Here is a 72,089-nt window from a genome sequence, read left to right as displayed (position 1 = left end):
TGCAAATCACCATTTCTGAATCACCTGGCAGCCATTTAGCTTAGTTTAACTTTTAGGAGTGGTAAGAAGCGGAAACAGCTAGCCTAGCTCTGTTGCTGCATTTCCAAATACCTGCACGGATTTGTGCTGAATTTTCTTCTTTTTATTTACAAAACAATTGTTTTATATAAATAATAAAATTAAGACATCAGTATTTATTACTGTTAATTCAATTAGATGCACTGGCAACAGATTTGTTTACGTTTGGCTAGAGCTGGGCTAGCTCTTCTCTTGTTTTCTTATGCTAAGCTAAATAAGCTAAATGACATGAGCTTGGGATCAATCTTGACATCTGACTCTTGCCAGTAAAAATAATAATTGTATTTCCCAAAATGTCAAACTATTTCTGCAAATTGTCGTTCCACAAACCATGAGTCTCCAGTTTCTCCAAATCCTAAACTATTTCCATCGTCGCTAGAAGTACCTGAGAAGTAAATGATGTTTGTTTGTTTTCCTTTCAATGTGTAATTTGGCTGAACTGACCCTTTAAAATGTTTATAGAGCCTTTGTGCAACAGCTCACTGGTTTCAGCCCGAGCAGGCAAAGCCTTCATTGTGTTTAATGGAGGTCTGAGAGCAGCTTGAAACTGGACACTCAGCTACACTCTAGTCTCCTGAAACACTTAACATTATCTCCCAGCTCCATCACCTCCCCCCTCCTTCATGGGAGTTTCACAGGACTCTTGTTTTATCTAATTTGACTTTGTGATAAAAAAAAAAAAAATGTGGGAGAGCACCTTGCACTTTCAGCTCCATTGTATTAATCACAGCCGAGCCTTCTCTGAGCAGGGAAACGTCCACTGGTGCTAATAAATGAGTCCAGTGTTTTCTGTGCTGCGAACTGTTGAAGGTGGTTTAATGTTTTACTTTTGCTGCGGCAGTGAAAGTCTGCGTCCATCTAAAAGGAATGCGTGAATCATGGCGGGCAAATTTTACAGTGACACAAAGGACGCTGGTGTCACTGTGGTACGTTAAAAAAAAAAAAGGAGGAATGTCGGGTGAAGTGAAAACCAGAGGATGAACAATGAGGCTCGATGAGTCCTCGTGGGATTTCTGAAGTGTCCTTGAGCAAAAGCACACACACACAGTCCTGGAGCAGTGACCCTCATATATACGTACCAGGCCTGGGATGTTTTAAAAACTTTAGGAGTCAGAGTACTTATGAAGAACAGATGGATGCAACAAAAGAAACAAAAAAAGTGGTTGAAATGGATGCCGTTAATGGGAAAATGTGTTAAATATTGAAAAAATAAAGGATTTAAAGAAATATTTGTGTACAGACAATGTGTAAACAGCATATTTGTATTACAATAAAGTAAAACACAATTATATGAATATACTGTATATACTGCACATCCTCTCTTTAAATATTTAAAACAAACTTCTCAGCTTCAGTGAACCTCTTCTGTTTTAACTGCGTCCTACCAAAGCAAAAATAATGTTTGAAACTTTAATTAATATGCAATGAATCTGCCTTTTCAACTTAAAACACAATAACCTGCCTGAATGAACCACCATCCAACCCCCATGACAAACCAAAAACATATACTACAGATTCAGGTTCTTTATAGAAGAGTTTTACTGAGTCGACTCACAGATGTTCTCATATAATATTATATCTGCCGTTACTATCCTGAATATATTCTTAGTTATTATATTAGCCAAAATACTCACTTCCAGGATACAGGACAAACTAAATAGCACAATCTCACAGACATTTGTGAATCTGTCACAATATATGATCAATTTACTTTTGACCATGGCTTGTATAAAGATGCAGTAGAATCGGACTGATAGTTCATTTAATTAGATTTCTTTTTTACACCTTTTGATTTCATTAGCTGCTTTTTTCCCTTTTGAGTTGCTCTTTTCTCTTGGAAAAACACACAAGGTTAAAGTTTAGTGGTTAACCCAGGATTAAAACATGACTCGTTATTCTTCATTATCTTATTTTCTCTGTCATTTTATATTGCTTGTACAAGGCTGTCAGACTCACAACTTGGTAGTGATCTCTTCCTTCCCGTCTCTTCTTAAGGCAGTGATTAATTCTTGTTTTAAAAATGGTTGCATATACTGGTTTACTGTGTCAACTCTTGGTTTGTTTAAAGGATAAATTGTGATAAATTAACAATATGAACCACATATACTTGACTTTAACTTCACTCCAGACCATTATGGTTCATATAAACACAGACATAATTAATAAATACCAGACAGTGGGATAATCACATTAATAAAAGGCCGCACATACAGTAAAGTATATTCTGTACATCCTCTCTTTAATATACACTAAATTTTTTATGTTTTATGTTTGACACAGCTTCAAGGACCTGGTTCTGTTTGTATTTCATCCTTCCAGGGCACAGTTATACAGCGTTGGAGAAAATTATTCAACTGGTATCCGTGAATCCGTCCCAGCAGCTTTAAAAATATTATTTTTTTCCCGCACAGAATAATGTGATTTATAATAAATCAATTTTCCTCTCAGTGAATACCAGCCTCCGTCCAAAAGTCAAAGACAGCATGAGAGAAAATGTTTTTGATCTGGAGTTCTTGGAGAGGATATTGTTCGTACTCAGCTGACTCACACATACCTGAAGTTTTTTTCATGATAGCCAGGAAATTTTTAGCAAAACGTGGAACCTGAAGTACTGGCAGACAGAAAAGAGAGGTGTTAGACCGAGCTTCCATTTAGTTCAATTCCTTTTGCTCTTTTCTCGGTTACTTTTGCTTAGATCCCGGCTACAAAAAACACTTGGTTTCTTCCTGGTGTGAAGTTTTAGCCGCCCGGGTTAAAATAAGAATCATGATTATTGATTTTCTTATCTCCATATCATTTGTCTTATTTTTACTAAGCGGTTGCACACGCGGTTTTCTTTTATTGCCACATTTTTTTTCCCCTGTTGTCCAGCCAAACACAAGAAACAAAGCAGCTCCTCCTCTGCTGTCGAGAGGTCGCTGTCATGTTTCTCGTGTGCACGCAGGGTTAGCACACAACCGATTGCACTAGCTATAGAAGTGTGCGAAAGTTCCAGTTTGCGACTCTCCGTGGACACAAAAGCAGACGCCGTGAATTCCTTCTCCTCCCCTCTAACCAAACTTAACACGAGTTAGCACCTAGTGGAGCAAACATTGGACTTTGGTCAGAAGCATTTCCCTGAATAACAGCTAATGTTGCTGTGTATCTGCTGAATGTGTGAACAAGTTAGCTTTAGGAGGTGCAGCCTCGAGTATCTGCTCTGATAAGAAAAGTAAACTACATTAATGTGAGAATGCAAACCTCAACGTGTAAGCCGTGGTTTGCTGGTAATGAAATCAGCCTCAGCCACAACAACGGGTGCCAAATTCCAGCAACATTCCTGCGACTGCTTTACAACAGCCGCCTCGGCTGCAGTAAACTGCAACAACACGTCTTAAATGTACATTGTGTTTATAGAGAAAACAGAGCGGGACCTCCTAACAGACCGGTCACTGCATAGTCAGGGTGTGGCGGACGTCGCCCTGGTGAAGTGCCACATATAGGCCAGTTAATCCACTCCATGTGCTTGAAACCCGACACACTGACTGAGAGCGGAGGCACAACAGGAAAGACCGACCTTAAAGTGATGGAGGACTCCCCGATGACCCATCAATGTGACGCAGGCGCTGCCTGATGACCAAATTCATCACCCCTCCGCCCTGAAACCTGCAGCTGGGTTTGTATCAACATGAGGGCTACAGACAGCTAGAGATCTCCTTAAACGTTTAAAGGCCCTGAAAGCAGATTTTCTTCAATAATTTCTTACACGTGCAGCATCCTTGTAAACAAAAACAAAATACTTTGCCTGAGATGAAAACATTTTGCTCATTTCATCCAATTAATTTCAGGTTTTTCATTGTTTTCTTGCTTGTTTTTGGAAGATAAAACAGAAATGGGCGGGGCTAGATTGGAACACGGTGATGTCATATAAAGAAGCCACACCCACAAAATATGTTATTTATTTATTTTTTATTTATTATTGTATTATTTTCATTTCCAGTTAAACCTCTTTTGAGGCATATTTTTACTAGAGACAATGAAGCTTCCTAAAGAATTAGACACATAAATACACACAATTACTATCACACAAACACAACTCCTTTTAGCTTTTATCAGAGAGCCTTCCTGGTTTTAAGTGAGATTTAATTGAGAGATTTTTTTGGAGGTTTTAATTAAGGTTTTTGTGCTTTTTATGGTTTCATGTTGTAATTAGATTTTAGTACTTTACAATATTGATTTGAAAGATTATTTTTATCAATAAAAAGGTTTAATCGTTTTCAACCACACCCTTCTTCATTACATGAATGTTCATCACCTGAATACGATTTAATCTAATAAGAATTCAGGATTATATGTTTTGATATTGGACACAGACATCACGATAAAACAGAATACAAAGAATACAAATCAATGACAAGAGAAAAAAGGGGCATTTCAAAGTGTAAATAAAAACCAAGTTACACGGTATCAGGGTAAACAGGAAGGACCAAGTGGATGACAAACGGGTTAATCAACAGACAACTTAACCAAGGGCGTTGAGAAGGCCGTATGCACAGGTGAGGCATATGAGGGGAAAAGACAAAGACAACAAGTAAAACTGATGTGAAGAGAAACTTAGTTACAAAATAAAACCAAAATGTATAACAAGGTACCAAAACGCAACGTCATGAAAGCCTGTGCACTCAGTGTTAATGAAAAGTCAGAGAACGGTCACATCGGATATAACGGATATAACATTCCTAATGATGCTAAAAATAGCAAGGTTAGGAACATTAATGGAAAAATAAATTATTTCACTCAGTAATATTTGACATTAACCAGTTTATTGCCTCATGTCGCTTGGACCAGAAGGTTGCACTCGAACACACCTCGAAGGCTACATGCGTTCTGCGCCTGCATACCAGTAGGGGGCGGTAGTCTGTATTTTTAACTCAAGAAGGGGGGTTTACAGGCTATCTATGTGGATGTGATAATATTTGTGTATTTTAATGCTCAGATTAGATTAAAATGAACAAAAAGCCATCAGAGTGACTTCTCTCACCAACACGTTCCTTCACCAATTCAAACTACTATTAATAGATGAACTACGGTCACAGATGGACGACCAGTGGCTTGGTATATCACTACACTTAAACTTAATTAATTTGTGTTGCATTTTTCAGTGAGTTTGTCCAAATAAAGACTCTTAAAGCTATGGCGCTTCTAAAATGTGAAATACAGAGCCAATAACAATTCAAAATATTTAAAGATCAGATTCTCAGAATGACTTATGCATCACCCAGGGCGGTGGAGGAGGTGGAGGTCACGTTTCAGCCCCATGTCGCAGTCCCTCCTCTCTCTTTGTCCTCCTCCTCCCCCTCCTCCTCCTCCTCCTCCTCCTCCTCTTCATCGGGGTGTGTTGAGCAGTCCTTCACAGAGAGACAGAGCACATCTGGAGCCGCAGCCATGGGGCCAAACGCGGCGCCAGCCCAACTCCGAGGCCAACACCACAAACGCACACACATAGACACACACACATGTCCCCAAAATGCTTCTGTGTGGCGGTGGCACCAAAGAGTTTGTTCTCCCTCATCATTTATGCAAAGAGGAGGTCTGGAGAACTCGGGGTAAAGGCAAAGACTTCCTCTACTTCAGTGGAAATCCCTCCCTCTGAAGTGCCCTTAAAAGCTTCTTAAATTAATCCAGAGGAAATTAACATAAGCAGATACCATTCTTTTCTCATCGGGGCCTGGCAGACCCTCGTGCACGTTAATTGTTCGCAGCTTTTCTAATCCAGTCTCGCACACATGTGGGACCTGATCCAGTGTGCCTGTTTCTGATTAAGGCTCGTGGGACGAGAGATGCCGAGGGAGGGATCTGAGGTACATATTTCTGGGTTTGCGGGATTCAAAACTATTGTCTTGATTGGCCGGCTAAAACGTCTCTGTCATGCTCAGAGTTGTGATTATTGCTGATTTACCCAGCTGAAGGAAAATAATACACGCCAAACACAGCTGGGTAATTACACAACTGGCTGATTATTCCTTTTAGGGGGAAATATTTTGATCTTCAACCGCCCTGAAATCTTAAAACTGTAGCACTCGCATGGGAATTTATCGGCCAGCAATGATGTCTGTCCAAATTACATATAAGGGCAGAAAGTTTCAGGCATGAAAACACAAAGAGAGCAAAGATAAAAGACACCCTGCAGCCAGTAACTCAGTTTAAGTGCAGTCACAAGGGATTTTAGCCACTCTGATCAAATGGCTCTTTAATGCAATCTGAAATGTATCTATTGGATTGTCATTGTGTCCAAATATCCATGGTCCCCGGAGAATAAAACCCAATAATTCTAAGTTTTACACCAGTGTCACAATGAGGTTGACATTTGTGGTTTCGAGGGAAATGAATTGAGGAGAACGGGACACTAAAATCAAAGATGGCAGCTGGTGCACGAGTCAAAGATTGTACCATTACTACAATGGTTCCACTATTCAAAATGCAAACACCATTATCCGACCTTGTCCTTTCAACTTTTAAAGATTCATCTTTTTATACTTTTGGTCTAATAGGAAAAAGCTTTTTGAGCCTCGGGTATGTTTTTTTTTTTTTTTTTAGCTGCATTATTGCATTGCTCTGGCAAGAAAATCAAGGTTACAGTATCCATGTGCTGCTCAGATCCATTTCCCAAGATGGGAAGACAATGTCAAACATATGTATGTTAATAATGAGAGTTGCCTATTCCCTTGAAGGTGTGAAATTAGGAGCCCATTTGAGATGGACCTTCAGCTCGCAAGTTTGGGTTCGACTTACTGTACTTACATCCTCAATGATACTTGCATATTTCCATGTTTATGCAATTTGGGAGTATTTTTCTGGATGGGAATAAATTTCTTTCCCCCTTAATCTTAACATGACGCGGATGCACTGCACCTGTGTGCTTCATTCAAACAGAACCGAACCTGTGACCCTCATGGTTCAAGTTGTAATATTAGAGTTAAGTTGCGCAAACACCACTTCTGGGAAACTAGGAGCCACGCAATCTGGTGAGGAATGAGGGAGATAACGAAAATGTGACACAGTAAGTAACAGATTCCTGATGCATTATCAAAATCACAATTTAATATAATTAAAGGAAATAAATGAAAATGTTCATCTAAATTACAATATATTAAGTTGTCATCGACTTTTCTCAAAACAAACAGCAAACACAACATGACCCGTGAACTTCTACCTTATCAAACATTCCCAGCAGTGAGGTTTTTAAAACCACAAGAGAGAAACAATCATGGCCTCCTCATATCAGCTCAGTCAACTGAAACAGCTGTGTTTTTGCGTATACGACACCAACAACTCTGCATGTTGTATGTCAGGAATATATTGACTCTTGAGTTGTTGTTCAAATTAAGGTGGAATTTCACATAAATCTTTCCATTTAACCCTTTATAACATCCGGATAAAAAAAAGGCTTGCGTCATTTGAATTACCGTAACTCACTGATGGACAAAATTTAAAGTGTGGCTGAACACTGGGAAGTTGCGCTTTCTGGGAGGGAAAAAGCTGGCATTCGGGAATGAAGCCTCGCTGGACGAGAGAAGTTAGTTATAACACTGAGGTGTCGCAAAGGTCTTCCACACAAAAGCACAACTTCCCAGTGTTCAGCCACACTTTGAATTTTGTCTTTAGAGGAAACCACTGTGCTTTAATGTATCACTAGCGATACATTCAGGCTTTAAAGGGTTAATGTAAGTCATTTTTCATAGATGCACTGTTAATACAGTCGTAGTCTCATAGCTGTTGACTATGACTATGGCTTGAAATTTCACTTTTTACTATTTTAATTTCACTTGATGAGCTTAAATTAAGAAAATTATTCTTGATATAAATGCATCAGATCCTTGGGTAGAAACATTTCCTCAGGATGAATTAACATTGGTGGTTATCTGAACTTTAATTGTCTTCATCAGGTCAAAAGAACATGTTTTCTCAACACTTATGTGACGACATTCTTTCGCACTTTGAAACGTCCCCGACACGGACTCGCTTGACTGATGCCTGGAGTCGCCTCAGGCTGCAGCGCTGGGCGTCTGCCGGCCTCCTGAAAATCAACAGCAGTGGATAAATTCCTTCATCACGTTAACCCTCCTCTCCTGTTAGGGGCCAGATATTGGTGATTTACATATGCAATTAGCAGCGCCAGAGGGGCACATTTCAGCCTGACAATCGTTGTCACGGTCCACAAGAGTAATGCAATTAGAGCCGATTGTTTAAGCACACCCGCCCTATTCAATTACTCATGTGCAGCTGACAATTAGTGTCTGGCTGCTTGAGATGCACGACTAATGAATGACATCAAGACATGCTGCCACCTTGCATTACCGCACGCCTGGCTTCGCGCATCATCAAAACATCATCCAGATTCCTTTTAAACAGACACATATTTAGCGGTAAAAGTGTGAAGGAGAAGCTGAAAATTTTTACTTTGAAGTTTGCAATTTGTCCTCATGAATGTGCAACATGATCCATTAAAAGAGAACAGAAGCTTTAATCTTTTAATGCTGCAGTTTCACGTGCAAACAAAACAGAGACTCAACGCGATTCCCTGCACACACCCATGTTATAAAAAGGCACAATAAAGTAAAAAGTCTGAATGCCTAGAAGAAACAGAAACCTCCACAGAGGATACTGATCTCATTGTTTTTGCAGAAAGTCCGTGTCCCGCCGCTTCAAACAGCCTGAAATCACAGAGGGACGGGGTTTTTATTAAAAACAGGGAGGATGTGTTTGTATGAACAGCTCCGATTTAATAAAACACGTAAAAAATAACAAAGCAAACACTCACATGGCAAACCTGAAATGCACAGCGTGTAGCTTTATTTGACACATTCAGCTGAATTCAACACTGATCTGTACTTTTAATAAAGCAAAGAGCTACATCATTCAGCATCTATGAACGCTGTCTAACATTTGTACAGAAAGTATTACCTGCGCATTTTAACTCAAATCAACTCAAACTTTATTTATAGAGCGCAGTTAAAGACTTTACCTAAAAGAGGAGGAGGGAGCATAAGTTTAACTATGATTTATCTGGCAGGCAGCCTCCAGAGATCAATAACTAAGACAGGGGTCTGTCAGTTTTTATTTTACTACCAGAGACTGCTGGTTGCTGAATAAACTGGAAAAGCGACTCCTAACATTTAAATAATTTGACTGTTGACTATATTTCCCTCCTGCCTTTTACACAAACAAAGGAGACCAGGCCTTTTGGTGCGGGGAGAGTTTATTGACTAAGGGAGGGGGAAAATCTTTTATGAAACATATTTTATGTTGTTGGGCAGTTGCAAAAGGTAAATAGAAAGAGCTCATGCGGGTACAATGTGCTTAAGGTGAACTCTGAAGTACTGGAAGTGCCGTTATGTATTTCTATTTTGAGCTACTTTACACTGCGCTGATGTACACCTCAAGGTGATATATTTAGAGCTGGGAAAAGTTCTTACATAATGTAAAAGAACAAAAGAGGTCGTAAAATACGCTTCAAGTCTCAAAAGGAGAACTGCACTTTATGTGACATTATACAATCCCTTTATGTGTTATATTATTAAAAAAATAAATTAATTCCCCATCACATTAGGGCTCGAATTTGACAACCAGTCAGAGGTATCTTTGTTACACTGACTGTCTAAACAAATCCACAAATGCAGGAAAATAATCTAACTGCTAATGTTTTTCCATGTACTTATTAAACCGGCTGAATTAAAGCATCGCAAAGTGATGAAATAAAATGTAAAAATTTAAATAAATCCACAATAAGCACATTTATTTTATTTTTAACTACAAACAAATTATGAGAATTTATAAAAGCTTGAATTAGGGCTGTCCTGAATAGAAAGTTCAAATATTTTAAGTAAAAAGTGAAGTGTGGGAGATTAAGTGGCCCTGTTTTGTCATTTAATGACCCACGGGACACTATTTGTCTGCTATGAAGACGGTTGTATTAAATCTATTCAAGTAGAAGTGGAATAATTCTGCACAATCAGTGTATTTTGTCTTGTATCTTCTATGTAGTACTCATACTTTTATTCCTTTCTGCTCTGATGTTGTGATGTGAGAGCTTATTCATATAAATATATTCAGTATAAATATATATATATTTATTAAAAAGTGCCACCTTTTCTGACCTGAGCAGCGATCTTCCTGCCAATAAACATCAGCTTTGTATCAGGACAGCACGGCCCGGCAACAAAACATCAATTGTTTCCAATTGGCAGAATCCCCTTCCCTCAGCCGTGCTTCCGGCCAATCAGGGGCCGGCTTGGTGGAACTGAGCGTGTTTGCCGTGGCAACCAGAGCGTTCTACCTCTGCTCACTGACAGTCCTCACACACACCGTTCCTCTCCGTCTCCGTCAGACGGCCAAAAACAACACCCACCGGCGCTCTGAAACCGGCCTTTCCTGCGGCTCAGGATGAGGTCGAGCCCAATAAAGGAGAGGAGAGGACTGTGTGTGTTTTTGATTTTGTCAACAAGCTTAGGAGGTGACATTTGGAGGTGAGGTTATCTCCCAGGTTGAGGGTGGCGACTCTGAATGAGTAAGACATGAGACAATCTTGGAGCTTGCGCATGGGCTGCGTCCTCTGTCTGCAGCAGATGCGGACGGGGGGAAGATATTTGAGCCTCAGCGCAGATGTGAGGATACAGCCCAAGATAAGTGTGGGTGGTGGGTCAAAAGACAAACCGCAGTTGTTTGAGTAACCCTTCGCTGACCACACATCTGTACACGGGGACAAACATACACAGGGGTACTAAACACGGAGGCCCCCCGGGTGGAGAGGGAGTGTTTACTCCTCCACGCCTTTGAAGCGACAGTGGTGCCATGAGGAGCTCAGGGGAAGCCATGTTTAGAGGATAATCTTGGATGCACCATCTGGTCAAGATTTTCCCAGATTTTTTCCCATGAGAAGAGCAAAAAGAAAAAAAAAAAAAAATCCTATTGTAAGGCGTCTCTTAGATTTGATTTACTTCTTCAGATGGATAATTGAATAACATTGGTTGGGGAAGGGGCGGCTTGTGTAGCCTCCCATCCCAGTGGGTGAACTACATAATCTATACTTATGCTATTACTGATCACTTCCAGTTGTATCCGTCCATCTGGACGCTCCAGAAATGCCGCTGCCCTCCCAGTATAATCGCTGTCGACACAGGAAATTTAATCTAGATATCTTGGTGATGATGAAAGTGGTTGTAATAGGATTAAATGGGCTTGACAGGAGGAGTGTGACATGGCGACTACAGGGCACTGCTCCACGAGCGCATCACTGCTGGTGATGGGATGAAATGTAGAACACTGTTAAAAAAATAAAATAAAATAAAATAAAATCAATAAAGTCAATTAACATTTAAAGTTCAACTAATTAAACAGTAAAAAAAATACCACAATAAAATAATTAGTTCTTGAACTTCTGTAGCTGATAGTTAGTGTGAGGTCGGATGGATGGATGGATGGATGGATGGATGGATGGATGGATGAAAGGATGGATGGATGAACAGATGGATGGATGAATGGATGGAAGAAGGGTTAGAAGAAGGGTCAGATAATAACAGAAGGATGGATGGATGGATGGATGGATGGATGGATGAACAGATGGATGGATGAATGGATGGAAGAAGGGTTAGAAGAAGGGTCAGATAATAACAGAAGGATGGATGGATGGATGGATGGATGGATGGATGGATGGATGGATGGATGGATGGATGGATGGATGGATGGGTGGATGGATGGATGGATGGATGGTTTATGGGCTTTTATGGAAGGAAGGTTGGGTGGATGATGGATGGACGATGGATGGATAGATGGATAGAAGGAAAGATGGAAGGATGGATGGATGGATAATGGATGGATGGATAGATGGATGGATGGATGGATGATAGATGGAAGAAGGGTTGGATAATGGATGGATAGATGGGTGGATGGTTGGATGGATGGATGGTTTATGGCCATTTATGGAAGAAAGGAAGGAAGGAAGGTTGGATGAGTAATGGATGGTTAAATCGATAATGGGTAGATGGATGGATGGATGGTTTATGGGCTTATAGATGGATGGATGGATGGTTTAAATGTTTATGGATGGATAAACATGAGGATTCCTGCTTCTTATCTTTTAATAGATGTACAGTAGAACTCTACAGAGTGGGAGGTAAAAGATAAACCAAAAACCCCAACATTTCTATTTTAGTCTGGACTCAAATATTTTAAAATCTTAAAAGTCCCTGCTCCAGTATCTGCCATGTGGCCTTTTACCATGAAGGCAGATTATGGCTGCATGGTTGGAGCCACAGATAGTCATTACTCAGGAGCTAAAGACTGGAGTTAAGATTATCTGCAGCCCTTCAAGCCAAAAGAGATTTGTTTCCACAACACAACCGTGTGTTTAGTAGTGAGACGCGTGTGGCCTGGCAACGACTAAATCTAAGATTAAGCTAATTCTGGCTGATGAGTACTTTGGTTCAATTACTGTGGAGATCTAATAACGTAAAGTGTTTGAGCTCAATGAATTAAATCACCTCGATTCACTAATGTCAGGACAGAAAACCAAAACATAGTGATGCAAATGACTAATGTAAGCTGCAGAGAAAGACATGGACATGACTAATACCAGCGTATCAACTCAGATTAACAGCCAGACAAGGTGAATTCATACTGTACATGTACAGACATGTTCCCGTAATGTTTTTTTTTTTAAATAAACACAAACTGAACTTAAATTCTGGTTTCATTACACATCTCGAGGGATCAGAATATATGCAGTACTGTCAACAGGGGACAGTGGAGATCTGTTGAACCTGCAGTATTTTTTGGAAGCGACTGAAACAGGTTGTTAACATGACATTGACAAAATTTGGTGAAATTTGGGCTCTAAGTTTTGTTTCTATCAGACTATTTAACTGCTAAAGGCTCCACTATGTGTTGTTTATAGTGGGATTTAAAAGCTTTTTTTTTCAATTCCTATGTCCAAAAACAAACCTTTGAGAACTGTTAAAGCGAAGTATAAGGTAAATGCTTTAGAACCATCAGTTAAATTATGTGCTGCAATGCAATGCAATGCTCTGCAAACAGAGCTGCGTAGAGTAAAGCAAAGACAATATACAATAAAAGCACAAGTGAAAATAAAAATGAACAAGGACGATATTAACATTTTTTCTAAACAACATGCACTGCTGGTTCCCGCTGAGGTAATGACTCTAATTTTAAAGTAGTGCTTTACGCATTATATTGTGAGGCTGGTAATTTTATAACTGGTGTCCCTCTGTATTTCCGTGTTGTGCAATTACAACAATTATTAAAGCAAACAATGCGAGACTAACATCTTTTGAAAACATGGCCCCGTAAGGAGAGATCTCTTTTAGGAATTTTAAAAAATTTTTTTTTTTTACCTCTTTAAACTCTCTCCCAGGATTTTATTAAAGGCCTTCCACTTTCATGGTCATGCTTAGAGTGTGTTTGTGGTTTGAGGCTGCGAAAGACTGAAAGAGTTCACCAGTGATTGCTGCGTACATGGGTCGACATTCATGATGACGAATCATCCCAGTAGCGTGTGAACCTCTGGAGGTTTCCTCATCATCCACTAAAACCTCGAGTCTTTTTCTTTTTTACAGACTGATCTGCAGTCTGTTTCCATCTCATCTCTTTATACTTCTTTCATATGTTTTTGTCATTTTCACAGAGATCTTATTTGGATGAGGAGTGATTTTATGAACGCTGAATCCTCCTAAACTGAGTGTAAGAGCGGAACTGGAAGAAGTCGGATGGATGGTACGAGCTGAGCTTCTGTTAACTACATGCAGTGCATGAGTGAGGTAAACAGCTTCTACCTCATGAACACACAAACAAATAGAGTATTTTAATACTGTAAAGAACAGAAACTACTATGATATACTCTATGGAAATGTAAATAAAAAGAGAGAGAGAGAGAATAATTAGTATTTACTTATCTGTTTAGATGAATTTCATTCACCTATAACAAATATGCTCAAAATGTTGTCCTTTATACTAAGCAAGTGCAAAAAAAAAAAAAAAAAAAGAATGCAAAAGAAAAATCCATGGGATTTGTAATACTATTATTTGTGTAGTTGTTTTCTGAAATAATGTATTGTTTAATTGCAGAACATCATTTAGTTTGAATGTAATTCTGTTAATTTTACACTATTTTGAATATATATATATATATATATATACATATATATATATATATATATATATATATATATATATATGTATATAATATATATATATATATATATAGATATAGATATATATATATACATACATATGTATACAACACTTCAGTAAATGTACTCAGCTACATCACTGGTGTTTCTCTCCTGATGCCAGATGCCCAAATCAAACCTTTTCCATTTGCAAACAGCGGTCGACAGAGACTCACACCTCTGTGAATGTTTACATCTGAGCTGGTGGAAAATCGCAGCAGGGGCATCAAATAATGGCTGTTTTTTAAAACGTGGCTTTAAAATGTGTGTAAATAACAAGGTTAGTCATAAATGCTTTTGGAGACGCTAACATTGATCTGAAATTGAAATATACCCATACATTTAACGTCAATCATTCAAGTGAAAGGATGGGATGGCAAGTGAGTGTATATATACATATATATATATACACATACACTCACTTGCCACTTTATTAGGTACACCTGTTCAATTGCTTGTTAACACAAATACCTACTCAGCCAATTGCATGGCTGCAATTCAGTGCATTTAGTCATGTAGAGGTGATCAAGGCAACTTGCTGAAGTTCAAACTGAGCATCAGAATGAGGTAGAAAGAGGATTGATCTACTGGGATTTTCACGCACAACCATCTCTAGGGTTTACAGAGAATGGTCCTGGACAAAAATGCCTTGATGATGTGAGAGGTCAGAGGATAAAATAACCACTTGTTACAATCAAGGGATGCAGAATACCATCTCTGAACATGCAACACATCAAACCTTGAAGAAGATGGGCCACAGCAGCAGAAGACCAAACCAGGTGACACTCCTGTCAGCTAAGAACAGGAAACTGAGACTACAGTTCACACAGGCTCAAACTGGACAATAGAAGATTGGAAAAACATTGCCTGGTCTGATGAGTCTCGATTTCAGCTGCGACATTCATATGTCAGGGTCTGAATTTAGCATAAACAGCATGAAAGCATGGATCCATCCTGCCTTGTATCAACGGTTCAGGCTGCTGCTGGTGGTGTAATAGTGTGGGAGATATTTTCTTAGCACACTTTGGCCCCTAAGTACAAACTGAGCACGGTTTAAATGCCACAGCCTACCTGAGTCTTGTTGCTGACCATGTCCATCCCTTTATGACCACAGTGTACCATCTTCTGACTGCTACTTCCAGCAGGATAATGCACCACGTCACAAAGCTCATATCATCTCAAACTGGTTTGTGGAACATGACAATGAGTTCACTGTGCTCAAGTGGCCTCAATAGTCACCAGATCTCAAACCAATAGACCATCACCTTTGAGATGTGGTGGAACGGGAAATTCTCATCATAGACATGCAGCCAACAAATCTGCGGCAACTCTATGATGCTATCATGTCAATATGGACCAAAATCTCTAAGGTATGTTTCCAACACCTCGTTGAAAGTAGGCCATGAAGAATTAAGGCAGTTCTGAAGGGAAAAGGGGGTCCAGCCTTTTACTAGCAAGGTGTATGCTGTTAACTATGTCCAAAGTTAGAAAGCAGAAATGTCTAGACTCCAGCCAACTGAAAATATAAGGAAATATTTGAACTGATTTAGCTCCGTCTTTGGTCTCCACCATCTCCCGAGGGAAATATGTGAGTCTTTTAGCCGGTAAGTGCTTCTCTAAATTCACCAGCTAGTCACCAACTGTGTCAGTCTATAGTTCACCATGATGTGTGACCTGTTGTTTTCACACGGTCATCGAATTTTCCAGAGATTATTCACTGGTGCCATTTTAATTTGTTACATTCTGCAAAACATAAGGCAAATCAATGGTTGAATGATATTAACCATGTCACACGCTGGTAATCAATATCCTGAAGATGGAGCTAAATAAAATAACATAAACGATGAAAAATAACATGTTTGCGTGCTATTGCATATTTTATGTTTGTGCTGAAACCACAAACAATTAAAAGTTACTGTTGTTTTCAGACAGATCAGATTATTTGAAGCATATTCATTAATCACAGATTTGATTGACACGTGTGATGGGTAAATGTAAGGCTGGTAAAAACCTCCTACATTCCTGCCCCAAGGGCTCTTGTCTGATTTTCCAGTAATTGATCCAGGCTTGGGAGCAGTGCACTGCTGGCTGGTGGCCACGGTGGGTCAGATTGACCTTTATCCTCAGGTCACTGCTTCTGGTCTTACCCGACTGGCTTTAAAAGGACATGAAATCTATCAATCACTGGCTGGATAGATCAGAGCGAATGCATAAATCAATACGCGGCACGCAGTCTTTCTTTTTCTTTGTGCGTAATAAATCATGCAGCTGGTATTTCAGATTCTGTTGCGTCAGAGACGCCAGCTGGGCACTGGTCATAATCAGTGAATTCAGACAACCTTATCATAGCAGCTGTGGCCTCTACTATAAGCTGCCAGACATACTGTATAATCCAAGAGTTGGAGAAACGAGGAAAAAGGCGTTCAGTATCTCAATATCGGAAGTCTTACAATCTGTTAATTCAATCTGGACATTAAGCTCCACGTAAAAATAGAAACACGGACTGGGAGTAAGAAGTCTCTCGTTAAATTAGATGACTCACGCGTATGTGGTTTGAGTCTCTAGCTCTCAGCTCAGTGTTTCAGATAGTTCTTTGATGATAACGTGTGAGATGTGTGTGCGTGTGTGTGTTACTCACGTGCACACCTCAAGTCACAGTGCTGCACCTTCGCATCTGCTGCTCCAGATTATTAAAGATAAATGGGATTACATCTGCGGCTCACTGACCGATAGGTGGGGTACCTCTGAGTATTAGAAGATTACATTGTGGATAATAGTTTGAATGTGCCGAAAGGTCAAACCAGTTGACAGTGTTGCTCTGATTCTAAACAGGTAAATCTGGTATCACCACCCACTTCATACTATTTACTTTTTAATACATAGCCTGCTGGGATATTTATTCATTGTAAGTCGTTTATTAACCAAACCAAAAGAAAAACACGAGAGCAAAACAGGAATTGATGAAATCATGTGCTTTTTAGATAGAGTAAGCTATGATTGTTAGCGTCTGCAACTAGCCAGCTAATTAGCCTGCTTCCAAAGCCAGTGGGTTTGCATATTATTAACTAAATAATATTAGTTTGTGAGATTAGAGGTTATGTTTTAGAACAAACTTCATTACACATTCACTTTCTAGAGGAAGTTCCCTGTGGTAGCTACAAGCTTCAAGTTAACTTGCACCACAACAACCCAAGCTAACATTAGCTTAAGAAGCATTACATTTTCCAGGCTCTTCTCTCAGCTTTCATCCAAAATGCTGATGTACCTTTCTTTATGTTTTTTTATCACTGTTATCCTGAAACTGGGTAAGATAATGTAGGAAATATAACGACACAACAAGAAGAGTCTGTTGTATTATTTGTTGCGCCCTAGAAATTGTTTGATTTATATACTGAGTCATTTCTGGCTCCCCCATAAACTTTATTTGTACAGCACTTTTCTAAAATGCGCAGCAATTAAAAGTTCCCCCCGAGTCGCTAAACCACACTTCCTAAATCTCATATTAAAGTCGTCCGCAGTGAATAAGAAGCTCAACATTTTTAGTCAATTCCTTCTTCCAAGTCAGGAGTGATCCTCCGTGCTCAAACTGTGAGTTTCTTGTCGGATAATTTGTTTGACTCACGAGGAAACTCCTGCTGTGCAGCTCAGATGTTTCTCCTCCTGGGGGTCTTTAGCTGCAGTTGAACACTGTCTCTCACATGTACCACCCTGGTTCACTTCAGCACTGTGAGGCACAATTGTTTAACTTCAGTACGAGGCACGACAGCATGGCACCGCATCATAAACCACAGCTCCTCTTTGATGTGTTAGTCTTTATGGGCGAGGAAAGCCTCGTGGGTTGGGCCCATCTCCGCCTTCACCACTACCACCAGCAACAGCAGCAGCACCCCCTCCTCCCACCCCTCCCATCAACCCAGCTGACTTTCAGTGTATGTCTACTAAAGGTTGGGCTGAGCTCACCAAGCAGGAACGACGCCAATTTGAGCGCTTATGAACGTGACTGTACCTGCAAATGATTTACCAAGTGAGTGAATTCTTTGAAAGAGAGCAAAGCCAAAGGGCAGCGCCGTACACCAAGCTGCACGTGACTGCGCTCTGCCCTGCATGGCAAACACGGAGCTCACTAACGTGTAATTAGCTGTTACTATTTTGATTCTGCGTCGCCCTGTAGCAGCACAGGGCTGCTGGTTGTTCACCCCGTGCCAGGAAATTCTGAGGCTGTCATATGGACTTTGAGTCTCATATCTATTAACTCTCTGTATTTTGGAGGAGTGGACCCCTCCTTGAAAAGAATGACCCCTCTCAGTTAAAAACAACTTCCCTGAATGAATTATTTCAAGGGATATTGCCAATATCCTAAAAAAAGCCACTGTGCACAGAAGCAGAGCAGAGTCATGCTGTGATCCTAAAACAGATGTTGTTTTCATTTTTGAGAGAAAAAGCTGCCGAACCGAGAGAGCTCAGATTATAGGTTTTCTGGAGACTCTGGCCAGCCATTGTACAGTAAGTGGAAAGCAGGACTGTCCTCCTGCGGGACCTTTCTGTGACTCTGACGTTGAAAATTTCATTTTCCTCTTCCTCAAATCCCACTGCACCCAACATCATCCGAACTGCAAACTAATGCAAAGCCCTGGCACGGCTTCAAAGCAGGGCTGGTGTCTGCCTCACTTCCTCTTTCCCCCTTTCTTTCCTCTGCCCGTTCACTTCCCTCCGACTCCAGCAGAGTAACAGTAGAGACTTAAAGAAAGGCACTGACCCCTGGCCTACATCACTGATGGAAATCACATCTAGAGCAGAAGAGGGGGCGCTTTTTGGTTAAGAGCTAAGTGAAAAAAAGGGAAACTAAGCAGAAGAAACTTGGCACATAAGACAGGAGAGCTCAGTTGTACTGTAAAACACTGATACCAATAAACAAACTTCTATTGTTTCAGCTAGTTTTAAATATTAATGAGCAGAGAAAACAAGGCTAAATGTGTTTTCTAAATGGGAATGATGAGATGAGGTACACTGCAATTTAATATTATTAACTATTAATATTGTTAAAATATTGCATTAATTATTCAGCTGTGTTTTATAAGTACTAGCACAGGACTCTCGAGTGTTTCTGAGTGGTATTACCATAGACTGTATAAATATGTACCCACTTCCTGCATTGGTCAAAACAATACTATTTTCCCAGGGATACGGGCGGCGTCATCTTGCGACTTCGGAACCAGAATCTGCATAGTACAGTCCGGGAGTGGAGCTACGCAGAGCCAATATTGGATTATAGACTGTAGACTTTTAAAAATTGTTTTCACAACTCTCACAGTTTTACGGGACTGCTTTACGGAGCGGTTGGCATGGTATCTCGTGGTCGGCATTATGCCACATCCTGTTTCTGTAGCTTCAAATAACTAAAACAAACCTTATCCCAAAATTTGACACTTAAACATGCATTAATGTTAAATTAATTAACTAAAATTAATGAATGAAAAAAGTATTTGAATACTTCAGTGTTTTAATTCAGCCCGAGTCCTATACACTGACATGGAGGAGGTGGAACTTATGACCTATACTGCAGGTAGATACCAGGGGGAGATCTACTTGCTTTGGCGTCACTTTTTAGGAGCTGTTCCACCTCTATATTCATACCATCTATGGTATTACTGTCATAATAACCAGACTCCTCAGAGCCTAGCTAACTGACAACCTAAGACACGAAACCAACAACACCAATAGCAATGGTTTAGTTGAATCTAATCTAATATAATTAGTGCAAACTAGTAAGTACAGCAAGGGTTGAGGTCAGGGTGGAGGAAAATATTAATAGAAAACAGCTTTTGGTTACGACATGGGAAGACTTGCACAGAAAATAACATGGTGTTCAAGTGGTTGAAGCGGACCGTAATGTAAGAATTTAAGGGAAGAAGATCCACCACTTCTGAAAACTACTTCACAACTCTTGAACGCTCTCTTGTGAGGTTGTGCACTCCACAACAGAGGACATTTCGTGTCAATATTGAAAATAGCCACATTTGAAAGCTGCCTTAGAAGCAATTTTATTTTGCCATGATCTAAGAATGGGAAACAAACGGCATAAAAACATTACAGTGGGTGTATTTTGTTACGTTTATAAATGTTATAAGTAGAGGCTGAACGGCTTCGGACAAGGTCGACTGTTATGTGGTGAAAGTTGAGTTGACGTCAACTTGTTGCCAATGACGTACACACAGTAGAAAGTAATGCTTAGCAAAAATGAAATGTATATTCTTGACCTGAATATATATAACGTCTCATACAAAGGAAGTTACAGAGGCTTTTTCTGCATTTACCGAAGCTTGAACACGGGTGTCGTCCGTAGCCCACGTCAACATCATCAGTTTGAGACTAATTATTATGTGACTATCATTCAACAGACTCTCAGCTCTATATCATAACTTCCGTCTCTCACATGGTGCATTCACTGACATCAAGGACAAAAAACACGCTCTACGACCACAGCAACAATGTCAACTAATATTGCACCACAGAACATAAACACATGAGCTTATTGCATTCAATCAATATTGTATTGTATTGTATACCGACGTACTCAATAGTACTTCACAGTGTTGTAATCATGTCTACAGGATAGTGTAGACGTGATAAAAAAAAGTATTTCTCTTAAGGCTTTTCTCTGTATAGTGAAGGTCAATAACTTTTGATGTGCAGCCTCCTTCTCTATGTTACTGCATATTAGTGGATGCCTTTACTTTTCTAAGGCTTTTGTAAGGGTAAGGGTGTTGCAAAAACCTCAGTAATAATTAATTTGGTTTGTTTTATATTTATATGTATGGTGACATGTGTATTCACCAATGCTGCCTTTAGAAGGGATCATGCTCACCACGCTCCTTAGAAAAGTCTATGTGATGGATGGTAACACACATGCAAGCCATAAGAACATCAGTGCTACGCAACTGTTGGCATCTAGAAGCAACCAAGGCTAACAACTTAGCAAGTTTATGACCATAATGTACAACATGGAGGGATGAAAATCCACCATGTCTGAAAACACGACCATACATGTCACAATTTGTGAACTTTTATAGAAAAGTTCTACTTCCAAGGTTGTTAATTTCAGAGGATTTTTCTGATAGACTCAGCAAACACAACCCAGTCTGAAGCTAACCTGTGAACTGGATTACAAGATGGCGCCTCATTCATTGGAGTAAAACTTGCTCAGTGAGGTGTAGTGCTTAACATTTTACTAAAACCAAAAACAACTCATTTGCATGAATGTTGGAGGGTGATTTCCAGAGTTTTTCCCAGGTCACATTTACAACAGTCAGATGAAGGTCTGAGGATTCAGTGAAGTGAATGACATTGACCAACACTTCATGTTTCCTCTCTGTCCAGCACAAAATTCAAAACAGGCCAAACAGCTATAATATATGGTATTTTATTTCAGTTAAGAAATTGACAAGCACTCATCAATCAACATATTAAAACATTTGTGCCACCTGTGCAAACTCACACAATGGCTCCTTAAAATAAATACTTTTAAGAGGAAATAATACAGACAGAATACGTGAGGCTCGAACCACACGGACAGACAAATTATCCAAATTTCCAAAGAGACGAAAAGGGTCTGAAAATTCCCAAAGTCAACCCCGACTCTCCAACGAAAGGTGTTTGTATAAAACAGCGAAGCATTTTTTTTTTTCCTTTTAAAAATACAGAATCTTACAAAAAAGTTTTTCATCTTCTCACTTTGTTAAATCACTGTAAAATATCAGCTGGTATCATGACAGGAAATCAGGAGTTTTTCCATGTATAGCAATAAAAAGACAGAATGTGCTTCTGCATTTTTACATTAGTATTCACATAGATGATGAGTGTATTGTCAAAGTCCTCCACCGCTCTGATGGTGTTGTGGCGGAGACGAGAGTAGCGCAGGGTTCCTCCTCATCGTCGCATAGTGTGTCGAGCTGAAGGTAGACACCGGTGATTATGTAACCACAATGGTGCCAGTCAGTCCTGTTTCAAACAGCTTCCTTAAGTCGTCCATGCCCAGGCTACGGAAAATACACTTCACAGCCAAGTGTTCATTGTCTTTTATAGGTTATATTACCAACAGCGTTCACATTTTCTGTATATAAAAACAAAAAAACATAAAAAAACAAACACGTTCCTTTTCGACAGTTTGTCAACTTTCAAATGGTCCAAAAAAAAAAAAAAAAGAGACAGAATAGTCATCAATGGGAGAGGATTTCAAGAATACAGGTTACAGTACAAAAATGTGATCCAGGTGGTTGCACATGAAGCATGCATGTGTTTATGTTGCCCTGCTCACCCATAAAACCCTCATGCGAAGACATACTGTATAAAAAGGCCACATGGCTTTTCCTTCACTTAAAATGCACGTGTACTCCATAGCACAGCTGGCCTCTTTGTCTGCTCTGCACATCCGAAGACCCACAAAAGGTGCTTTTTGTTTCTTTTATTGGTGGACTCCACAACAGACATGAAGCCTCTTAGGGTCACTGTGATGTCTGGGGTTCCAAACATCGCCACGCTCCCGAAGCTATTGAGTTCAACTACCTACAAACACGAGTCACAGACAGGAAAGAGGAGACTGTAACTTCATCGTTGGCGAGTAAAGAAAATAATTTCTTGTGTGTGTGTGTGTGGTTTTAAAAGTTGAACAGTAGATAAAGTAAAAGTTTGACATCGGAAATGTATGTCTTTTTGCTCCTTCCTTAGGTTTCTGTTCCATTTAAAGCTAAAGCGAGTTAGCTTAGCTTAACTTAGCTTAGCTTAGTGTAAAGACTAGAAACATTAAGAAACAACTAGACGGGCCGTGGTCAAAATCTTTTTGTATGCATGGAAACACTCGTTTAACGTGCTGGCAGATGGATTTGGTTTCCTGTGGTAGCTGTTTCCACGTATTTCCAGTCTTTATGCTAAGCTAATCAGCTACCATTTTAGGAAATGATCATACATACTTCCTCTTTAACTCAATCGTCTTCACCAAAAATCAAACTATTCCACTAAAACATGAAAATTACCACAGTCCGAGCTCCAAGTTTTTCTCCTGGAGATATTGATTGGTTTGTTTGTGTGTACACAAACCTCAAGACTAGTTCTTACTGAGGACTGTGTGTTTGTTAAGGGATCAGTGTACAGTATGAGCATGTAAACAAAAGGCAGTTGGCTTGAGCTTGAGTCTGCTGAGCTCCCTCTTCATTAGATCACCCCAAATAAAACGGGACGCCTCTAAACTAGCTTTTTTAAAAAAAATCTTCCTACTCTAAGTGCAAAGGCTTAGTGAAGCCCTTCACCCTTATTTTTATATCTGTTCCATAATCTTTAACATCTGTACTGCGGAAACGACAACAAAAGTATAACTTAAGATAAACTCTCTAGGCACTGTTTGATTTCCAAGGCTTTTTGTTGTAGACTGTGATAAAAGGTCAACAAACGGATAGAAAACAACTAATAAAAAAGAAACACCAGAGAGTGATGGCTCGGCAGACCAAACACCGTCTCCTCTGTGATACACCAACGTCCTCCGAGTCAGCTCACGCAGCCAGACAGACTCACTTCAAGCTCTGTGGTGGAGAGGCTCTAAGGGCAGAAACTCTAAAGGGTAAGTGAGTAGAAGTTTTCAAGGTTAAATGTCAGTTCCAGTTTTTTAACCCATCTCTCTCCTTCATGAACAGGAAACTTAAGTAAGAACTCAGGCCATTATCTTCTGGGGAATCTCTATAGAAGCCTTGATGAAGATGCAGTTGTCTCGGATGTAGTTCCTCTTCTTGATCTCCTCGTGCGAGATGAACTTGGGGTAGCCGAAGCCCAGGGTGCTCTCGTCCAGCGAGTTGCGGCTGCTGCTGGGCTTCTGGAAGTTCTTCCAGTTGGGGTCGGGGTTGAAGGTCTCCGTGATGTGCTGGGGTTTGGAGAGCGACGGGTCGCTCTGGTCCAGGATGGAGAACGTCACCTTGTAGGAGAAGGGCCACTCCAGCAGGTTGTCGTATTCCCCGGGCAGCACTCGGATGTAGACGGAGAGGTGGGACCCCTCACCGCTGCCGTTGCCGTTCAGGAAGGCCGACACCTGCAGCTTGTAGCCGTAGCGGTGAGTGTAGAAGGGCGGGCTGAAGAACTCGTGGTTGCTTCGGAGTTTGGCCTCCTGGAGTTTGCGGGAGTAGTCGTTGAGTTTCCAGATGAGCACGCCGTCGTGGCTGACCGACAGCTCCTCCATCTCCCTCCGCAGCTCCAGGATCTCCTGCCGCTGGCGACCCACCAGGTTACACATCATAGTCAGGTGGGACTTAGTGGTGTCTTCCAGGTGACGGCCGATAGCCAGTTTGGGGCACTGGAGCGACACAGAACAGATTAATCATGTAGAAGCTGCTGCACAGTGATTAAGGAGGAGGACGTGTTACACATACAGATCTCATAAAGTGACGCAAAAGAACATTTGATGTAAATTAGAAACTTTCTGGATTTGAAATTCATTCATATTCTACAACCATTTATGTTTAATTTAGCTGCTAATAAATTATTCAATTCCTAAATTAAACATGATTTTAATTACAAAAAAAAAGGAAAGTCTTAGGAAAGCTTGTGAAACTGTTAATTGTAGCTAATGTTTTCTTTAAAAAACTAAAATTAAATCTATGCTTTTGGTTCATGCACTGAATATGATAAAATACCAACATGCTCTTGTGGAACCAAGTTTATCCGTGTGAAAGCACTACACGTCGAGTTTCCAGATGCTCTGAGAGTCTTAAAGGAAGCGTCTGTCCTCGAGCGCGTCCGTGTTTCCACAAATTGATTGGTTTTAAAAATAGACCTAAATGTGCTGTCAGGATGTAGAAGTGTTGCTCTCATTAAAATAAACCCTACAGGCAGAGCAATGTATGTTTGAAAGGAGAAATAAAGTCACCACTTTGGATGTGACGACCGAGGACAAGAAGAAAATCTAATTGATTCGCAAATATCAGTAGTGGTGTTAACAGAGCCAGAAACTATCTTCTCCAGGTTAAATGATGCAGGTCAGACTCACCCTGTGTTTGCAGCCGGCGTCTTTGAAGGGGCAGAGAACGAGCGCGCTGCCGCAGTTGTCCTTCACGTGGTTGGCCAGGTCCTCTCGGGCGATGTTGGGCGTGCCGCACTGGTTCGGGCACTGGACAGGAAAGCGGGGGCAGTGGTACTGGTGGTTCTGTGGAGGACGGCGACAGCGATAAGAACACAGGCGGAGGCACAGCGGGGTTGCAATTTAATGGCTTTACCGGGAAAAACGTCCTTGAAAGTTCAAACAAATTACACGTGGGTTTAAAACCGAGGACGGTGAAACGAAAAAAGAAATAAGTCATTTCATATTTTTATGACTCTCAAATTAAAGGATTTGTTGGTTTTTGAACTGAAAATCTTTTGCAGACTGAACATTCAAATGCTTTTTGAAGAGGTCACCGTGGGTCCGACAGACTTTGATGGACATCTTTATTATTGTGATTTGTGACGTTAAAATAAGTATTGACTGATGTTTTTTTTTCAAATATTAATAATTTCACCTGTAAAATATAGAAAATTGTTAAAAATATTAAAAAAAATATATTAAATATATCATTAGGGTTGATAAAATGATTGAAAATTTAAATTAAATTATAATTAAGTCATCTTCTTATATAAAATCATTTAAAACGATATCAATTGATGCAGTGCCCATCATACCAGGAGCAAATAAACCAGCTGCTTTCTGACTGCAGTGAAAAAGATTGAGATTTTAGATCTGGAAACCAACGCGTGGGGGAAGGGCAGGGTAACACTGACTGCTCAGCCTCTGGCCAGATGTGTGCAGCAGCAGGTGCCCTCATATAAAAGTCTAGACAGTGAAAACAGCAGCTCACGCTAACAGCCAGCAGCCACAAGACGGCAGAGACACCGTGAACGGCTTCGCCGCCATCTGGGTCTACTGAGGCTGGAAGGAGCCACGCGGAGGACAAATGACACTTGAAGGAGACGAAGTGTATCTCTGCACTTTATCATGACAAATCTGAAATGGCTATTGACTAAAAGGACTTTAAAAGGTCACTTAAGGAATACGCTTGGCATAAAAACCGACCTGGATTGTGTCGAAGACAAACTCCTTGCCGCAGTACTTGCAGGGCTGTGTGCGTTTGGGACACTCGGCCATGCTGTGCTGGGACAGCAGGCGACGCATCATCCTCGCCCCGCATTTGTTCTCACAGTAAACGCTCTCCTGAGGACACACACCCTGGTGGTTCTGGGACAGAAAGAAAACACAAGTTTATATGTTGATAAAGTCAATCCAAATATGTAGATGCTATCTAATTTAACAACAACAATATCTCTTTAAGGCTCCATTTAGTGGCTCTTCTGCAGCTTTTGATCACATAAGCTGCTAAAGGAGGGAGGGCTGTATATGAGATGTGTTCAATGCAAAGCAGAGTTAAGTATTTCCTCCTTTCTTAGCCTTTAGTACAGAAGAGCATTTTATTTCCACTACACAAGACAGCTGCTTCCAAAGTTTAAATTATAATCTGAGCTTTATGGCGCAAATAAATAAATGTGAGTTGAACATGTTCTATCATTTGTATCTTCCCCACATCAGGACGCACACACAACAAACTGTCCGTGGTTCTGACACAGCGGTAGGTAGAGATACATGATGGACTAGGTCCAGGTCTGAACAGGGCCTACTTTGACTATAGCTGATTGAATATATTCCAGACCAAACTTTTTGAGTAATAACTGGATCCTGGTTCAAGTTTCCAGTCTGAACATATAATGTCAGAGGTAAGAAGTGGATTCATGTTACTGTGTGCAGAGGGGAGACCAGAGTAAACAGAGGAGGGGCAGCAGGCTCGCACAAATGACAGAGGTGCTACTGAGGAGCCTGAGGCACCAAAACCCTTTTGGTATGAAAGACGCAGTCAAAGATTCTTTCCTTCCACCAACACACATGATATTTCAAAACAGACCGACAATCTGCTGAGGCACTGACACGCATGTATTAGTTTTTCCTGCTGCTTTTCACAAAGACACCTTTCATATACCGTGGAAGTCATGAGTCATCGTACCTGCATGCTGACGTCAAGCTCCCGCAATAATAACTTTAAAAAAAAAAAACAGGTTTGGAGTGTTTACCTCGTAGGCTTCACCGGTGAACTCACTGCCGCAAAACTCGCACTTGACCTTGCGCTTGGGGCAGTCGTGCTGCAGGTGGTCGGGCAAGTCGCGGCGCGTCAGCTTGACGGAGCAGCGGTTGGGGCAGGGAATCACGTTGAAGGCGCAGGTGGAGAAGTGGCCCTGTGGGGGGGGGGAGACAACGGCGACACGTCAACACACACATGCTCCGAAACAGGGGAGGAGGCGGGAGACGGGTAGGACAGGAGACGACGTCTTCTTACCTGGAGCTGCTTCATCTGGCCGGTCCAGCGGCAGCCCTCCTCGCTGTGGATGCAGCGGATGGGCAGAGCCAGGATCTGCTGCTCCAGCTCTGGGTCAGGGTAGATCTGAAGAGGAAAAGCAGTGAGAGGTTCAGGGACGTCTATAGTGGAAGCTGAATGTTATAATATACTTTGCTGTAATTCCACAAAAGTGTCTCTAATGTCTTTTTGAATGTGTGTTTAACCACACTGCCACATGTCCTTCTGAAAACATATTATATTATTAGCTAAATATCTTAAATTTGAGACCCATGACACCGAGTCACTTTATGTAAAAGCTGCTCCAGTGCATTGAGTGACACATAATAAACACGGCTACTGCACTTATTGAGCCGCCCTCCTGTTGTAAATACCCTCCGAGGCGCAAAATGTGCTCATCCACAGCTGAAAGTAGTCCCCAACAGCTCCAGCATTTACTCCCGGTCTATTAAAGTTTGCAGTGGCCATCTGTTTTAGGAAATTAACTGCAACATTTGTGAGCTGAGACTCGCAGAGACTAGGAAAATAAAATCACATGGACGTTCAGATCAGCCACCAACCGGCATCATTGTGTCTGCTGGATGAGCAAAGGCAGAGAATACCACCACATGTAGCTTTATCTCTTCTCCCAGCCACACGGAGTTGAGTATTAAAAGAAAAGCAAATATTTTCCAAAAGGTTAAATGTTCAGCTCCCGAAAAGATACCCTCATCAAACCGCAGCGCTGTAAGTCAAGCCATCCTCTGCAGTGATAATGAGTTAGTTTATGGGTTTAAGGGACCTTTGAGAGAGACTCGGAGAGCGGGAGAGAGGAAAGGATTTATTTATCCTCGGTCACTGAGTGATGCGGATGAGTCAGTTTTCTGCTCAAACACCCCAAATCCTTCCCTACAGTTCGCTGTCCTGAGGATTTACTGCTCTGCATCTCCATCCCCCCGTGCCGTCACATGAGCAGAGGACTGGTCAAACAAGAAAAGCCACTTCCTCAGAATGTCACAACAGCCCTGTGAACAAATAGCAGCTCGGTAGCAGTAACAACTGGGCTCGCATGGGAGCTCTCGACCTCAAGTAAAAATGAAGAAAAAAAAAAAGCGTCTACAATAGAGATGCTCCTCTCGCTCATTGTTAGTAGCAGCTTTATGTGGAGACAGAAGCCCCTACCCGAAGAAATAAAAAGGTCTCTTATATATATATATGTATGCATATATATATATAAAAGCTGCACTAAACTCATAGAGAAGGAGCAGGCGGTATTTCACTGCCATAATCACATTCTCTGAGGAGAAACAAAAAGGAAAAAAAATCCTCTAAAGAAAACACTCTCTCATTGTTCCAGTCTTGGAATCTGCGAGGGGACGGCAATAATGACCTTTTAATAACTTAGTCCCAGGCAGATCAGGCGGGTTAAGCTCCTTGGAGCTCCAACTTGGGGGTTTTATTCTGTCTGTCTGCTGCAGCAATTGTTGGCCCCGCACCACATCTTCAGCATGAGCAGCACAATCCTTTAACGGTTTGTGCACGTTTTTTTCGAAGGTCAGTGTGCAGCGAGCGTTACAAGAACCCTGACAGGAGACCACCAGGACGGAGTAATTTGCAGGCAACTGAGAGCAGCGTCTGACAGGTGTGCCATGAGCGCATCCTTCCCGCGGGGAGTCCCTGCTATTACAGACGCCTTCATCGCTCTGAGCACAGCATGCAGCCCTGCACTGTTGCCCCCTCTGATGCTCCTGCAACCCCTCGAAACGTACAGTTTTCCCCTTTCCCCAAATGTCTGCACAGAAACAACATTCCCCGCCTCTTATCCTTGAATTGCAGTCTCTTATTTTGCAAAGCGGGTATCGTGTGTGAGAGCGAGAGACATCCTCCGACTCCGACCACAGTTAGTCATTATCCCCTCAGGCACAATCTGATTAACTGCAGTTAAGAGTTGAGTTGAAATTTCTTTCTGGTCGGGGAGCGATTCACTATGCAGTGGTTTTAATAAATTATCCTCAGTAATGAAATCTCTAATGAAATTTGGGTTAAGACCCAAGGATTACTCCCTTTATGTTCTCCAGAAATGAACCAGTAGAGAAGAAAACCGTTTCTGACTATTTGCATCTTAAAACCCGACTATATCTCGATTGCTTTGAAGCTTCTCATCTCCACTCTGATTTGCATTTTACTCCTGGTTAGACAGGTTAATTTACATTTTCATTTATGAAGCACCTGTATGTAAACTATTCCACTTTTGTTTACGCCAGATAAAAGAAAACTGTCAGTTTTATTTTTTCATGATCCTCGTTGGTTTATAGTTTTAGTTTGCGTTTTACTTTTAAATTATACATTTAACATTTTTACCAGGTTAGTAGATTATCTTAACTTCCAGTATGATCAAATACCAGTACAACAGTCTCAGATGTACTTAGTGTGTGGTGCTATAAGCAGATGTCAAAATGGTGGTGATCATTTGCTGCCTTCGAATGCTGTCGTGAGCATTTTGTAGTATTCACAAGCTTTAAGAGAAAATCTTGATAAAGAGTTCATGAGCTGCAAAGTGCAGAGAGCGGTGGACGTTACTCCTCACGTTATAATCACAAGCTCACGTGTTCCATTTAAAGGCAGCAGAGGTTAAAATTTATCTTAAAGCTCCTGTATGTGAAGGAGAAAATGACCCTCAAAGTGTGAGACTGTTATTGTGAACACATCGTATACTACCGATCTGGCTGTAACGTAGCAGAGCTCAGCATGTCATGGAAAATATTACCTGCTCGCAAACACCAGCCTATTTCCCGTTAGCCTAATTGATGGCAGACCTTCAAATTCAACTCATGAGATCGTAGTTGTACACCACGGTAAACACTAGGCAGTATTTGACTTTTAACTGTTGGGAAACGAAGGAAAGTGCAAGTGTACCCATGATGGCTCGGTTCATTTAAGTGACAAAAGTAGCAATAGCCGCTAGCTACACTGTCCGCAGGTTGCTCAGTGACCTTGTTGGACATCGTTGTTGTCCGTTGTTGTTCAACTTCAATACATATCGTGTCAGGTAGTCACAAATCGCCTCCATGGCATCTATTGAAAACTTAATTTTTAGCTTCTCACTCTTTGGCTGTTAGCATAAATGCAGCATCGAGGCAAGAGCTTACCCCTAAAAGGTTACCTGTGTGTTTTGCTACAGTCTTTAATATTTTCTGTAAAACTGTGTATCATCATTTTGTAGTGTACATTTTGGCATGTTAGCATTTAGCTTGTAGGCTTGTAAGCTAAAGTTTGTGACTCGGGCAGATCAGAGTGAGAGAGTCGTACCTTGGCGTAGTCTAATGGCAGCTGATCTTCTGGGCACTTGAAGACGCCCTCACTGCAACAAAAACAGAAGAAAGTTTGGTTATTATTGGAATAAAAAAAAAAAACGACAGCAGAAAAAAAAAAACAAGTTTAGAAGCATTTGAAAAAAAGGACAATCTGTCGTTTTTTAAATCACTGTGAGCGAGATTACCAACTCTTGACCCTCAACCAGAGTTACATGGCTCTTCTTTGACAGTCTGTAAGAGCAGCGCTGCTCAGCACTCAGTTTCACTCCGTCTCTTCAAAACGCACTCCGTTCTCTGACTCACGACGTGCAAACACTCTCACATGCACAATGAAGTCTGTGAGCCACTGACTTTTAATGACATTGGCTCTTTTATCCTCTCCCCCTCAAAGGATACGTCTGCACAGATTTATTTACTTACAACGGACAAAACAGCAAGTTGGAGCCCGGTCTGTTGATGTGTAATAAATAAAGAGATGATTCACGTTGCCGATGTGCCATGTGCTGCCTTTGTTTCACGGTATAGATAACAAGATGTTTGCCTCTCAGATTAAAGCAGCACACATCTCCTTCATTTTCGCGGCTCTTCCTCATGAAAACCGCTGATTTCCTAAAGCTTGAACTCTTGTTTTATTACTGGCCCCTCTGTGTAGTTTATGTAACGCCACAGAGGAGCGTTTGACAGGCCGTTTTAGGGCTCGTTAGGGCAGCCTTCTCCCAACGCCCCAGTCCTGATGTCATCATGAAATATTCACATTTGTAAATAATGGAGGCAGCAGCCACTGGAGGGGAGTTAAGCCGCACAACAAACACACAATGACACACAAACGTCATCTGTATCTGTATCGCGCGTGATCTCATTCGCTCCTCATCTTGAAAGGAATCTCGTACAATTTATCTGTGTGCTGAATGATCTTAGAGCTGCAGCAATAATTCCTAACATTTTCCTTGAAAACGCAGACAATAAAGATGCACAGAAACGTGCTTTGTTCGTGCGCCCTGAAGCTTGATCTGACCTCTTGTGCGGAGAGGCCTCTCATAACCCCAGCCATGCCTAAATTATGTTTAACCTAATTAAGGGACGACAGTGTGCACACACAGTTAAGTGTTTGCCTTTTGGCGCTTTAATTTGGTTGGCAATGTCACCTGACTGCAGCTCTCAGAGGACATGTGACAGGACGAGAGTGCACGTGCACTACGCCCCCCCCACCCCCCCGGCTCCGTCCACCCAGCTGCTGTGAAACCAGAGCGTGAGCCGAGGGGGGATGGGAGCAGAGGTTAGGCCTGAGAGGGAGGGAGGGTTGATGAAAAGGAGGGCGGAGGAGAGAGGTTAATGCATGACGAGACAGCAGTAATTCTCTTCCATTAGGGTCACTGTGTCAGCAGGGAGCTGGACACCAATTAACAAGGCACGACGGGCTCTAAAAGAGGGTCAATCGATTAGAGGCTCCGAGAGCTCAGTCAGCATCTCACGTTCAGTGCAAAGTCATTTACAGTACTCATCGCCATCATAGAGGAGTCAGTATAGCGAGCGCTGACTGTCCCACAGCCATAAACCAGGAGGAGATAGGAAGCGACAGTCCCTCGGCTCGGGACAGGGGTGATGTAGGCGCAGGCAGGGGGACCGCCAGAGGCCCCGTCCAGCTCGGGCCCCGCATCTGACGCACAGAGAGGCAGACAGGCGAAAAGAGCCTAGTCACAGACTGTCAGGATGATTCCCTCTCTGGTTGCAGAGAAGCTCTTACAGCCACACATTTGTGTATTCAGCCCCACTAGTGATGATACCACTCGACTCTCTCGGTCGCTCGTGACTCAAACTCGCCGCCGCTTTGTGACAGTGCATGTTTAGCATAACTACGGTTAAATCTAGATGGATAGTATCGAACAACTTCCATGACTAATAAGGGCTTTCTTGAAGATTGCTAGGTTGTTTGTGGCTAAGTGTTTAGTCCAAAACATGTAAAAATAGTATTATGCATCCACAGGAACATTCATTAAATTAAGTCAATATTATTTGTTGAATTCCTAAATTACAATAAAGGCTTATCTTTAAAAAAATGGTTATATTATACTGGTCATGTTAGCATGCTAACAAGCTATTTACTAAACACATTTGAGCAGATTAGCGCCTAATTACCAAATGTTAGCATGCTTACACAGTATACTGTCATTTTGGGTCAGTTACCATGCCAGTGCTGTGGATGTAAACTTGCTAATATTAGCTAGTAAATATATATTAAAAAAACAAACAAAAAAAGAAGCTGCTAGCTAAACATTGTCATTGTGAGTCTATTGAGAATGTGGGCTTCAAGTAAACACACAGAGCTGCTAGCATGGCTTTGAATGGTTGGCTAAATTAGCTAAACACTACCGGCTACCTAAACATTAGCTCATTGCTGCTGATATTGTGACCATGTTAGCATATTGATTTTAGCATTTAGCGTAAACTCAAACAACATTGCTAGCTTGCCGTTTTGTTGTTCAATAAAACTACTGGACAATGTTAATTATCAAATTAAATGTTGGACACACGTGTGTATTTGCTCTTCTATAGCATTACAAACAACCCTGAAGACACGCCCTTCTGTGGAAATTGTGACCATTTTCACAGTAACATTTTATGGACTCATAGATTCATAGTGCAACTAGAGATGCATTAATCATTAGCACCAGCCCTTGAAGACACTAAAGGGGTAAACATTACAGTTACACAAAGCCCAAAGGGAACACTGTTTTGTGTACGTCCCTGCGAGTAGAAACATGCACTCCAAAAACCACTAAAACGAGTTTGTCATGGATGTTTGTGTATAACAGCTCTCTGGCCACAGTTCACGGCCTAGTCAATGAACATCCAGGGCGAGATAGCGATAAACAAAAGTCTCAGCATTGTGTCGGGGATGTCACGAGGGAGCAGCTTAAGACTGGACCACATACTGTATAATACAATCACCTCATAAAAATTTCATCACCTCCTCCTGTCCGTTTGGCTGCTCTGCCGCAAAGATGATCATGTTCAAATCAGCTCAGATTCACCGCCAGACCACATCATCACATTGTGTTAGTGAGTGGAAAACACGTTCAGCCCTCTGCAGGTGAAATGCACCCGACAGTCAGACCCATCATTGCCTCGGCCGCTAAATCCCCCTCCCCTCTAATTGCCCTCTCTTTCTCCCCCCCCCTCCATCCTCAAATCTTCTTTCCAGGCGCAGATTAAACAGCCATCCATTCATCCAGCCGATACCACGAGGGCAGCCGTCACAACATGCTTCGTCACTCTGCGCACAGCTCCTGACAGGCAGACGGTGAGAAGTACAAATCCCTCAGGTTTAATCTCACCAGTGCAGAGTGGAGGGATGTTTTTCAGGCGACAGCGACCAGAGACTGCAGGCCACACAGGGAGGACACGTTGGTGACAGGCTGCCTCACAAAGCAAGCCCGCAGAGTAACCTTGAAACCTGCTCTGTATTGACTAACAGAGAGACTCCTAAACAAACCTCCCTGTGTTTGCCATCATGGCGGGAAGGGCTGTTAAGACACACTAAACAAACTAAATCAAAGACACAAGAGCTCTGGAGACAAGTCTGTGGCACATTAACACTGTAAACAGACGTCTGTCATTGACAGCATCTGGACTGGACTGCTCACTTATCTCCCTCTGGAGATCTCTGCCAGCTCCTCTGTTTGGCCTCGTGCTAAACCCCTTTTTGTCTTTTCAAGGTATAACCAAGCATTAACTTTCATATACACAAACAGAACCTCAAATTCCGCCAGTGCCCCCTCCGTGTGGGCTTCAGGGTCTCACGGCTGAAACCGAATTCGCTGCGCTTCCTTTCAGGAAGTCGGGAGAAAACAGGACTTTTGTTTTATCTGAGATACAGTTACGGTAATCCCCCAAATCCTACTGGTTTTGGGTTTATGTTTTTAAGAAGCTGGGACTTCCTTCGTCTCAACCTCCCATTGTGAACACTGGGACAGACACACACTATAGAGAGGAGTTTTTTTCATGGTAACTCTCTTAAACTGAAATATCACAACATCCAAACATACAGTATCTTTTTACTGTCCAGTGTGAAAATGATTAACAATTAAATCAAGAATGAAAATAATCTGTACATTTGTTCATTGTTTGAGTTTTTTGTATTTAAGAACTTTCTACTGGACTACATAAATATGGGTGATGCTCCAGTTATTTTGTTTGACTAGATTATATTTAAATTTAAACACCAGACCAACCTTTCACTACAACATACTTGGTGTGTAAACACTGCCCTGATACTCATAGCTATTCCTAGTATATTTTGACATAAACTTCACCAAGTGAAGACGTCAGAGTGAATTACTCGTGTGATGTGCGACTCTGGACAGTTACCAACGGCCACTTAACTTATGGAAACTTCACAAAGAGTAAGCTAAATGTTTTTTTCCAAAGCCTTAAAAGTTTATTTTAATGTTTTTGCAGCTGTCTCTGGAGCCGTCTGACCACAAACCACAATTTGTTTTAATTTCTTCCAAATGAGAATCAAGGAGCTACTTACAGGCCACGTTTCTGCTCTACGCAGCACTTTAGGACAACGGGATCAACAACACCCACAAAAATCCACCATATTAAAAAACAACAACAAACAAACCAAAAAAAAATCTAATGTTTAATACAGATTGTATTACATCTTTCATCAGACTAATTTTGAATTTACTAACCATCCTGACATTGCGCCTCATGGCTATCGGCAGCAACACCGACTCAAGTGTCCCAGGAATAAGCCTGAGAGACAGCAGTGGAGCTGGGCGGTGTTTCCAACTGTGGAACCTGATAGACTTCGCCCACGGCTCATTTGGCTTTCAGCCGAGCTCCCTGCAGCCCTCTCATTTGTCTAAAAAGGGAGGAGCGGCTCCTGCTTTCACGGAGTGTGATGACACACCTGCCCACAGGTGGATCGACGTCTCCTTTACACGTTTTGTGTGTAGGACGGCAACACAGAGATATGCTGTGACAGCTTTGTGTGTGGGACTTAATACCTAAAGGATAAGCCGTCGGTGACTTTCTAAATTCAGTGTAAACCCTCTGACATTCAGCCTCTAATAGCTAAGGTATGCTAGCATAGCCAGTCGCTTGAAAACATCATATTTAGATTAGATTAAAATAGTTGATTACATCTAGAGGAAAAAACAAAATGTTGACGGCAGTGCTAGAAAACTGAAATATGTTATATGTTGGTTTAAAAGTGTTGGTTGGACAAATTGACATCACCTTAGACTTATTTTCTCATGTCACATGGTCCAGAACCAGTAAAAAATAACTATCAGGATGATTGTGTACAAAAATAATCAAAAAAGTGACTGACACAGCTAATTGAAATATGACACAAACACCTCACATGTTTTCTTGCAGGGAAACACCGTCCCTGACTTTGGTTCCAAGCACCAAATTCATTGTGCTGATAGCAAATGCAGCAACGGAGGCGTTGAAAGTATTTTCTTTTCAAATGAAGGCAACCAGAGCCTTGGATGTCCACGAGTGACCAACTGTCAGCTACAAATCAAAGGGAGATGAATGAATTGTTTTATATGTGGACGTGGCTTAACAGTCATAACCCTGACGGACCGACTTTCTCTGTAAACAAAGCAAGCCACAGTCGACTTAAATCTGTTATTATTGTCCTTCCACCACCCAGTAAAGCCTTTCAACAGTGAATTGTTTCCTCTTCCTCTCTCCACACAATTTATAGACATGGCACAGTGTTTGTTCTTAATCATGTCCCATCTGCTCTGTCCTCACTTCGTAAAATACTGATTTTTTCATTATTACTGGCCATTTTTCACTGAACATAGGGGCTATGTTATAATTATTAGTCCATTGTGATTTATTATTTCATTACTTTGGCAAAGGAGTCCTCTGACAGAATAAATTCTAGTTAAACAGAGTTTCTTTATCACATCAAAGCTACACAAAGCTAAGAAAATATGGGATGGGCTCCATTTTGGTGCCAACATTATTTCCTTAATATTTTTTATAGTATGTTTTTGGACAAATGTCAGAAGCTTGGGTGTAGAAGCCAGAAGTGCCATGAATATGACACCTGTAAAATGCAATGTGACTTCTTCTGCTGGTCACTAACAGCCACTGGCAGCTGTTTAATATGAAGTAACAATGGCTGACAGTCTGCAGGTCATGGTCATCATCACAACAGAAATAAATTACATCTGACCCGGTGTCAGACAAGCCAGAAAAAGACAGGCGGAAAATTAAACCGTTTCCAGTGTTTCACATATTAAGCTTCTGTATCCGCTCTCTATGTCATCCTTCCTTTATCCAGACTATTTTTATTGTGTTACTTTGCCAAAACAGGAAAAAAAAATGATGCAAGTAGAAGAAAGACACTACTACTACTACTACTATTACTACTACTACTACTAGAGAGAGCGTGAGTGGGTGGATGTCTGGCCTCTTTCCCTGGCTTCATCTCCCGCACCCCATGTAACACACTCACTGAGACCAAATGTGGACCAAGATAGAAAAAAAAAAAAACATTAAAAGGATGGTTTTACTACTAGCTACAAAGACACCACCTACAAAACCTGCACAAAAGGGAGAAGATTTTGATGCTACTGGGATTTAGTTTCGGGCCCACACAGATATAATTTTCTGACCGCACAAACAGATCAGGACACCTGAGGCCATTCCCCACTCATACGCCGTCATCGCTTATGTAATGTTATTCATTTCTGTGCGCAGTTCACCTCACTGTGCTGACATTTGTGAGCACAAGCCATCTGTGAGCGACTCCACGCAGCTATAAATGGCCCAAAGGTTAACAGAATCTCAGTTTGTTTTCCTTAAATGTCAGCTTTGCGCTAGCACCTGCAGTAGATAAAGACTAATATTACTATGTGCACTATGTTCCTTATGAACTGACTTAAGATTTTCAAAATCTGACCCAACAATTACCCAAATATTTTGCTGAATTATTTATTTGTATCTGTGCTGCATATGCACAGAAGGTCTGCAATAAAAGTGAGACATATGTAAACACATTGAATTACAAGGCACAAAAGAAAAATGTAATTGATTTGAAATGTTAGCTATTCATGTTCTTTCCTGTAAACAGACCAACATTTCCTGGATGGAAACACGAGTTTCACGAGGAGAAATCAGACAGTCGGTTTGAATTTATAAGCAATTAGGACGACGATGACTCATCGTATTGCCAGAGGTGCAGCTTAGACACCATGATATCAAATTGAAGATGAAACGACCACCTGCCAGAAGACAGGCTGGATACGAACACCGAGGGTGAGGAGAGGAAGGATGGATGGTTGGATGTGGAGGGTCAGAGGGAGGAGTAGCAGCCATCTGCAGGCGGAAGGGAAGCCTGTGAGATGCAATAATCCATCCTTAAGTGTGCGAGCAAGGGAGACGGTGCTTACGAGTAGTTATAATCCTCTCGCACTGTCTCTTTCCATCAGTTTGATCAGGCTTTGACACAGAGTCTTTATCAGAGACGGCATGGTTATAGCAGGAAACGCTAATCCAGCTCCAACAGATTGTTTCTGCTGACTTTATGATTTTATAGCCGTCGTAGGCTCAAGGCTTCTTCTTAATTCACACCTGGTATGTAATAAAATCAGAGGCAGTTAAACGTTTTTGGTAAATATAATAAAATTTAAATAAACATACTACTGCCCCCACTCTCCACGTATGTGTTAAATACGAAGCTAGCTGCAGCAGCTAGTTTACGTTAACAGAAAACCTTCTTTTAAGAGGTAAAATAGACACTATACTTTAATTAGCGAGCTAATACTGGTGCTAGCTTAAGGCAAAGTCAAGCTATCAGTTTGCTCATTTGCCTGCATTCTGCTAAGCTAATCGCTTTTCTCAGCTGCTAGTTAGCTTAGCATTAACAAATTCATATGGGATTTCTGAAAGAAAACTCATATAAATAAATTAGCCTTATTGAAGAAAATAGATACACACAAATTAATGAGACTTAGAGGTGTTTTGCTGGCTTTAAAGAAAGTCGAGCTAGCTCTATCTCCTCGTTGACAGCCGTCGTCTCATTTCACTGTCAACGAGGACGCCAATAAATATATTTCCTGACTGAATAACTGTTGAACTATTCCACTAAAAGGCATGAAATCAGATAGATTTTCGCCGTTAGTCGTGCATTTCATACAGACACAGTATTTCCTGCTGTGCTTGGCGGGCACTCAAACTAAATAACAGCAAATATAATGGAATGCTGTAGGATCTTTTGTTTTCCTGGTCGATTTCATCGCCCAGATTATACGCTGTTTGCAAGAGGTACAGGAAAATCAATCCACTTTCATTAACTGCTGCTGATCTGGGTGCAGGGTGGGGGTTGAGAGAGAGGGAGAGGGAGAGGTCCCATCAATTGTACAGGGCGCTGAGCTCATGCATCCAAGAGTGCCGTCACCATCACCCACACAGAACACGGCAAAAAAAAAAAAAAAAAAAAAAAAGGGAGAGAGGGAGAGAGAGAGACCACCATAACGGAGGCGAACCCACACGAATGAGGACCTGCACTGCGTACATGAAAGGAAAGGAGAGCTTGAAAGGAGAATGTTTGATCTGGTTGAAGGGCGGTTTGTGGAGGGGTGGGGTGGCTGAAGGACTGCATCTGGAGATCAATGAAAGTCCTGAGCTTTAACATGTCGCACATGTGAGAAGGACCTACTGGTCTGTGGAGATGTGCTAAAAGCTGCTGTCAAGGTTGCAATAGGTGCGAAATACCCCACTCTCCATTTTACTACCCACTGTCACACATTTGTGAAGATACAAATGCTGTGAAAGACCAAGAGAACTGTTACTCAGCAACAAATGGAAACATGCTATAAATTTCTGCAGACACGTGTGAAATCTAGCTGTTTTAATCACAGATGGCGGCTCTAATTTTAGCTCAGCTTCAGAGGGCAGATTTCTGCACAAAAGAGCGATCGGCAGCGACCAGCCGGCTTCTGAGGAGCTGCGTCGCTGCCACACTGATCTCATGGAACGCCTGCACTGAACGGACGGGCTCTAAGACCGGCCAAGGCCTATTGAAAGGAAGAGCTGTCTGCCAACTGTATGCATATGGCGTTGGACAAGCAGTAGCAGACACAGTCACCTCATTTTTCCTTCAAACGGCATTAATGAATCAGCTATTGCAGTCACAATCATGGAGAAGCACAGCATGAAATTGCAGCACTAATGCAGATTAAGTGTGGAAGCAGCAGCGAGCTTCCAGCTATTGTACAAGCTGTCTGTCAAAATACGAGAGAATGGAAGCTTTTCAATCTGTATGTGACATCTGCAGCGTGTTATGTTATGCAGGAAAAAGGCGTTTATTTAGCTTAAGAAACTGTTAGAACTACAAACATGGCTTAAACACAGATAGCTTAAGAAAAATGTTAGAATTACAAACATAGCTTAAATGCAGATAAATGCTGCTTCTTCGTCTGTATGCTTAATATAAGACTACCGCTGGCAGTTAGCTTAACACAAAGACTACAAACAGCTAGCCTGAACTCTGTCTAGATGTTTCTGTAGATATCTAACATTTTATTAGATTAGAAGATTTTATTACTTTTGGCTCGTAATGTCAGGCAAGCAACCTTGTTCCAGTTTCCGGCCTTAATTCTAACTAACTAAACAATTCCTGACCTAGCTTTAAAGAAATAGTTTAACATTTTACTAATTAGGCTTAAACCTTAAGAAACAGATAAATATCACTCTGCTAACTATAATGCTACTATTAGCATAGTTAGCACAAAGTCTGGAAACATCTAGTCTGAACTCAAAATCTTTCTGTACATTGATACTAGATAACTAACTACCTAACTAAACTAAAGATGTAGTGCCCAAATATTTCTGTACACTGATAAAATACATAAGATGCTATCTAACACTTAGCAGTTAGCTTAGCTTAGCACAAGGAGTGGAAACAGCTAGCCTGTTCAAAGGTTTCTGGACTCCGCGTAACCTTTGAAGCTAGGCTAGCAATGTTTACTTGTCTCAATACTATTAATATAACCAGCCAAACGTAATTATTTTAAGTAAACTCAGCAGTTACATATGTGTTAAATGTACAGACTGTAACATTGCAAACACTAGCTACTCTGTCCAAAATCTGTTTGCTAACACCTCTTAATCCCACTAACTACCCACTTCATGTCCTGTTTGTTTAATCCATACAGAAGCCTTTGCTAAGAGCCAGGCTACTGTTTGTGCAAACAAACTTGATCTTCTATCTATAACTTGATCTTCTGTCGATAACTTGATCTTCTATCTATTTTTTATGTTATCAAAGTATTTGTTTGTGTTTCAGCTGCTATTTTAGTCCTTATTTTATATGCATCATCTTATAAACGTCTCACTGGGACATTCACATACTATTGAGGCCAGATGGTTGACAGGGGGGTCAGGAGGTTAATGCCCTGTAAATCCAGAGATAAGCATATTCCGCACCATAAAGCATTTCTCTTTGAATACCCTTTCTCTGATTAGTTGATAATCTGTTCTTTACATAAATAATGGATTAACTTGTGATTTAAATGCCAGGACAGTATCTCCTATTGCACGTAGAAGGAAAGGTGAAATCCTGAAATAAGAAACTCATACCAAACATGACGAGATTCAGTTTTAATGGAGCCTTCTCTTGATAAAAATTAAACAAATCCTGACGCAAAAGCCCAAAAGGTATTTAAAAGACACTAAAATACCAAAATTAAGTAGACTGCAGTGTGCAAGCATTTTTTGACAAGTTCATCCTGACTCCAGTGGAAGAATGAAGAGGAATATGCCAGTGATTTGCAAGCCAGTCCTAAGAGCACATTATTCGAGCGCAACGACCTCCTTTTGCTCTCTGTGGGGTTTGTTTTATGAGTCTGAAACGACCCAGATCAGTTTCACCCTGACCAGAAGCCAAGAGGGACAGCTTCTCCTTAAAGAGAATTTACTCTACGCTCGGCCACCAGAGGCACGACATCAATCAGGGGCCACTTAGAGCTAAAGTTTCACTATTTAGCACCTATAGATACTTGAGCTCATGGCAGCGGAGGACAAGGAGGGCTGCAGCTTTGCATGCTCTCATCATAAATCACATTTTATACCAATTCATAAGAAGAGTGCTTCCTCATTAATGGAGTCAGCTCTCAAAGCCAAAGCCCACAGCTTACAGTAATAATGCAAACAGATCTGCAGCTTACCCTTGAAACACAGCTCTCGTCACCCTTCTATTAAAATTATTCAGACGCGGAGCAAAGTAAGATGTAAACAAACTGAGAGGATAAGATGATTGATGAGCAGTTTGCGTCACTTAATTTCTGCATCGCATACCCTGCCAGTGACTGCAGCAGGTGGGCAGAGCAGATAATCCCTCGGACCACCTGCATCTTATGGACAACAGATCTTTTAATGAACCTGCACCTGTTCACCCCGTGCACAGGAGACGGGAGTAAAAACAACAACCTGCAAATCAGGCTTAAAATGCAGCTGTTTTATATCGGATCTGAAAAAGTTGTCCAGGCTTGTTAGGTGATAAAAATGTGTTTCATTATGTAGCGCATCTGCAAGCGACTTCACAGCCACGAGTTTTAATGCACATTTTGTGGCAAAAAAAGTGGAGAAAGGTAGCAAATATATTTTTTATATAGACACTAACATGTTGCACCCTCTTCTTCTGTGCTGGTTCATTGGCATTCGGTAGGTAAATTAGCACCTTAAATGTTAGCGTGAAAGCAGAGGAAAAAAGCATGCATTCATTTGCATTTTCCTCTGCTAGCTAAACTACATTTGGAATCAAGCAAAGAAAGCAATCAAGCTTATATTCCACTAATAAACAAAATAACAACCCAATCAGAATAAAACCACGTAACCACCTCAATCAGGACAGACTGGACCGGTTGTCTGCTTCATGTGGTAGTTTCTCTCTCTTGGTTGGTATAAATAGCTTTTGTCTGTTCATGTTTTGCCCCACGTGGGCAGAACATCAGGTGACGTGACAAGTCTCAGGGAGGGAAACAAATATAGCGGTAGTAAAAACAATGAGTGTTTGAAAAGATGAATGAGGCTGGAATAGATGCGGGCAGCGTCAACGTGGCTTACTGTCTCATCACGTTTTTCTACTGAATCAGTTCATTGTCGTTGATAAAATCTTCTTCTGGGAAATCCGACCCTCCAGAAAAGCAGTCGATCTGCATGAGAAGTTAAGTTTAGGTGACTTCAGTTGGGTTGCTGTTTCCTGTGATCAGGTCAAGATCTGCGAAGTCTGATGGAGTTTGTGCGCCGCACAAATTGCCGGTAACGCCAAAAAGAGCAGCTCTGCCATCATTAACCAGCTGTCTTTGTTTCCTGTCTTTCATAGATAAGTACTCCACACACACACACACAAACTCCTCTCGAGCTGACCCATGTGTGAGCGAGATAGCAGGTGTGGGTAAACCATTATCAGCTCGGCTGTGTGTGGGAGTTATTCTGGTCTGATCCCACAAGAACACCTTCGGAGAAATGTGAAATGCCCTCCGTGACACATCCATTAATTAGCCAGAGACAGCAGAGTCCAGTCCCACTGGATCGTTAAGACATAAAGTTCTCTTTTATTTTTTATTATTACGCGTGGGCACAATGACTCACGTTTACTGGCTGAAGTCTGTGAAACCGATAAGGACATTTGTATTTGGGACACGTGAACTTTGCCGGGAAGTGTCTCAGGTCACAACAAACTGAAGATGGTGCAGACTATAGTCCGGGTAATGATTTGGATTTTCCCTTGTCAGAGGCTGTGACCTGCCTTCGATGTGATTCAGTGTTATCGCAGCAGCTGAGTGCGGGAGGCACAGCCGTGAGTCTGATGTGTCGTGAGTCACTTGTGGTGCTCTCAAACAGAAACGCTGCAAACTTTTTGCCCTCTTTGCCTCGTCTCAACTTTCTACCTCGGTGCCGCTCACCTTCAGAAGTTGACGCCTCTCAGGCATCTGAGAAGAAAACGTTACATAAGACGAGCTTTATGTTTGAGGCTCATTTGAATTTCCACGCTGTACTACTGAACAAGCTCCTTTTCCTGATTTGTCAGTGAGCTGAGGTGTGCACATCAGTGGCGGTGACAATTTTAGGCCCTGTGCTATTGGTGTCCATGGTAACCGGGAGGGAAGGTGAGGGCTTTTTAAAGGTGTGTGTCTGACAGCGAGCACACACACACACACACACACACACACACATGCACTAATTCACAAAAAATAAACCAGTCCCCGCTCGCTGCCGCTATCATCAGCTGCTCTGATCACACATCAGACGAGCCGCGGCTTCTGTTCTTCCCTATCAGCCTCGATCTACGGTGACTACAAGGAGATGAAGTCCAAAAACAAAAGAGAAATACGCCCCCGGCGCGTCCCTGCCCTCCTGTTCCTGCCGGAGAGCCAGCTCCGAGCTACGCCTCCTGCAGTTGTCCACTTCTTGCTTCGTGGATGCAGTTTCTTTGTTCAGCGAGGCGAGGTGCTGACGTCAAATCGTCTCCTTTGTTTCAAGCTGCATTGTTCATCTAGCATGAATTCTTCAACCTGCCCCTGTTGCCGGGAGCAACAATGAGATAAATGACAAGATTTTTCAATTGACGCATAAAAGAGCAACAGAAAAAAAAAACAAATAGAGATGTCAACCATTTCTCATTTTAATGAATCCTTTAAGAAGAAATGCTCTTATTGTTTGCCAGATAAAGTTGCACTTGGGTGACTTTGTGCAACAAGTTAGTAAAAGAAGCGGCGTGTATCTTGCTGTTCAGAAGTCAAGTTGGGCCTTTTCTCCCATTGATTAATGAATTAGTCAAGAAAATCATTGCCTTATTAAGGCAGTAATGAAAATAATCATCAGTTGCCCAGTGATGTGTTCGCCCTATTTCCACAATCAGCCGAGCCTGTCATCATTTTCATGGTTGGCGAGCTGAGAAAATTTAGAAAACAAACGCTCCTTCTTCCTGAGGGAGGTGACCGATCCATCTGGAGGTGCACCTGATGGAGCGACTTCCTGCGCTGGTCCTTTCAAGGGATCTATAGCCGGCCTGTTCCTGTTCAGAGGCAGGAAGAAGGAGGAGGAGGAGGAGGAGGAGGACGCTCAGAGCATTAACGCCGTGTTGACGTATCTGAAAATGAGCCACGAGCGAGATCCTGAGGCTCAACACAAGGGACTCATTGAGCTGTTTGGTTTAAAGGATCGCCACAATAAGCAGACCTGTGATGAGAAGGAGATGGAAGAGTCTTGGCAGGAAGGAAGCCCTGGTGGCTGAACGGCGCAACTGGGGCATTGACCTTAACACTGACGGAGGCCCCTGTGGATAAATGACTACAATTCAGTTTCAAGTGAGGGGCTTAACTGCTCTGCCGACACCTGTTCGGCTCCACAGAGGAGCCTTTCACTGGGGACAGGTGTCTCGGCAGCGAGCCGCCGACTTCCTCGCGCTCTCTGCTCCCAGCTGCTTGGCTTTCAGGCCGTGGACACAGATTCCTCACGTGCTTTCCTGTCGGCGCAGACAGTTCCCTGATGCAAACACATTAAATCAGACAGAAGGGTGCTACAGTGTGTTTGTAGTTAAACTTTTCTCACTCTGTGCTAGATGGCAGACAAGTTCCTAAAAAAATATGCGCTAGTTTCCCCTCCTACATGAATAATAACACATTACTTCCACTACATCATCAGCTTGACTCAGATTCAAACTGCTGCATCAACAATTTCCCAGATTTTTCTTATGGGAACGTGGAAGTGGGTGCAACCGGCAGTTATTTTATTAATTAATCACTTGATCTATGAACTATAAAATGGTAAATACATGACCTCCTCAAACCTTCTGTAGTCCGACCAGCAAACAAAATATATATTCCAAATATATTCACTTCTTAAGGGTTTATGCCGAAGATGTGCAGTTATCATCTGATTATTTCATAATCATTGCAACATTTCGGTGAAAACAGAGCAGAAAAGTTCAAAAAGTGACTGCGACTTAAGACAAGCTGATAATTCAGAAGCTAAAACTACCAGATGTTCAGTGTCGCTGCATAAAAACATTAACCGTTTCCTGCTGGACTTAATTCGTGTGGGAGTTTGAACATGTGTGTCGCCGCGCACACGCCGAGCTGTGTCAGCTCAGTGACCTGTGCATGAGACAAACATGTCAGACGAGGCGAGAGGGAGTCAATTACAACGGACCTCAAAACGTCACCCCTGAACTATATCACCAACACCACAAATACTTGATTAGAAACTCACATGCAGCGGCGTGGACAGGCATGTATGTGTTATGATAACTATACCTCTATCCCGAGCTGCTTCACATAGCATGCATACCGATGCACGTGTACACACGAGCCATGCTTCGCAATCTGGGCCAACTGGCCGCGGCCCAGCAGCAGGGTTGGGCTCAGCGGTTTGGTCCCAGCACGCTCGCTGTGTGCGGGGCAAGGTGGCTCGCTGCATAGCTGGAATGTTTTCCATCTCTGTTTGGGCCAAAAAAGGCTGCGGGATTCATTTTAAAGGAGCTCTTATAGAGGAGGACAAGTCGAGGCATGTCTATAAGGGGCTCTCATTGGGCTGAATGAACACTTCTACTCTGATTACCAGAGCTGCCTGTAAGCAGAGCTACTTACACACGAATCAGACGTCTGTTAGGAAGAATTACATCCGATGGCTGTGTTAAGATGAATGGGTCCCTAACCCCGACCACGACGGCACTGATAGTGTTTCGGTAGACAACGTGACGGTGTCAAGGACAAAACAGCAGCTACTTTACAACAACAGGTCAGAGGACCCGGAACAAAAACGTCTTGACATAATATTGCTGGATAGTCTGCCATAAAAATATTTAATTGTACAGTGACGCCGCTGAAAAGGGTTTGACGGATGAATCACCGCAATGACACGGCTATTAAACTAGCACTGTAGCTAGTCAAAAGGATTCTGGAAAAGAAAGCAAAAGTGAATGGTTTCCGCACCCACCGTCAGATTGTTCGGTCTGATCAGCAGCGTAAACCCAAAATATATTTAATTTACTAACATCAAGGTTCAAGAAAACCAGTGAATACTCAAATAAGAGAAGTTATTTTTCCTTAAAACACATATGAAAAGAGAAGAGAGACAGTGGCCACAATATTAAAGATCATTACCCAACGAGAGACCAGCTAAACTAACTTGTCTTTTGTAGCTTTAATTTTACTGACGTACTTTTTCATTTTTAAGCTACGTAGCAAGAAACCTGATGCCTCCAGGCTTTTAACTGCTATTAAAGACAAGTAAAGCTAAAAAAAAGGTATAAAGAATTCACGAAATTAAGCCTAAAATCATCAGAAAAAGATCAGAAGAAAACCAGAAACCAAATCTGTACTTAAAATGCCGCTGTTTGCCTTTATATCCATAAACATATGTCTCATTACACTGTGGTAAATTAAAGTTGAGTCATTCAGGTGAGCAGAAGTCGAGCCGCTTTTTCTAAACCACAAATTACCTTCATCTAAATGTTCACACGCTGCATACAGCAGTGAAACAACACTCGGTGTGGTCACACAGTTCAACGAGTGCTCTTTAACGATACGTCTTTTTAGGATTCCTTTCTGTCTGCGCTCTCAAGGCTGCTCTGCCCATGATCCAGATAAAACCACTCTCTGGATCCTGAGCTGAACCGACTGTCACTTATGAACTCAGGCAAAACATCTCGCTGAGAAAATAAATCTCTGAGTCTGAAGTGGCCCTCCATCTCCTGAGTCTCTTCCAGTCACAAGTGCCTGCTCTCCTTTTATTTTTTCTTGACATTCACGCAAAACAGCTGTCGCATTAAGAAGAATGACAGTTTTCTGGGCCTCAGCAGCTGTGTGAAATGGTCAGGGCGCTTTCTCCCAGAGATGTCATCATCACAGCTGCATCTCTAAAGCTTCTCGACTTCCTCCCAGGAGACGATCGTCTTATCCTGAAAAGGTCGGCCAACATCTATAGCGGTCGGCCTCTGGGGCGACGGGCGCTGCTCTGAGAACAAGAGGAAGTCTATTAACTAGAGCCAGTTTCCCCAAATGATCATCACTTTGTTTTCTTTACTTCAATCCACGCTGGGTTTGTTTAGAAGAAAATGAGGGCAGGTAAACAAGAGTCACATGTCGCTTGTCGTTGCTAAAGGCAGGTTAGACAGAGAATTATCTGACTGTCTGATGTTTAGAAGATGTGAACAAACACTAACTTTAAAGCCTTTTTTGTTAATTATTTTTCTGTTTAAATGTGGACAGTTTATAAGTATCTGATATCAACATCCACTTCCTCACGACACTGAGATTTGAGATCGTTTCCTGTTGTTTGCTGCCAAATGAGCACAAATGACAGAAAATGAGAGTAAGCTGAAAGTTTCGGGAACTATTCTGGTTCATTAAGCCGAAACTGAAAAAAAATCTGTATTTTTTTTTCTACAGCTGAAGTCTGTATCAACAGCTCGGGAAGTAAACATCACCCATGTTAAACTTTAAAGATCAGCGTCTGTGTCAAAGTCCAGCAGCGTAATGAAGTGTAAAGTTCAGAAGCGTTTAGTCACGATCTGACTTCCGTGCCCCGTCACTGCTGCTAGAACCAGAGAAAAGTAGCTGGTGTTCGTCTCTTGACTTTACAGGTACAAATAGAGCGCCGACTGTTCTCGTCACACACAAACGCTGCTGTGTCCTGCAGCAATTCTTCTCTCTGCACATGTCTTTCTTCTCCTCGTTCTGCATTGATGTGTTAAAATTTACTGGGCTGTCTCCAGCTCCGTCACCCCGAGCACGTCAGCTGACAGCGGCCTCAGTGAGCAGCTCTAAGAGGTCTTCACAGACCCCGAAAGTGCGGAGCGGAGGCCCGAGGGCTTTCACTCAGCTAAACACAACATCTCTCTGTGTGAAGCTCACTGAACGCTGTTGTTACCAGAGAGGAACGGGGCGCTGAAGTGCCATCCAAACTCTCCGGATCTGCACCCAGGATGCCTGCGCAGGCGTCGGACACCTGCAGGGGACTGTGAATGTCTCTGTGATGGGGACTGACGGACGTTAATGGCAGCGAAACACGCAGTCATTCATCAGCCATCCGTGGCTCCGCTCCCATTCAGATACAGATACCCACTGAGACACAAAGCCCCAGCTGCCCCAAGTGGCAGACTTACACACAACGTTGAGCACTAATGCAACACAGCTCCATTTAGGCCTTCAAGAAACGCCCAGTCACAGACGCCAGAGTGCCTCTCTATACATCCCTCCGTCTGCACAATGGACAGAAGTGAATTCATCACACATTAAGAGGGAAGCGTTTCGCTAATGTGAGTCATCAGGTAGTAAAACAGACAAAAGTCTCTCAGATCGCATCTGTTGTTCAGTGTTTTGATACAAATTAACACTGCCAGGGTTTAACTGTAAATCAAAACTTTCAGATTTAGTTAAGGACTCTCTCTCTATATATATACATGAACGCAAAGTAATGATAGCAGCTGGTTAGCTTATTTTAACACAAAAAGCTATGCTTGAATCTGTCCAAAGGTAAAAACATCTGCCTACCAGTAGCTCTGATGCTAATTAATATATATTTACATCTGGTTTGGAGATACGTCGTCACTGTAAGTTTTCCAGATGGCCAGGGCAGAAATAACCCAGCGTAGCCCTTAAATTTGGTATTAGGTTCTGCATTTGATTGATGCAGACTCTTAATTGGAGTCTGGATGACGTTATGCTGCAGAGTAGAATAAATGTATTACAGAATGAGTATGATGCTTACTGCAGGTAGAAGGAGTTTGTTGACCTTTGGACAACGCTAGATGGGTTGATGTCTCTAGTTTCCAGCCTTTATACCAAGCTAAGCTAACCAGCTGCTAGTTACAGCTTAATGTTTAATGTACATACACGAAGGAGATATTCATCTTCTCATCTAACTCTGTCTAACAAAGTGGCTACTGCCAACAAAATGCAATTAATTCAGCAGAAAAAAACCCTACAAATAAAAGTGATTGACTGAAAATTTTCCTGACACGTTCATGAATCCTTATAAACGCTTCACAATAGGTGAACTATCTGATTTCCTCCACCAAACAGCCCCCACGCTGAACTGAGCTGGAACCTAGATGGACTGCTGCCGGTGAAAGAAGAGCAGGAGAGGGACGAGGCGTTTGGCGGTTGCACTTATGAGGCTGGTGGTTGTGCATCTGGACATTCAAGCTGTAAGAACGTGGGAGACTAGGGCAGAAAAAAATGAGTAGCACCTACATCAATGAGGAGAGAAGAAGCTGCACTACACACGGAGGATGTGCCAAAGTGAGAATGAATCACGGACTCTTGCAAGAAACACTCTCCTGGCTTTCGGACAGTGAATAATCGGGCCGTGAAAATTTCCCCCATTAGCCCACTTTGGAGCTCCTCGTGACTCGGGGTAAGTAAGCAGTTGCAGTATACGACTACGCGGAGGCCTGTAGGAAGAAGATCCCAGGCCGAACAAACCAATTACACCCCTGTCAGGGCCGTGGCGAGGCACTGCATCATCCCCACAGAGGCACCACTGTCACATTGCAAGGCATTACCGCGGCTCGGGAGACCCGGCAAGCCTTGAGACCCTCGGCATGTGTGGCAGCGCCGTAAGACCTACTATTAAATGCTGTTCTCCTTTATTAGAGAGGCAGGCGCAGCTAAAACAAAGGCCTGCCCCGGTCAGCACACGCTTAACTGCTGAAAGCATGTGACTCAAATTTGATTGGGGAGAGTGTTAAAGCTGCAGGGCAGGGCTGATTTTACCCCCATGACTCCCGCTCAGAGCGGGGGAATCCTTCAGGACCGCTGCTGTATTTACACATTCCTTTCATGGCGGAAACACAGCCCATTAGCATCACATGCTAAAAGAGGCACTCGGACATGGAAAAGTGACAACAATCCATGTGTTTCCTTGGGAGCCTCTGAGGGAGTTTTCACTTTATCGCCCTGAAGTAAAAAGGCAGAATTAACTTTAAAATAATGCTCAAACTCCTTTTACTTGGCATTTATAAGCAGCATTTTAACATATTAAATGGTACATACAAGCAGATTTAAATCATAAATCACGTAATATGGCAATGCACCTGTAAGAGCAGGCTGCTGTACTGCTAAACACTTAGGAGTTAAAATAAACTATGCCCAGAGACACTGACGATCACTTCTTGAGAAAGTATCATTACCATTCCAGCAATGCCTTGCAGCAGCACTCTTGGGGAGCTTGTTGCGACACAGACAGCGACGGAGCCGCCCGTGTGAAAGTGGGCAGACCGAGATGGCAAGCCCGGACTGGATGCGACACAGCCCTCAATAATTAGGGGGAAAGGATCGAGCTTGTTGCACAATGGGCAACGAGCATTAGCTAACTACTGTCTGTCAGCCTCAATAAACTTCACAAAGGACGCACATGCTCAGTGGCGCCCAACCGGCACACTTTATTAATTAAAGAGGTGAGAACGCGGCCTGTCCGCTGCTTCTCTATGCCTGATCTGCTGATGTGACGGTTTATTGAGGCTTTATGCTGCTTGCAAAGCGGAGCAGGAAGTCTCGTCTAAGCAAACAGCCGACGCGGTCAGAGTTATGAATCTCAGCATCGCAATCGAAAACCTTGAGCCTCACTCTTTTCATAAAGGTTTCAGAAAATCACTTTATTAATGGTTAATTAATCATTTATTAATGCTACATAAGAACAACTTCTTCTGGACTGTCAGAATAATAAAACTGTCTTAGCGGTGCAGTTTAAGTCATGAATACAGAGTTTTAATCGTCCAGTCTGCTGTTATGAAAGTTAATAAATTCCCAATAAAGAATTTCAATCATCTAGTCCTAAGTCATAGATGTTAATAAGTCTTTAACAAAGAATTTAATCAACCAATATAACACTATATAGATGCAATAAATCATTAATTAGGAGTTTTATTAATGTAAGCTGCATTTCCAGGTGATAAATCATCAATTAAGAGTTTAATCCTCTAATCTGAAGATATAGATGTTGATGAACGATTAATAAAGAGTATTAATAAGCTGCTTAACAATCTGAGAATCTCATAGTAATGGCCTATAACTGACCTGCAAGTAAGTATTGATAAAACCACAGCTCCTTTAGGGGATGTGCTATTTGACCACGCTTGCAGCAGAAGAACACGCTGGAGGTTTCTTTAGGTCACGTAACTTAAAGATGAATCATATGCCTGCTCTGACTCCCCGACCGCAAAGAGTTGCTCAACTAAACGCTTTGATCAGTCGTGAAACTTTAGTTAAATTCACTCACTCTGTGGGAGTTTAAAAAAAAAAAAAAAAGAGAAGAGGAAACTGGAGGATGAAGACGGAGGCGGCCGGGATGAGGCAGACAAAGCGTCGGGCCAAACTCATTGATCAGCAGGGAACGCTGCTCCTCCCTCGCTCTCTTTGTTCATCGCGCTTTCTGCCTTTGCACCAGATGCAATTTGCCTCTGTTTAGTAAGAAAGACGATGACTCAAAACACTGCGAACCGGGAGCTCACGACGAAGCACTTTATGTATTCACAGCATCCATCCACCTCAGTGCCGTCAGCAGATGTTTGCTGAAGCAGGAAGGGTGAGAGAATTATCACTGAATAAGTTATTCCTGTTTCCTGAAAGTTTGAATGTATTTGAGTTTCCCTCAGGGTGTCTTCATGTTTCATCAAGTAAAACTCAAGACATGCTTAGATCCTGGTTACAATTTAAAAAGCTGCAAAACTGATTCCGACTTAACTTCTCCCTAAAAAGACAGCGATACATTTTTATGACATAAATCTATTTTTTTCTTCCTTTTTTTCATTGCTAAAAATGTGACATTTAACTACATCAAACAGCTCTGTGGCTTTACAAAACCACACACAGTTCTTTGTTTAGAGCGGGTTTATGTTTGGTCGTCCTACATTTATCTTTCCATATGATCAGTGAACCACAATACAGCGGCTGTACATCCTCCAGACATAACAAAAAAAAACTACAATGCAGTTGTTGTGAGTCTAATGAAAGATCCCGTTTCATTCACAACATATGACACTGAAGAAAACTCCATCCAGACAGTAGGTAATTATCACTGTCACTGAAGAATTTGGCCTTAAACCTGACAGAAAACATGTTTTTTTTTCACTCACTTGTCAGTTCCTTAGTTACACTACTGAAAACGAATGTAACAGTCCTGCACTAAATCATAGCTTTATTAAGGTTATAATATTCAGCTTTTGTTTAAAACTTCGTTAACTTGATTCAACTTTTCATGGTGGAGGATGTGGTTTGTAGCACTGTTCAATTGTATTGTGTTGCACTGTCACATGTTTCTGTTATTCATTAGTCAGTGGGCTAGGCTAAGTAACACAATACCACTAACTACACCCTCAAAATGATCATACAGTTGAATTATTACCTTTGTAACTATGTTTTACCAGTGTTAGCTAAGGATTTAGAGCAGGATTGTTACATTGGAAAATGTAAGCTTCCATTAATGCACCTAATTTTTCGGCAAATGGGTGTAAATTCTCATTCAGCGGCTAATTTCCTCATCTAAATGTCTGAAAAATGTGTTCCATGATTGATTTCCTGGCAGGAAAACAATCGATGACCAGCTAATTGTTTCAGCTCTCCTTCCAAAGTGCCCTCAAGTCAGCTCCAGAGAGACTTTTTAAACACTAAGTAGTAAAAACAAGGAAGACAAACATCAACAAACAGCTCTTACATTCGCAAATGTAGGCAAATGTACACAAATCAAAATGCAGAAAATAGGCTGCAACTATAACATATTGATTTAAGTTGGCATAAATCAATATGAAAAGAATAGAAATTTCATTCATTAAGAAGCTGAAAGTTTTGGAGTTTGTTTGAAAGTGTACTTATTCTTACATGGTTAGGTATGATAGGAAAATTGAGTCAGGTTTATCAATATTAATCAGGAATTAATGCAGTTTCACGTATTTTTGTAACTGTTAAATCATCAATCATCATCAAACATTTAAATGATTAATTAATCATTTGTGTAAACTTTCAAGCAAGAATGCTACTGGCTCTGTTTTATGACACCGTGATGGAGACATTTTAGACGCAAAATCACTTTAGTCAATTAATCTAGATTTTGGACAACAAAAGCAAACTTTTAAAGGTGCTAATCACGTGTGGACACAGCAGCCTGCTCCTCCTCAGAGACTGACTGGAGCTCCATTGAAACCTGAATGATTTCCTGCACATAAACATCACATACAGACGTGAATGTGAACTGCAGCGTGTCGGGCTGGGAAACAGGGTGATGGAGGTCTGTTACCTGCAGGTGGTTTGAAGAGGCATTTGTTGTATTGCATGAAGCACAGTGTGATAGTTAGTGGTTACATCTTTAATACTATAAAACAAAGGCTGTCTTTGTGATCGAGTCTTAACACAGACTTCAGTGTTGAGCTGATTAGGAGGTGAAGAGGTTCATTAGATCGCTGACCCCTGAGTGAAAGGTCCCTCAGTGGCCCCCTGGTGCCCCGACTGACACCAATGTGGGGACTCTGTCTAATCCTGGACTAAAGTCAGACTCAAACACACACACACACTAACACACACACATACACAGAGCAGACTGAGGCACCCCGGGGCAGAGACAGAGACAGGATGAGGAGGCAGGGGCCCTCTGCAGGACACTACCACTACAACATGAAGGATATTAACTCTAAATCACTCCAACCTGGACATTAAACTTAAAAGGAAATAAATAAAATCTGCACAGGCACAAACTAAATGACGATTTGCTTGACTGGGATAATATTTGTGAAGCAATACACACTACACCTGTAGAGAGCACACAACACACCTGAGACTACAAATCTGTTTACCGGGCCTCGCATTGTCCCGCTTATCGGCACAAAGGCTAAAATTAATGTAACAGCCCGCAGAGGAAAGGTGAGGAGGACACACCTACACATCCTTTATTTACTGTGGCTCTACCGAAACTAGAAGAGGCTGAGCTGCAGCGCTGGGTATCGCCTGCACAGAGGTGGATCCCTGCAAAACAAACACAAACTCACACAACATACCTTAGAAATTCTTGCAGACAGGTGTCACAGAAGCGGTGTCCACAGGTGGACACTTGGACCGGCTCCCGCATCGCCTTGCTGCAGAGCGGACACTGGAAGCGCCTCTTTGGCTTCTCCAGAAACTTGTAATCAAACCCGGGCATGGCTGCAGGTTCTGTCGCTGCGCTGCTTGTGTTGTCTTCTATCGGGCCTTCGGCTGCAGGTTGAAGGTACAAATGTCCTCTCGATCCCCCCCTCCTCGCGAAGCGGGGCTGTTTCGCTGCGCTGCCGTCTAAGCCGATGAGGGGTTCATATCACGTCCCTTCCGGAGCCGACAGATCGGGTTATTGGGGGCGAGTCCTCCGCAGCGGTTCCTCCTCCAGCTGCAGTCGAAGCCAACAAAGACCGCAGAGTCCGAGCTGCAGGAACGATCCTCCCCGATCAAAGGTTTGCTCTGGCCGTGCTCCGTGGTTCCTCCGCTGATGCAGGGCTGACACACTGAGCACAATGTAAAACCTCTCCGTCTGTTTAGGTGCACCGAGTCCCGCCTCCTCCTCCTCTTCCTCCTCCTCCTCCTCCTCCTCCGTCCATGCAGGAGGAGTCAAGAAGCTGAAACGCTCTGTTCACACCATTTTATCCCTCTGATCTCTCTTTATGGATCTTTAATTGGGCCTTTGTCCGGCTGCAGTGGTCCTCATTATGGGATCCTTTGTCTTTTGCATGCTTACATTTGATAACAACTATTCATTTATAACATAAAAAGTCTTTCATAAGTGCGCAGAAAGTGGTCAAAAATAACAAATATTTAACAAATATAAAGAAATATGCTTGAAATTACAGAGATCTCAGGTGAAGATAATAATAATAATAAAAAAATCAATAAATTAAATTGAAACAAATCTAACAGAGAAGCCTGCAGAGCACTCAGAGGTGACAGATGCCCTCTGGCGGTGATGCAACATAAAAAAAATAACATTATTATCTGTGTTTTATGTTAAAACCATTCCATATATTCACAAAACAAAACAAATATGGCCTTACTTCTTACACTCATTAAATAGTAAACAGCTGGACGTCACTTTTCACAGTGGCAACGCAGCGCGCATGCCCACATCTGGATCATGTTTCACCTGCTGTGTTGCCACCGGATTACATCACCATTACATCATCATACAGGACAACAATAGCAGCTGAGCAGTGTCCTCCGAGAAGAATCAATTACTGAAAAAATCCTGCTAATAATGACACGGGCTGCTGATTAATCTGAGGCTGATGTAGAGGAGATGAGCAGAGACGACCATACGGCCACTGAGAAGGTTATTATATATCAGGTCATCACATTAAAAAATCACATTCATTTTATAGATAAGACTCATGATTCAACATAAATACTAATTTTAAGCAAAGCAGGTAACACATCTTCATATCCTTTAAATGTTTAGTATCTTTAGTATCTTATTTTAGTATCTTAGTATCTTGCATTGTCATGTTAAAGCTTTTATTGTGGATATACATCTTTCTTTTTTTGTTTTACCAATAAAAGCTTTAGCAGTAGAAAATATCACAGTGAGAAAAAGATAATTAAATGCAAACATTATAATACACAAAGATATTAATTCACACTTTCAGCAGTGTTAAAATTGTATTTCTATTTCTGTACTTTATACATCATACAGTTGTCATCCCTACATTATTTGCTAGCTTAAATAAATAATGATCTGTGGATTTATTAAGGGAGATTCAAAACTGACCTTTACAGGAAAGATTTTGTGGATTAGTTCTTGTTTTATTGCTTCTATTTTACTTGTCTCATGCTTTCTTTTCTATTCTGTAAAGAACACTGTAGCTGGTTTGAAAACTGTTGTAACATTATTAATATAGTCATATACAAGAACTTCAAATTAAAGCCACCATGCAAAACTTTTACTTCTGTTACTTAGAGAAAACAAATTCTGAATGAATTTCCCTTCATTACAAAATTTAAAGTTAATTTTATATATCTTTCATTTGAGTAAAAAACTGAGTGCAGCTCTTTTACTTGTGCTACACTGATCAGCCATAACATTATGACCACTGACAGGTGAATAACACTGATTATCTGGTTATCATAGCACCTGTCAGAGGATGTGATATATCCGGCAGCAAGTGAATATGTTTCCTCAAAGTCGATGATGGAAGCAAGAAAAATGGACAAGTGGAAGGATTTGACTCTGACACGGACCAGATCATGCAGCATCACCAAAACTGCAGCACTTGTGGGGTGGTCTCAGTCTTCAGTGGTCATATCAAAAGTGGTCCAAGGACAGAAAAGACGTGAACCATCAATAGGGTCATGGGTGGCACAAGGATCACTGATATCGGTGGGAAGTGAAGGCTGAGCCATATGGTCCTATCCTAGAAAATGTAGCTCCAGAAGCTCTTACATATGTACACACGAGCATCAGAACACACTAGAACAGGTCTAGTATGTGTATGTTGCTCGGTTGGGTACCGCATGGCAGTAAGAAGCGTTATGGGAAAAAGACAAGCCGGCAGATGCAATGTGATGCTTTGGGCAGTGTTCTGCTGGGATACTTGGGTCCTGCCATTCATGTGGATGCTATTTTGACACCTACCCCAGAGCTAAGTGCTGCTACAGACCATGTACGCCTGTACGTCTGTCTGTGGGGTCTTGGTTTGAGGAACAAAACAAGTAGTTCATCAAGATGCAGGACTTAAAGGATCTGCTACTAACAGTCTTGGTGCCAGACACCACAGTAGACTTTAAGAGGTCTAAGTGGAGTCCTTGTTATGATGGTTCAAGGCTGTTTTGGTGACAAAAAGGGGAACTACACAATATTCGGAAAGGTGGTCATAATTTTATGGCTGATCTATGTATTTCTACACTGGGAAGAGGGAAGAGGCCGTCTAGTATATGATGAAACCTAAAGCAAACCTAAACTTGTTCACGCCTTACTGGCAGCCTTCCTGCTCGACTTTCTGGATGTTTTTGTCTTTGGTCACAGTTTACTGAACATATATCACCACGACATGTTAGCAACACGTGTCACGTTTTAACAAAAGTATGAAGGCAGTGCCTGGAATCACTCCCTGTTTGCTATGTCGTTCACTTTGTTCACCGTCTACCATTTTGTGTGAGTCCGAATTGTGAAAATATTTGCGCTGTTCTTCCCATTAAAGATTCCTAAAACAGATTTAAACCAGCACAATTGACTGCATGTACACTACTTCCTACTACAGTCAGCGATGAAGCAGAATAATGAGTCTAAAATCTCTTTTTACTGCTGAGTGTTTGTTAGAAAGAGAGTGAGTGAACGAGGAAGTGATTTCAGACTCAGCAGTTCAGTCGTTATCTGTTTTGTACACTGCTGTATAGGAGGACTAATCCAATAAAGCACAAAGTGACCACTGACGATGTGACCAAGATTAACGTGTTCTTTGAATGCTCAACGCTCAAGTGGTTTCATTCTTTACAACTCAATCACCACTTGCTTAAGAGCTCAAACCAGTTTGACTTTTGCCGGCCTGCCGCGGTTCACTGTGCTAACGTTACACGTGAGGAAGGACAATAGTTCGTCACAAGAGAGCGTGGCTTCCTGTTATCCAGCTTCAGTATCAGTGTTGCAACACTACCTTTAAATGATCTGCAGAGATACACCTGTTGCCACGGACAGGTTGTGAACTTCTCTGTGTTGCAGTCTGTGATATCAAACCACGAGAGTGAAAATCTGAGGCTGCAGCTGCAGAGTGAAAGGAAATCTTTCAACTGAGGCACAGATGGGTCTCTGGAAGGAAGCTGTCCTGCTCCTCAGGCCACCGCTGGGTTTTACGACGGCTGCAGGGTGGTTAGCATTCGGGACAAGATCATCTCGGGACAGGATCCTCGAGTAGAGCTGGAACAAGAAGGAGACAGCAGCTGAAATTTGTAGTCAAAATCTGAATTAGATGATTCACAGAATACGTTCCCTTTTATTAACTCTGTCTTTTCTACTATGTACACGACAGCAAACGGAATATATTTGACAGTTCATTTCATTGGGTACACGAGAGAAAACAAATTCAGTCTAATGTAACAGTCATGCTCTAAATCTTGACTTCATGAAGGTTATAGTATTGAGCATTTGTTTGAAATATTGTTTGTATTATTTTGGCAACACAATTTTAGTCACTGGGCTAAACTAAATAACAGAAACACTTCTGTTTAATTCAACACAGAAAAACAGCAACACAAAGTACATCCTCTAAAATGACCATAGAGTTTAATTATGACGGTTAAGCTGAACACGATGACAGTCGTGAAGGGGGATTTAGTGGAGGACTGTTATATTAGAATACATTTGTTTTCCCCCACTGTACCCAATGAACTGGCAAATGTGCACATGCAGATTAATCAACTGGTTAAACTGACTGTCAGCACGTTTCTCATTTTAGGCCAATAATTCAATCGTGCCAGTAACAAGGCCCATAAAGGCTGCTGACTAATTAAATATCAATACAAGCTTTCCATGATGTATTAATAATATGACACGATGATGTTTCCAGTTACACCTTCTTAATGAGGGAGTCACTATGTATATGTTTGATTTCTATCCAGACCTTTGTGGCATGTCATCCACCCCTTTTACTGTATTTTCACATGTGCAAAAATTTAAAAACTTAAAAAATATTGGAAATTAATGGACTACAACTGCATTTTAGCAGTGCGTTCAGCAGCATTTAGCATCTCTGCCACAATTGAGTCTTTTTGGACAACAAAGATTAGCTCTCTGAAAACTTCAGCTTGCGGCTTTAACTCACTGCCACAGATTAAAGATGGTTAGTCATCATTGTGTACACCCTTCAGGTCTAACTTCATTTGTGTTTCCTGATATGTTATCAACACGTGTTGATCAGCTGAACATTATGAAACACTGGCTAGACGTGTCTACTGCATCACATGCATCTGCTCAAGACAAACAAAACTGGAACCTATTTATAGAAACGTTTATCTGTAATGACACCAGCATCCCAAGCTCTGCAAGGAAGTCTTCCTTCTCCATGCATGTTTGAGTACGTTACGTAAAAATACACAGTGAAACTTATTAGAGCTCTAATCGGTCAGACTGTGTGGCTGTTTTGTTAAGACGTAAAATTTAGTTTTTGAGCTTCAGTGCTGCACAGAAAGGATCATTTTAAACATGGGACTGTTATAATTGTCTGTAAGTGTTAAGATGCACCAGCATGTTTTACATCTGCTTTTCATTTCTTTACCTGTTCATTTGCCTGAGAAGCTGAGGTAGAAGAGATATAAAATAAAAACTACTATTGCTGCTGGATATGTTGAGTAACAATCATCTAAGCCTCTCCCAGTTGTTGGTCTTCATGTATTTGCAACATGTTTCGTGTCAGAGTAGACATTTAAACAGCAGCCCTGCAGTCAGGATTACCAACATTTACTCTGTTAAATATGTAAACTTTAATTCTGCAGCTATTTTCCAGTGCCCAGTGTCGTAATCCCCACCCTCACTGTGCTTTTTGCACAGTCACTTTTTATATTTTTGTTTTTTTCTCCTCTCACTAAGAGCTCCATGATGATATCATTCACGTTATTTAATGAATAGCAGAAATGCACAATTGGACTTAATTATTACTTCTGTTATACAGACAGAAGCCTTCTGATCAAGCGTAAGAGAAATGAAAGTAGTTCCTTAATACAAACTATGACATGAACATGCCAGCTGTGTCTCGACAAGCTTCTTAACGACGTGCATGATGTGTTTGGTTTCTAAACTCACAAATGGGTCTATTAACAACTGCAGACAGACAAAACATGCATCGTTATCAGAGGCTTGTCTCGAGTTCATCCCGTCTTTCACCTGGGGATTAGTTAGACCTCGCCACATCCCGACATCTCTCAGTGTTTGTTAACAGAGGGTAATAAGTGAAATATTACGCTTCACTGCCAGCAGGGTGTTGCCATGACAACAGGCCACGGATGTCACGGTGAACGGGTGACTCTCGTCGAGCAGCACCGCCTTCGGTATCCCAGAGTCCTCCTCCTTCCTTCCGAGGCGGCCGCGGGCACCCTTACCCCACGTGTACACCTCTCCTTCTGCAGAAAAGGAAGAAGCTGGTCACCGAATTCAGAGAGAAGCAACGGCCTTAATCCACAGAAATCTTTTAACAGACAGCTCTTGACTCTCCTGCAGTGGCAGCACAATGGCTCTACCTGTAGGAAGTCAGAGCCAAACAAAGCCTTCCCTCAACAAAGAAAACTACAGGCAGGCTTCTCCCTGGGGAGCCAATCACTGGCACAATGTGACATTTTTACCATTTTACCGTCTAAGAACAAAACGCACACACACACACATATACATCTGTTACCATTTTGTTACAAGTGTGTTTAAAGAGACAATTTAATAGTTTCCCATTAGCTAAAACTCCTCTATAGTATATTTCTGTTTATGTAACTGTTTTTCCAAGCGTCCCATATATTTCATGCAGCTGTTAGATACAAACATTCAAAGCAGAGACCTGAAATCAACCATTTTCAATCAGCTTTGTTTAGGAGTTTAAGTTACAAAAGTATTGTGTGGTCGCAGAGATACTCACTATGATGGTTTGAAACTGAGTGACTCTCATTAAAAAATATTCAGTGTTCCCAGAATCTGCTTTTTTGAACACAGTAGCTTAAACCACAGGTACCCAGGGGATAATGAATCTACTCAAAGTTTAGATGAACTCTGCTGTGTTTACAAACCTTTCTGAGTGAGGAATATCTCAGACTGACTCTCAGAGCTGTACATTGGTCATCTATGTATATTTAAAGCATGACATAACTTATGTATGAAAGGTTTTTCGTGGAATTTTGCATCCATTTTTTAAAGTTAAATGAATGAAAACACCACGGTTTGAAAACTTGCTAGGTTAACTGGTAACTGTAAATTGTCCGTAGATGTTCATAGGAGTTGGGTGAGTTTACTTGTCATTCTGCTGATGTTGCTCACATAGTTTAAAAAATATTAATGGCAGGAGAAAAATTTTGGTCTGACAGCGTTTTAAGGTCTGTGCATGTTTCCCGTTCTTATTCATTCCAGTAATCCGGTGAACTAGGCCTAAGCAGCCAGAACAATCAATCAAACACGTGCAGACATATGGGGCCTTTAAAAACAGAGAGGATCAGCATACAGCATGACATCTGCTCCTTTCTACTCACCAGATCCGATAGCTAACGTGAAGGCGTCGCCACAGGCAGCCATGGTGATGCCCTGTAAGCTGGGGACCAGGTAGGGGACACGGCTGCTACGACGGGAGCTGCAGCCCATCTGTCCGTGCTGGTTGCTGCCGAAGGTGAAACATTGACCCCTCTCTGCACAATGAAACCGTGGGAGACGCAAAGCAAGAAAATTAAAGTAGAACCTAACTAATCCAACCAATACCTCCCTTCTATGTTATATATAATTTAACACATTTAGCATTAGCCAATTAGCTTAATTAAAGACATTTAACATGTCAGAGATTAATTTTACCAGCAGATTTTCTTTCATAAGTCTGATGTAGTTAACAGTATTAATAAACATCCTCAGACCCACGCAGGATTCTTGGTTCCCATTAAAACTGATGCTGCAAGAAGATGCATCCACAGAAAACTACTGCGCCCCTTTTCCGTTTAATACTATTACGGTATCACACTCATGGCTATGAACTAGTTTGCTTCAAGTGTGGTACGATGCAATAATAGGATGATTCACTTTTTATTTTTACCTGTAACAGCGACAGAGTGGGCCGTCCCAATGTCAATGTAAACAATCTTCTCGTTGTTCAGTGGGGCTGACTGAACTGGAGAGTAAGAGTGATCTTCTTCCACTTGGTTCAAGGGATTTGGTTCCTCTCCAGCTGTGATCTTATCCAGGCCAAGCTTGTTGAATCTGACCATGATAAAACCAAAACAAACACTAAATCCTTACACACTGTTACAGGTCTCGTTAACTTTTTTTTTTCTCATTCCATTTATTTTTTAGTTAGTTATGTGTTAATAGCCCAAGATAATTACTATGATTGATGGGCCTCAGTAGGCAAACATAAAAATACATATTACTGTTTACAATAAATCAATCAATCAATCAATCATAAAAGCAATGTCAGCAGCCTGCAACAAAGGAACAAATAATATTAGTTTGAAACACATTTAACATGAGCTCATAGGTATAAGTAGTGACTAACCAGAATGACCTGATTTTATTTAAGACTTTGTAGACGTAAACTTTAATTATAAAGTGACCCAGATTTATAATTGTCCCTTTCTGATGATAAAGTTAGAGAAAATAAATAATCAAATCAACCCAAGTAAAGGGACAAATAAAACTCCTGTATTGTTTACAGCCACAAGTTAACCATAAGCCATAAGTTAAAAATCCTGAATCTGCTTTAAACTTTGATTTGATTTAATTAAACTAACTGAAAATGCAGTTTGTGTTTTACAACATTTAAATCCTTTCTTGCGATCATGTATTCTGGGTGCTGACACAAGGAGCACAAGGCGGAAGTCTAGTTACAATGTTACAATGTTACAATGATAAAATCCTTGTGGTTTCTTGGCCAGAGCTTGTGATTGATTATAAACTGGAGTCTGGCGCCTGAAACCAAGAAGTTATGCATTTGTAGCGTGGATTAATGAGAGAACTGTATGAAATGGTAAGATTCGAAGTCTGAATACTGGAGCCCAGCCCAACTTTTAAATCCAAACTATTGACAGAATACTCCTGTCTCTAGGTCTATTTAAGGTTGGGAGCTTTCTAACCAAGGAGCACACTGTGACAGGTTTCCTAAAATTCTGAAAAGAAGTATCAAGGCAGTGTTCCACATTGTGAAAGAAATCTGTGAGTTTGGCTGCAGCAATATTTGGTGCTTTTGCAGTCACAGATATGAGTGCGTCATCTTCACACGATTTCAATCTAATTCTTAAATTTAGAATTGTCACAAGACTTCACTCCGTGTCTGTAACACGCAGGTGTTTTTACAGCAGTCACTCCTTCTTACACACACATCTACATTCTCTGAGTGAGTGAAACAGTGACGAAAAAGTATTTGTCACTTTTGGAGAATGCTGCCTCACAGGTTGTGCACCATTAAAGTTCCTATCTCAACGTTTAATCTGCCACCATCCCACATGTCCGTATTCACAAATAAAAGGCTACACATGTCTCAGAGTATCGATACTTCTCCTTAAATGTGAAATGAGGCATGTTTTCCTGCTCATAATTTACTCATTTCAGTCATTCTGGCTGACAAAGAGAGTAATTACCTGTTACTTCCACATGCCATAATGCTGTGGTGAGTGCTGATAATCATGGAGCAATCGACTCCACACACCACCCTCTGGGCCTCAAATTCCACAGGTAAACACACCTGCTGTGGACAGTTGTGGGTGTCTTGGGTGCCGAGCCCGAGGCGACCTTTAAGAGAGACAATCAGGCCGTGTTACTGCTGCCATAAATCAGGGGGACACAAACTAACGCAGGGAAGAGGAAAACCAAGATATGACGAATGAGTTTTAAAAGTGGTTCTGTTAGTGTACCATTGTCTCCTCTTCCCCAGGCAAATACTTCTCGTTCATTGGTCACAGCGAGGACATGGGAAGCGCCACAGGACACCTGAACGAGCTCATAGCCCAGGAGTGCCTCCACTATCTTGGGCTGAGTACAAAAACAGAGAGAGAAAAGAAACGTCACCAGTGCCATTAAAGATTTTAATCGGAAACCTGTGGAGGCACAACGGTCCTGCCATATGATGTGTCATACCACTCTCTCTTAATCTACTATTCCACATCTCATTCTGCAAAACCAGTTTATCACTATTATTATCATTATTATTACTTAAAAAAAAAATCATAATTACGATCAATATGTCAATGTGTAAAAAAAAAAAACTCCCTTCAGCAGCAGTATGTGAAGTTTATGTATTAATGCTTGTTGCAATAGATTAATAAATGTGTTGAAGCGGCATGAGAAACTTAATTATTGCATATTTCTGATATTTAGTCTGCCGTATATTTACTACAGACATTTTTATTGTTCTGCATTAGTTTCAGTCAAGTGAGTTTAATAAACTGCCAGCAGAGTTTCTGAACATCATATTCGGATGTTTTCTTGTGAGAATGTACCTGTGTTACATCATTGAAGTTGCCGTGTCCTAAACAGCCATTGCTCCCACTTCCGAATGTCATGATAATGCCCCTGTCTGCAAAATGAAAAAGAAAAAAAAAACAGGATTCATGGCAACACTAGGCGATGAGTGTAGGTGTGTTATTATGTGGACCAACAGAATACTTCTAATCGCTATCTGGGAGAAGCTAATCTGCATCGGTACAGTGAGAAGTGATGAAAGGGAGGAGACTGAGCTGAGAGGAAGGGTCGCTAATCCTCAGTTATCTGCTGTGCACTGCTGGACGGACTGATGACAGCCTATTGAAGAGCTCTGACTAACAGGGCACCACAGTCTGAGTTCAAGAAAAACAGCACTTTCAAACTGCTAGGCAAGCATGGAGAGGTTTACACTATCAGGAGAAAAACCTGGCTGTGTCCACACTTTCATATGCTGCCTCAGTGTTTCACAGCCGTTGGTTGGAGGGTGCAGGCCCAGAAAGCAGAGAATAAACATTGATTTCCTATAGTGGAGCTCCTTGATAGACTGACTGACTGTGATCTTTTTGATCGCTGTCCGAAGAACAACGGCCCACCAACCTGTCATGCAGGTGGTGAAGAGGTCGCCACAGGACACGGACTTGATGGTGACGCCGGACTGACCCTCAAGGAAGCGAGAAATGAACTGAGGCTGCATCTGCTCCACCACACCAGGAAGACTGGCCTCACCCGACCCCACAGACGGAGCCTGCAACAACAAAACGGTTATTAGAGGTGTCTAAGAAGTCTCATTATGGTCACAACAAGTGAAAATACCCGGAAAACATTGTGCTAAAGGTTCAAGGTTTAGTGTGATCTCCTAAAACCCAGTTTGTCTCTTTTGGTAAATTCCCTACAGTTTACTAGAATTCAAAAAAATGGACAAAGACTTTTGGCTTTGTGGCGACTTTCTTCCTCTTCCAAACTACATTAACCAACAATATTTCAACTAGTTAAATGTAAAAATGTAAAATGTACTGCCCCAGGAGTGGATATCTTGTCATTATATTTAGAGAGTAACAGAAGAAACTTCAACAAGACCCAGAACTGTAGTGTACTGTAGATCCAAGATGCTCTTCTACAGCAACTGTTGCAGGGAGTCTTTATCCTTTGTAATCCATTATAAACAATGAAAAAAAGCAAAATAAAAATAAAAGGATAAGGATACATGCCTCCCATGTGATCAGACGTCCTGATTTGGTGACTCCCATTTTCTGAGTGCGGCCCAGAGACACCTGAAGCACCTCAGTGTTGAGCATTGGCAGGCGGAGAGGTGCCGAAATGCCGCTTCCCCATGTGTAGACTGAGGACAGCGGGAGGGAATGCAACTTCCCTGATCCTAATCCGACTGATCCATCTGTTTCAGAAAAAGTAGCTGTGTTTTGTAACTCAAGCATTATAATCAATAAGGTGGCCAAACTATATTACATGCATCACCTCTGGACCTGTTGGTAGGAACCCTCCCTCCTGGTCTAGCCTGAGAACCAGTCTGCACAGTGGAAAGTGGTTTCTCAATCCTAGAAGAAAAGGGTAAGTGGTGGAGTTTTTTTTATTTAATGTATCGCAACATCCAATTGGATTTAAAAATCCTCTCATCATTCATGCACAAAAGCACCCACCTGCGCATTTTTACATTGCCTATATCTGTGTAGAGATTAAGCAAAGGCCTGATGCAGATGGGGAGAGCCATTATTTCATTGAGCTGAGGCCGTTTGGACGGGTCCAGGTTGAGCATGTTGAGGATGAGCTGTCGGAGTTCCGGGCTGTAGCGGTCTGAGATCGGAGCGAAGGTGCCGCTCATGATCTTCAGGACGAGGGCTGGTAGATTCTGAAAGAGATGGTATACGTGAAAAATTCACAACCCTCTCTATAAAATTTCCTAACATGCCCAACGAAGAATGTTTTAAGATCGTCAAATCACTGTGGAATTGTCAGCGAAGATGGATTTGAGTGTAAGTAAAAATGATTTGTATGAATTATGGATTTGTGAGAAAATCAAAAGTCTCAGCAATCTGTTTCATATGAAATACTCTTTGAAACGATCTCCCATGGTGGAGCTCTGATGTTTTCATTGCCTTTGTGCATGGCAAGAGTTGATGTATTATACATTCAGTGGGAATAATACTTAGAAAGTTAACACAAATGTAGTATTATCATGACATCCAAAAAAGTAATCATTGTGTTACAGCAGCCTCGAAGGCTCTCTTGAGGCTCGCCAGCTCATACAGCACACAGCCCAAAGCCCAGATATCACTCTTCTGGTTATATGGCTTTCCTTCACACAGCTCAGGGGAGATGTAGCAAGGCGTCCCGACCACCTTTAGAGTGACAAAATGAGGAATTAATTCATGCTAGCACATGTAGTCAACATATCCTATACTCTATAATTAACGCAGTTCTAAAATCAGCTCACGGTGTAGGCTTTGCTCTTGCTGACGAGGATTTTGGAGATGCCAAAGTCACCGATTTTGACAATCATCTGGTGCTTGTCCAGAAGAATATTCTGTGTCTTGAGGTCACGGTGCAGGATTAGTTTGTTGTGCACGTGGTACAGAGCGAGCAGGATCTGTACAAAGAAGTGCAGGATGGTGTCCTCATCCAGCAGGGAGTTACAGCGCTTCTGGATGTAATCTGCCAAGGTCCCACCTGCATGAAGAAAATGAAAAGAAAGGAAAGAAAAAGATGATTTACGTTCATTAGTTGAGTGTCTGAACAGCAGTGAGATGATGATATCAAAACCAGTTAGAGATGGATTTGAGAGTAGGCCTTGATAAACTGTTGAAATGTTAATGTGGGCATCAAAGAAATGGAGATCCACAATATGATCATCTAACTATGTAAATAATCATATTTATGTTTATCTGTCACATTTCAGACTTTTTGAAACCAAGTTATGGATAACTTGGATGGATAAGCTAATGATTATTGTTTCAAGGTATGAACTTAAAGTAGAACTGAACTCTGCGGTCTCCATCAGCCACCATCCATGAGACTATAAAAGCCAAGTAACATGAAGTGTGTTTGACATGTAAAAAGGTAAAAGTATGTCTCTTTTAAATAAGAGAAGACTTACACAGGAGGACTAAAAAAAGACTATGAAAATAGTAGGATTATCATGACATACAATAACAAATGAATAAAACAAAGAGGTGGGGAAAGACATCAAAAATAAACCACCACAGCTTTCATGTTTGATGATGAGAATCATTTGTATTCATATAAAACCACTATCAGTATATTAATAATTTGTAATGGTTCCACTTCCAAACAAGCAACTACCTGGATGAGAAAGGGTAATTTACAAATACAGTCCTGACCTCTAAGAGTCTCAAGAGGAAAAAGCTTCACAATTTCTGGGTTCTAGACTTAGATATAGTAATCTATATTATTCACATTGCAGTTACCTGATTACATTGCATGTAACAACACAACCTCATACTCTGAGACATAATATTGTATGTTCCCATATACAACATCTCAGGACTGACATGGGAACAGAAAGATTATGAAGCAGCACACAGCACTAAATCCTGGGAAAAGTAAACGTCTGTACAATGAACAAAAGGGGGTCTTGTAACCAGATATTACAGTGAGCTTACCTGGAGCATATTCCATTGCTATCATGAGGGCCTTGTCTTCCAGGAAGTTCTCATAGTACTCTATAATATTCGGGTGGTTAAGCAGCTTCAGCACCTGACACTCGTTCTGAGCTGCCAGACGTTCGTCTCGTGACATCTGCTCCACTGGGATCTCTTTCAGGATCACAAAGGCGTCGTCACTGCGCCTGCGGCACAGGTGAACAATCCTGACAGGAGAGGAAAGTGAAGACAAACGAGATTTGAAAAGGAATAGCAGGATGATTTGTGGCAGTTTAGATTTAGCTTAAGGAGCCCTGGCTAGACTCTGACAGACAAAAATCATATTCGGTCTGAGGAACAGCCAATATAGGGAAAAAGAAACGTGAAATAGAAATGTAAAATACTTCAGTCCTTTTTTTTTTTTGAGTTAAAAATGTACTTGGGTATGGTGTTGCATTAACCTTTAAGGCAAATTCTGAGATGGGACGTGCCAACACAGGAAAGCCGTGAGAAATCACAGCATAGTATCCCTTATTTGATCACAGTAGGGAAATTTCTTCTCATCATTACGTCCATTCATTTGTAAAAAAAAAAAAAAAAAAATAGCACACTTGGAGCAGTGAGCATCCATCAATACAGAGACTAGGGAGCTCAGGATCACTTCAGTCCCTAAACTCCCCAAACAACATGACATGTTGTGCGATTAAGATTACTCAAGTTAAGTACTGGCACAGTCCCACGGTCCAAAGAAATGCTTGTTAAATAGTGTTTTAGTTTTAAATAGTGATTCCTAATAACCTGTAGGTGTGCATGAGAGTGTGAATGGTTGTTTGTGTGTCTGTGTCAGGCCTGTGACAGACAACCTGCCACCTCTCCAGGGTGTAAAATCATGTTTATGTGATTGAGTGTAGATTGACAGACAAAAATGCAAAAGTATCTCTGTAAATCTACCTAATCTATCTTAAAATATACAACGTAATCTACAAACGGGATGAACTAATGAACTACTCTCCGAAGACAAATGTAACCTACATTTATATATAGATACATTTTTGATGTAAATACTTTATTTAAAGTATTTTTAAAGTGAAGTTCTGCTGTAACGTTAACCATACAGCTAAAGTGTAACTACTGTTATATAACAATGTAATAACTTGAAGAGGCTTTAGTAAAGAAAAAAACACACGTTTTGGGGTTGGAGCTCTTCAATATGTTAGATCTGTAACGTTAAATAGTTTGTATAAACTTAGTCAAATGCTCCGTTACTTCTCCAGACATGTCTTCTTCTTCAGGCTGCGCAGAAACATTCCGTTACTTTTTTTTTCTTTTTTCTTTTTTTTTGGAGACATTGCGGAGTTTGACTTTCCTGGGCTCAATCCAGACAGTTTAGTATTTTCAAAGAGACACACTTATGTTACATAAAACCTAAAAGAAGTGTGAGTAAAGTAAGGTTTACCCGAAAGCTCCTCTTCCAACTACTTTGATTTTCTCGTACTTCTCCATCGCTGCTGCTCCTAACCATAACCGAACGGTTCCGCCGTCTCCAGGCAACCCGACCCCACAGCTACGGTAGCGAAGGAGGGACAAAAAGGGCGAAAATTTTCCAGAGGCCTACTGACTGGAGGAAAGCTCCCAGAGAAATGAACTCATAACACACGGTCGTTTAAAAGTGTTTGAATCTACGCTTACAGCCACAGGTGAGACAATCAGAGAAAGACACAGAAAGAATAAAATAATATCGCTATAATGATGGCAGAATGGCATATATTAAGCATGTCTAGCCCATTTTTAGCACCCCAAATCTTTGTCCCAGCACCCCTAAAAATAAGAATTGAAACACCATTTTTTTTTTGGTTTGTTTGTTTGTTTTAGGCTTGCCTACAATAGGATGACGACCAAAAAAAAAAACAAAAAAAAAAAAACAGGACAAGAAAGTATGTAGTTTTAACATACAGTGGGATTCAGGGGGTTATCTTACTAAGAGCCTGTCTGCCTGGTCTGTTCAGTCCAAAAGGAGAGACAAAGGATGGAATAATGTCTCTTAGACAGGGTAGCCTATCTTTAGTGACCTTAATATCTTTGAATTTGCTTTGCACTTATTGTTCCCACTTCATCTTCCCATTTACATGCAATTTCTTTTCTTTGTTTTTAGACCAAATGACAGCTTTGTGACAGAGCATTTTGACAATTACAGCAACCCTAAAGCTCTGACCCTAGAATCACCCCTGCGATATACTGTATGAATAAATGCGTTTAGAATGTATTTAACAAGCAGTCTTGATTTGTAGCCAAACTGTATGTTAAATTGGTGGTTTGCTTTTGTTAAATAACACTTAGATAAGTCAGAAGTGTGAAAATAAACCGTGCAAACAAAGTGCAACACTTCCTGACACATGTATTTGTGGTTTAGTAGATATTTAAACTAAAGTCGAATTATTTAAGTTTGACATCCTAAAAGTGTGAAAAAAAAATCAACATGATAATAGGAAACATAACACAATTTCTTCCTGTCCTAGGCGTTTCCTCACTGTGTTAATGAGGTGACTCGCAGATGGAAATGTCTTTGCACTAGTGTTGCGCCATATTTCTGACATCAGCCAACTGGAGTTGAGTTGAGTAGTTGTGCAGCAAAGAAAGAACATACTTCAGCCAAGAATACTTTAATGCCTGGCTTTATTTAATTTCTACTGTTTCTGGTCTGAACTTTGACCTCCTCCCTGCAAAGTGGCAAACATTTTAGATAACAAATTTACTACCTTTGATTGAGAACATCATCTGTGCTTTTCTAGATAGATAGATGGCCTAGTAGCTTAATCATATCCAATCAAATAGAATAATAATATAGAATAATAATTTCAAAAAAGTCTTCAGTGAAACATCCGGCTGCACAGTCATGCGAGGAAGCTGAAGTGTAAAGTGAAATGTGAGACAACCAGTGAGACAGATGCGATTAGAGCAGCGTCTTGAGCTTCGGATCCCGCAGCCTTACGTCCAGACACCTGGTGATTATGAAGCGCCTTCCCCTTGTCTGAGATAAGCAGGAAGGGAGCTACATTAGCACCATTTCCCCTCTCTGTCACGGTGGGGATAATAAATGCCTTGTGCTGTTACAAAGCCCACTCTGTGCTGTGCTGAAGCACATACCTCCACTATCATCATCAGTTTGAAATAATGACACATCACCCCAAACAGTCATCTGCATGTAACTGAAGCTGCCCCTACAATTTGCAGTTTTTTAAATGAAGTTGAATGGAGGGAGGTATGAGCTGTGACAAACAATGGTTTGCTCATTCTCAGGGATATAGTGTCTCAACAAAAGAGCACCTTAAGGAGACCTGA

General features: G+C 41.5%; 2 protein-coding genes across 2 annotated transcripts; both read right to left on the bottom strand.

The window, feature by feature from the left end:
• Window positions 1-21,704: 21,704 nt before the first annotated feature.
• traf4a (tnf receptor-associated factor 4a) lies at window positions 21,705-55,616 on the bottom strand. Its single transcript, XM_047594326.1, has 7 exons — window positions 55,034-55,616; window positions 31,001-31,052; window positions 27,695-27,799; window positions 27,432-27,593; window positions 26,386-26,547; window positions 25,327-25,482; window positions 21,705-24,633 (listed from the first exon to the last, which is right to left on the bottom strand). Exons 1-7 carry the CDS (start codon window positions 55,174-55,176, stop codon window positions 24,001-24,003), a joined length of 1,413 nt encoding a protein of 470 aa, XP_047450282.1. The 5' UTR covers window positions 55,177-55,616; the 3' UTR covers window positions 21,705-24,000.
• Window positions 55,617-56,024: 408 nt separating this feature from the next.
• On the bottom strand, window positions 56,025-70,349 carry nek8 (NIMA-related kinase 8). Its single transcript, XM_047594324.1, has 15 exons — window positions 70,207-70,349; window positions 68,772-68,977; window positions 67,586-67,818; window positions 67,359-67,490; window positions 66,792-67,000; window positions 66,610-66,689; window positions 66,345-66,529; window positions 65,734-65,881; window positions 65,154-65,230; window positions 64,569-64,686; window positions 64,296-64,446; window positions 62,756-62,919; window positions 62,208-62,360; window positions 60,945-61,103; window positions 56,025-58,905 (listed from the first exon to the last, which is right to left on the bottom strand). Exons 1-15 carry the CDS (start codon window positions 70,251-70,253, stop codon window positions 58,877-58,879), a joined length of 2,091 nt encoding a protein of 696 aa, XP_047450280.1. The 5' UTR covers window positions 70,254-70,349; the 3' UTR covers window positions 56,025-58,876.
• Window positions 70,350-72,089: the final 1,740 nt, after the last annotated feature.

The sequence above is a fragment of the Mugil cephalus genome, chromosome 9, assembly GCF_022458985.1.
Source record: "Mugil cephalus isolate CIBA_MC_2020 chromosome 9, CIBA_Mcephalus_1.1, whole genome shotgun sequence".
In the NCBI taxonomy this organism is placed as follows: domain Eukaryota; kingdom Metazoa; phylum Chordata; class Actinopteri; order Mugiliformes; family Mugilidae; genus Mugil; species Mugil cephalus.
Note: the sequence above shows the minus strand (reverse complement) of the source record. Positions and strands in the feature narration are given on the sequence as shown.

Excerpts from the sequence above, each read along its gene's own strand:
- traf4a (XM_047594326.1), bottom strand. The coding sequence starts at position 55,176 with ATGCCCGGGTTTGATTACAAGTTTCTGGAGAAGCCAAAGAGGCGCTTC. Across the intron at positions 26,548-27,431 it reads TCACCGGTGAAGCCTACGAG|AACCACCAGGGTGTGTGTCC; the intron begins GTAAACACTCCA and ends TTTCTGTCCCAG. Across the intron at positions 25,483-26,385 it reads TTGTCTTCGACACAATCCAG|AACCACCAGTACCACTGCCC; the intron begins GTCGGTTTTTAT and ends CGTCCTCCACAG.
- nek8 (XM_047594324.1), bottom strand. The coding sequence starts at position 70,253 with ATGGAGAAGTACGAGAAAATCAAAGTAGTTGGAAGAGGAGCTTTCGG. Across the intron at positions 66,530-66,609 it reads TCCTACCAACAGGTCCAGAG|ATGGATCAGTCGGATTAGGA; the intron begins GTGATGCATGTA and ends TTTCTGAAACAG. Across the intron at positions 58,906-60,944 it reads CACCCTGCTGGCAGTGAAGC|CTCTACTCGAGGATCCTGTC; the intron begins GTAATATTTCAC and ends TTCTTGTTCCAG.